The 72,089-nt window shown below is 36.1% G+C and overlaps 2 non-coding genes across 2 annotated transcripts; both read left to right on the forward strand.

Annotated features, from left to right (window-relative positions):
• The first annotated feature begins 25,792 nt into the window (after nt 1-25,792).
• On the forward strand, nt 25,793-25,864 carry TRNAH-GUG (transfer RNA histidin (anticodon GUG)). The gene has a single exon. It is a non-coding gene; the product is annotated as a tRNA-His (tRNA).
• A 37,223-nt stretch (nt 25,865-63,087) lies between these two features.
• Nucleotides 63,088-63,158, forward strand: TRNAG-CCC (transfer RNA glycine (anticodon CCC)). Its single transcript has one exon. It is a non-coding gene; the product is annotated as a tRNA-Gly (tRNA).
• Nucleotides 63,159-72,089: the final 8,931 nt, after the last annotated feature.

Here is a 72,089-nt window from a genome sequence, read left to right on the forward strand (position 1 = left end):
ACAGAGTATGCAACAGAAATGGCTTATGAATAACAACTTGTGTAAAAAAAAATAGAAATATCATGCCGTTAAGCCGTGCCATACCCTAGTACACTATCTTTCCCGAATAGTGAGTTGACACATAATCCGGGGAATAATGAGGTTAACCTACGAGTCATAAAGGAACAACGTATGAAAATATGCCATGTTTAGAAAAACAACGAATTACCGAAATCGAGGCATAAAGTTGGATCGCGTATTACGTAAGAGGCTGTTGTGATATGATGTGAGGCTGGGGGATAGGACGTCTGTCGTACTTGCCAAATCTCAAGTGGTCATTGTCACCTCCTTTGCCATGATTGGTGGTAATAAATGTTCATGCAATATATGAGTCGGGAGATAATGTATGATTAGTTCCTAGGATATAAGAAACAAAAGAGTATTAGTATCTTACCTATTGGTGTAACCAATGTGACTTCAATACCATTAACAGTGCTCTGCTGCCGACAGGTGTCCATAACCTTGGCAGAGTTGTTTATTTCACCCTTGGAACCATGATCCTTTATGTGCATATTAAGGAATGTAATGTCAAAGTGTAGGCCATTATGTTGGCTTGGTAACCAGTTAGCCATAATGCCATTCACGAGGAAGGAGCGAAAAGTGGGCAGGCCGGCTCGTGATGAGACCTCCTGTTCCAAGGTTTGTTTATTTGATATACCTTTTGGACCATATCCCTGGTGTGGTGGCCATAATGGGAATGCCACTTCACTTCCATCCTCATGATCATGGTAGGCTGGCTCTTGATGAGACCCCCTATCCTACATTTGACAATTTATAATCCATCTTTTTACTTTTTCTTTTTCATAAAGCACTTTTCCTTATTTATACACAAAGGGGTGGTTCAACACTCCTTAAGAGTGGGAATGGTGGAAGAAGTCTTATCATCTCAATAGGAAGATATAAACCCTTTGCTCTTATTCCTAAGTAATAATCAAAGAGGATTAAAGGGAATGTCATGATAAAGATAACCAATCAAAGCAAAATTAGTAAGACAATGACAACAAAAGATGATGAATAAGTGTGTCCTTCCTTTTGTCCTCTTACCAATACAGAGCTTTATAAAGATAGCGATTTATAATTTGCAGATTTTAGTATGTTGTGATTTTGTGTTCATTGCATAAGTGTATATCTGTCTCTTAAAGACTTTGAAATAACAGGAGCAAGAAGCATCCTCAATTTAGATCAGCAAAAGGGATAAGTTGTTTCACAAGGAGAGAAAAAGTATGCTAGAAGTGTTCCTTTTGGAAAGAGGAACAACAAAGGAGCATAGATCTCAAAAGTGCAAATGCCGTTCCTTTTGAAAAAGGAACAACAACCATGAAAAAATGTTGTTCCTTTGAAAAAGGAACAGCAAAAGACACAAAAATGTCGTTCCTTTGAAAAAGGAACAGCGGAAATAAAAAATATGCGGCGCCTTTGAAAAAGGGACAGCAAACACACCGCAGTGCCGTTCCTTTTGAAAAAGGAACAACAAAAATCAAAATGCTGTTCCTTTTAGAAAAGGAACAGCAGAATAAGCAAATGTCGTTCCTTTGAAAAAGGAACAGCAGAAAAATCAAGAATGTTGTTCCTTTTGAAAAGGAATAGCAGAAAAATCAAGAATGTTGTTCCTTTTGAAAAGGAACAACAGAAAATCAAGAATGTTGTTCCTTTTGAAAAGGAACAACAAAAAATCAAGAATGTTGTTCCTTTTGAAAAGGAACAGCAGAAAATCAAGAATGTTGTTCCTTTTGAAAAGGAACAGCAGAAACACGCAAATGCCATTCTTTTAGAAACGGAACAGAAAAAATCGAAATTTTGAGAAAGAAAAGGAACAGCAAAAAAAATGATAGGAAAACATTAGTTCAAGCATATGTACAAGAACGACTTAAAGAAAATAACTTATGTACAAATTGTAAAAAGAAATGAATTCCTTAATGAATTACAGGTGAGGAAGACTTCTCTTCCTCCCCTAAAATCTCCATATCAGTGCCTCGGCGTAGCTGCTGGCAGAAGGATTCCGAGTGAGTGGTTTACGATAGAGACGAACTCGATGGCCATTTACTTTGAAGGCATATCTAGAACCGTCAATGGTGATTAAAGTAAGGGTCCCATTGTCATGTACCTTCTGGATTTCGTATGGTCCCAACCAACGAGTCTAGAGTTTCCCAGGAAAGTCCTGAAACCGAGAGCCGTACAACAGAGCCTAGTCTCCCTCGTGGAAGACTTTGTTTTTGATGAGCGCATCATGCCATTTGGCTCGCTGCTGTTGAATCAGTGCTGTATTTTGTAATGCAGATAGCCTAATTTCATCCAATTCCTTGATCGGCTATAGTCGATTAATCTGTGCCTCGCTTAGATCTAAGCCAACTTCCTGTGTTGTTCGTAATGTTTGGATTTAAAATTCTATAGGAAAAATGGGTTGTTTTCCAAACACTAATTGATAAGGTGAGTAACCAGTGGTGCTTCTCCATGTTGTTCTATAGGCCCAGAGTGCTTCAGGTAGTCTGGCAGCCCAATCACGCCTATGTGACGCAATGGTTTTCGTTAGGATTGATTATATTACCTTATTGTTGCTTTCTACTTGTCCATTCGCCTGTGGGTGATATGGAGTAGTGATTTTATGCTGGACATGATAATTATTAAGTGTTGCAGCTAATCTATTCCCAACAAATTGTGGTCCTCTGTCTATAATTATTTCCCTTGGAAGTCCATAACGTACAAATAGATGGAACACGAACTGTATGACAGAGTCCTCTGTGGCTCTTGGCAATGCTTCTGCTTCAACCCATTTGGTGACATATTCTTTTGCCACCAAGATATATGTTTTTTGATTTGATGATGGGTCCAACAAAATCAAGAGCCCATCGCTTGAATGGTTCAATGACTAACTGTGGTTTTAGAGGCATCTCATCAGCTTGACCTGGACGTCCTGCTCGCTGGTAGCTATCACAGGCTTGGACAAATTTCTTTGCATCTCTGTAATCGTGGCCCAATAATACCCTGTCTGCAATACTTTATGTCCAGTTCTACGCTGAGCGAAGTGTCCACCACATGGTCCATCATGACAGGCTTTTAGGATGTCAAAGATTTCATCTTCTCGAACACATCTCCTGATATGCATGTCTGCCCCTGTGTGAAACAAGTAGCCCCCAATCTAGGAGAATCGATTACTCTTCTGAACAATCTGTTTGCGCTCATTAGGGGTTAGGTTTTTTGGTAGTTTACCTACTGCAAGGTAGTTGGCAACATCAGCATACCAGGGTGTTTGAACGACAATAGCAAATAGATGTTCGTCGGGAAATTGATCTTCAACTACTGCTGCATCGATTGGCTTTGGCATTCTAGAGAGAAAATCGACTACAGGGTTTTTTTTGTCAGGCCGATCCTTGATTGTGATATCGAATTCCTACAATAAAATTAACCATCTAGTTATTATGGCATTTGTGACAGGCTTATTTGCTAAATATTTTATAGCAGAATGATCTGTATATAAGATAACATGATAGCTTGTAATATAGTGTCTAAAATTATTGACAGCATGTATTACAACTAGGAATTCTTTTTCAGTAACAGTGTAATTTAATTCAGCAGGGGATAAATTTTTGTTGATGTAATAGATAGCATATGGTTTTTTATCTTCTTCCTGCCCAAGGACTGCGCCAATGGTTGTATCTGAGGCATCAGATGATATCTGAAATGGGAAATCCCAGTTTGGTCCTCAAAGGACTGGGCTGTGGATACGAGCTTCTTTAAATCCTTGAAAGCACGCTCACATTTTTCTGTCCAAAGAAAATCAACGTTACCAGTTAGTGCATATAAAGGTGCAGCAATGTGCGAATAATGTTCTATAAATCGTCTATAATAACCTGAAAATCCAAGAAAGCTACGTACCTCTGTTTAAGTAGTGGGAGTGGGAATAAGCAAAAGTATTTGGATTTTGGCCGGGTCTTCCTGAAATTTGGCTACTGAAACATAGTGTCCTAGGATAAGTCCTTCAGTCATCATCATGTAACATTTTTCGTGACTTAAGCAAAGCCTGGTAGCTATGCAGCGTTGTAGGACTTTCTCTAGGGTGTCTAGTGCTGGATCAAAATCATCTCCATATGGTGTAAAGTCATCCATATATACTTCAAGTCCATCATTTATTAAATCTGCAAAAATGCTAAGGATAGCCCTTTGGAATGTGGCAGGAGCATTACATAGGCCAAAAGGTAGAACTCGATAAGCAAATGTTCCCCAAGGACAAGTAAAAGTAGTTTTGTCCTGGTCTTCAAGGGCAATCTGAATCTGATTGTATCCACTGAAGCCATCCAGGAAAGAAAAGAATTTCTTTCCTGCTAAAGTATCTAGTACTTGGTCTATGAACGGGAGAGGAAAGTGATCTTTTTGTGTTGCTTTATTGAGTTCCCTGTAATCCACACAAATTCTCCATTTCCCATTATTTTTTGGTACCACCACAAGCGGAGAGACCCATTTACTATCAGAAATAGGATAGATAAAATTGACATCTAAAAGTTTCTGAAGTTCAGCTTTTACCACATCCTTTAGATGAGGATTAAGTCTTCTTTGCGGTTGACGAACGGGTCTAGCATCTTTTTCTATATAAATGTGGTGTGTACATAATTGGGGATCGATTCCTTTCATATCAGGGTAATCCCATGCGAATGCTTCTTGATATTTTCTTAACAGATGGATGAGCTTCGTTTCTTGTTCAGGTGTGAGGTTGGCATTGATATTTAAAGTTTTTCCCGATTCAATTTCCTCAATTTTACTATTTGCAACAGAAGTAACAAGTATTGTTTGATCATGTGTATCTTTCAGAGGATCTTCTTCTAATTCATTATCAAATGCTGCTTCTATCATGTGACACTGTGTGCAGGATCTGGATTCAGTTTGACTAATGAAGTTGTTAATGGCATCATCTTCTGTTTGATCTTTAAAATCAAGTGCCTCTTGTATAGTCAATGGAGATCTAATGTTATCAGTAAGGTATGATACAGGGTGCTTGTTAGTTTTAATTATTGTGACACTTGGCTGCGCTGGAGGGTATAGAACTAAATTCTTGATATTTGGTCCTTTGGTTATGGTCATATTTCCTTGCTGGCAACCAATGTAAGCATCGGCAGTGGCAAAACAAGGTCTACCTAGGATTAGCGGGTGTCCATCAAGTTGGGTTTTTGGATTAATTATCAGGAAATCGGTTGGATATTCACAGGAATCTACAAAGACCATGACATCATGTAGAGTACCCTCTGGTCTAACCACAGATCGGTCAGCCAATTCTAACAAAGTAGAGGTGGGTTCTACAGATGTAATGCCGAGCTTTTGGCAAGTAGTGGTTGTTAAAATATTAATTGCAGCTCCTAGATCAACCAAGGCATTAGACATGGTCTGACCATAAATTTGAATAGTTACAATGGGATTTCCTGGGTCTTCATATTTAATGGGTGTTTCTTTCCCGGATAGTAAATCAGATAAAGTACCGACTACTTAGACTCTTGGATTAGTTGTTATATTCCTCCTTGGTTTCTTTATGCACAATTCTTTGATAGTTTTTGCGTATATAGGAATGTCTTGAATGGCTTGGAGGAATGGGATTTTTATGTACAGATTTTGTAATTCTCCCAAAATGTCGAAGTCAGGATACTGTAAAGGTCGAGGTATGACTAATCGTTCTGGGAACAGAGGAGAGGATGTGGTTGCTTGATTATGAGTCTGCTGCTTATTTACATCCTCTTGTTGCAACTGATGTTCTCTTGGTAACTGATCTTCAATATGAACTGTTTTATCTCCCTCAGTTTCAATAATACGTCCAGATCGTAACTGAAGATCATTACACTCCCTCAGGTCGGGTCCTATTTCTGGTGATTCTATAATTTGGAGAGATTGGACCGGTCTGTTATTTGGATTGGGGTTGGGTTGGGCTGGGAGTTGCGGTCTCAGATTAGACTGGGGATTTTGTTGTAAGGCTGGCAGAGTAGGTTGAGGGAGCGGAATAGTTCCTACTGGCTGGTGCATCGGTCTTTGCCAGTTTGTCTGCCAGGGTGAACTTTGTGAAGTAGGGGGAGTCCATTGTGGAGGATATGGGCTATTTTGCCAATATGGTGGAGTGTAGGGGAAATTCGGCCAACCAGATTGGCTTGCCTGATTCAGCCACGGGTTTGAAGAAGGAAACGACTGTGGTGACCAATTTGAAAATGGGGGTTGGGACTGACTTTGCCACATACTATATTGTTGAGCATTATACTATGGAGGCTGGAAAGAAGAAGTTGGGTCTGGAAACACACCAGATTGTCTCGGCTGCCACTGGCAGCGCTGGTTGATCAAGTACACCGATTCTAGTTCTTCTTCCGCTTCCTTATATACTGCTTTTAATCCAGGAAGTGAGGGGCAGATTTTCGTAAGGTGATCTTTTGTATAGATGGCACATGTTTGGAATATATCCAGTGGACACTCCTTGTGACTATGCTTTTTCCTGCATCGGGGACAGAAGATCGCCAAATTATGTTCTGCCTCCATCTGCTTCTGCTTAGCCTGCATAATATCAAGTTGTGTAGTTAGTGTCCCCGGAATATCAGTTTTAAAATTTTCTAATAAATTTCCAATCTCTACACGTGTTACTCCTTCTATTGATATTTTGTTATCTCTTTCAAACTGATCATATTCTGTCGGTTTTACTCTTGTGTTGCCTCTCGAACTCCTGATACATAAATCAATGATGTCAGCAAAATTCTCCTGATAAATATCCCCTTTTCCCATGATGTTTAATGTTTCAATCCATTGTTCCTTCATGCCCCTTATCAATGCAATTTTTAACACATTATCAGGTAAAGGTAGTGATGCATAAGGAGATCTTTGTAGATTGTACTGAAAACGTTCCACATACTCCTCTAATGTTTCATTAAGTTTGGCTATCATTTGGAATATTTTGTCCTTTAATTCTCTAGACCTACAGTAGTCCTGATATTTTTTTAAGAAAGATTCTTTCATTTGATCCCGATTGTTGATGACCCCACCACCTAGTCCCATAAACCATCTTAAAGCAGCCCCTTTTAATGTAGAGGGGAATAATTTCAATTTCTAGGGATCGGTGGTGTAATCATATCCCCTGCACAACACATCGAATTCGAATAAAAATGCATCCGGATCTTCTGATGTGAGATCGTGAAATGTAGGGATATGTTGAAGAGGGATAGCTTTCATGGGCGCATTTGCTGTAGAATCCACTATAGGATATTGTAATGTGGAGGTTTGAGTATTTGGCTGGTTCTGAGCCATAGGATCAAATATATGCCAATAACCTTCTTGGATATCTAGGAGGGTATTCCTAGGTTGAGAGGGAACGGTTTTGACAGGGATAGTTTTAATATCACTTCCTTTATCTGGGATAATGGGAATACCTCATGTCTGAGGAGATTGGATTCCTTCAACAATGATTTTTGCAGCGCTCCTCTTATCTGGGCTATTTAATGGCTGATTTGTTCCAATAGGGGATTTTTGGTTCCTCGGTTTCCCCTGTTTCTCCTTCTCCTTCACAAAAGTTGCTGAAATTCCCTTCCTGCAATGATTATGGAGTAGAATTTTCAATTTCTTGAAAGTCCTGCTCTTCAGTTTGACTATGCACCTCAGCAAAGGCTACAGATGGTGATCCTGTGGCCTGAAGGGAGCTAGTAGGTTGTTTAGAAATGATTTTCCTGGGGCCTACTGATGGTGATCCTGTGGCCTGAAGGGAGCTAGTAGGTTGTTTAGAAATGATTTTCCTGGGGCCTACTGATGGCTGAGATTTTGTTTTCTTGTAGATTTCGTCTATGAAGGTCGTTCGGCCAAGGGTCACTAGCCCCTTAGATTTTTCAGGTTTGGATGGAAGTTTAATACTCTTTTCTGGTTTTTTCTGCTTAGTCATGCACTCAAATGAACTAATAAATTCTATTAAAACAAAGCAACAACAAATCTGTTAGGAAAGCGGACATTGGAGCAGGGCTTTTACATGCTTCGCACGCAGGTTCTTACCTTCTGTTTTTAAGATCCAACTCTTCCCTAGCAGGTTCGTACACTACGTTGAAAAAGACAAATGGATACACTCTTTCCCCGGCAACGACGCCAAAATGTAGAGCTATAAAAAGGGTCTCTTTAACCTCTAATTACCTCACATTAATATGTCAATCCGGGAGCGTTTTGTTATTTCAAAGAGTGACTCAGTCTGAGGCTATCATTTGTCAGAGTAATGCTAGTAGTACAGTGTTCAAAAATACAAGAGTAAACGGATGCTTGTCTATGTCTAAGTTACTTCAAAGGAATAAATCACACACTCAGAAAACTAGGCAACTTATCAGTCAAGGGTTCGGCAGCGATAACCCATCCCTTTGGAAACTGATGGAAAGGAAATTAGAGCATGGACCATGGGTCTGGGAGCTAGACAGTAAATGCCGAGGCTCACTACAGCCACAGATCGTCTCTCACACCAAAACAACAAATGCGAGTAAATGAAACGACAGGTAGAAAAATGGAACAACAAATAAGAAATCGAATAGCAAATCTGGAATGGAACAGCAATGCTAAAATGGAACAACAATTCTAAAATGGAACAACAATCAAACAACTAAGTCTCACAAGTAGTAACCAAACTTAATCTACTAACTCAAATGCACTCATTGTAATCAAACAACAATCTTTCATTCTCAAGGCAAATCAAGCAGCACACACTAATGGAACAACATTAATTACTAATAAGTTATGGAACAGCGTTTGGAAATCATACACACGCACAACACGCTTGAAGAGTAATCTGATCTAGCATCAATCTTCATTAACAGGAATATAACTGCGTTTCAAAATGGAACAACATTACTCCTGAATCGTAAAGAACACAACTTTCAGATAAATTCTATAACATGAATGTACAACATAAGAGCTATGTAACAAAATAGTAACAATATTCGGTCAAGACTAATAATATTCAATCAACTCTGAAAAGATCAGTAATATAATGCAGAGTCAATACAACAGTTCTGTCTGTAAAAACCTTAATGAATGAATCTTAACAGAGCATGTGATGTAAACTTATAAAGCATATCAGATTACCAAATAACGATGATAAGCAAACCACGCAGAAATCAAATCGTAGTGATACAGAAGCAAGTGTCCTCCAGGGCCAGGCCCTTAGCCTCCAAGGGTACACCGCTTTAAGTTAATCCAGACGCAGAGATAAGATAATCACCAAGTTTATATTAATGCATAAAACAAAAGTACAATGAACCAGTTTTAACGAGACTCGATGATCAGAGTTTGATCTTTAACAGAAAGTGATATAAAAGCATAATCCCCCAAAGCTAACAGTGTTGTCCCTTTATATAAGGGTGACGGCGGAGATGTCTAAGTAACAAGATAAATAAAGCAGCGATCCCTCAGGATCAAAGATCCTGAGGGATTCGCCAAACTGTTAATCCTTAATCACTTCTTTTCTCCTCCGCCGAGCTGGTGTCTTCTCCTCCTTTTCCAGACCGGTTTGCTTCAATCTGCTTAGCCTTGTTTGCACTCGGTCCTCCGTCAAAGGGACAACAGTTACCATGTTCTTGTCTTTTTCTTTGGAACAACAGCTCCTCATTTTCACCCCTTCCTGCACAGGAGAATGACAACTATCAGCGGTTAAGTCTTGCATACTAATCCCACATGTTTTGTTATAATTCTTGATTGTTTTCCACGTACATGATGCAAAAAGGTTCACAAGTTCCACTGAAAAGCCACTAAAATGATCATCAAAAAAATACCTTTTTAGTACTCCACAGTCATCAACAACAGCATGCACGTTCATCAAGATGCGTGCTCTTCTAGCACATCGTTGTTGCCATTCGTTGAGATGGATAACTGCCTTGTGCACAGTACTAAACTTAGAGTACAATGCTCGCATAACTGTGTCAAGGGACAATACTTCATATAGTATTTCCTTATTCAGTTCAACTCGGGTGGACATTTCCACCAAGTCTCATCCTTGCTTGGTCGTTTGTATTTCCTTTTCCATTCGCTCATTCTAAGCTATTAGGAAGCGAACACTTGAGCTAGTGTCTTCGGCATACACTCTAGTTGCATCGGCCAAGGCAACTGGATGTTTACATACATCAGTCACTATCACTTGTTCTTTAACTTTCGCAGGAGATGTTTGATCCTCTGGAGTTGATACTCTGCGAGACTGCACAACTCTATGTTGGGATTCATGAAATGAGATGTTGTGCATCTCTTCTTTCGGCTAATCACTAAGGATCTCAATGCCTCCTTGGTCATCGAGGACTCTCTCCTCTTCTGTATGCATTGAAGCGGTTGAGTTGACCTCTTTGTGGTGAGGCATGAGGTTGGTGTCCTGTTCCAACTCTTGCTGCTCCATGTCTGCATCCAACTATTGAACTGCCTGTTCTATCTCATGAGAAAATTCTTGCCCCTATGATGGTTCACCCTATTTGCCTAATTCTAGCTATTCAAATGAATCAACTACTTGTATGGGGGTTGCTTCATCTATTTGCATATGTTGCACTGCATCTGCTATTGCTACGCTTCCCTCTCCTGTTTGCGCAACTCTTGTTCCTTTCGGAGTTGCTCCCTCAGCTCATGCAACTCCTTCTCTACTTCTTCCATTCTCTTCTTTTCCTTCTTCCTTCATGTGTTTCGCTTGTCGCGCTATTGCCTCTTTGCCTCTATAGCCATAGATGCTTTCTCTACAAGTGGATCTACTCGAAACTTGCAACTTTTCTCCTCCTCCATGCGATTGACAATATTCCTCTTCCCTTTGTCGTGCACTGGTATGCTTGGCTCTGCTACCACTGCTGCTACTGTTGCTACTACTGGTGCTCTCCAAGATGCTGCTTCACGCTACTTTGCTAACCACTCAACAACGAATCCGACCGGTTCATTGGGTCTAGAGAAACTGTAGCAATATCTCCATGGGTCCTCCTCGGCCCAATGAAAAGCCTTGTAGATCCAGTTGAACTGAACCGTCGTGTGGTGATCCTTGACAATGCAATGAGGGTCATACGGGTGGTAGCTTCGGAGGTCGAACGGGTACTTCTTCATCAATTCTGCTTCGACATCTGCTTGCTTAATACTTCGGATCTCATATAACCCAATCCGCAATGGAAGAGTGGGCCAAGGTGCCTTCTTCTTCTGATGCAATCTAGCTATTAATTCTACTGAGATGTGATATGCTACTTCCTGCATGATAAGTACGTCCGAGGCAAACTTTGACAGAGCATGCAGAGGGTTCTCCGCACTCAACATTTGGATGAAAGTGCCAGACGGTGAGGCATACCAATCTGCAATACCTATCAATGCCTCCATTGCTTCCTTTGACATGCAGGGTGGATCCTGTTCGAATATCATCTTATATATAGGGATGACAAAATGATCGGACAACTATGATTACTCCTTTGAAGCTGCATTCAGACAACAACTTGAAATATGTTTTCACAACAGTCTCTATCGGTGACCATGACCACTCCAACCCCAAAACTCCTGTTGGGCATAGACTACATCTAGGACATAGGTGGACATGTAAATGTCTACATGCATAGCTTCGGGTGACTATCGAGCCTTCTTTACTTTCTCCTTCAGCCGATGAGCTAGTATGCCGGACTAGTTACATGGTTTTCATTTTCTAGCCAATTAGTCCAGTGCAACCACCCAACTTTGAGGGAAGATTTTTGTGCTTGCTTGGCCATACAGTCGACAAGAAAATATGATCAAGTATTGGTACGCCTTCCTCAGTATCTTTGTCTTGTAGACTTAGTTGGGTGTCAACCTGAATCGAGTTGGCTCCTTTATCCAATTCTTTAGAATGTCTCACGAGTTAGCACTGTTGTTAGGTAAGTTAGATGGAGTCTCCATGACAGTCACGGGCTCTGACATATGATACATCTCATCATAATATCATTCCTAGAAGGTCGCAAGCTTCATCCCACTAACACTACTCAAGGTCATCGTCTCGGGATAAGTGTGAGAGACGATCCAGTGTATCATGTCCGCACATGGGAACACAGGATATCTGCATGCAATCTGGTATAATCCATACAATTGAATGTTCATGTACACCTGGCGGCCTTCGAGGTGTTCCCCAAAAGCGCCTAGAAATGTTTCATTGACCTCTTGCCACTTCAGTTTGATGTCCTTATCTAGATACAACTTTGTATCTTCATAGATCGATAGAGTAGAGGAAACTTGCTCAACTACTTCTCCAATTGCATTTCCATCAGTTTCCTGAGATCCTGTTCTCTTAGAAGCCACTGAGACAGATGAACACCTGAAATATATGGAGACAAGAAACATGCATGGCAAGAAATCTTTCAGTGAAAACAAAGCAACTTCAAGGAATGACACATCACATACATGGGAAATTGATGGGAAAGATTGCACAATTTCTTTTGGGAGGCTAGGTGACTGTCTACTAGAACTGTGCAAAAGGTAGTCTAGGCTATCTGGGAGGTAGGACTGGCTGCTAGATCTGCGCAATGTGCAATCCAGACTGGCTATTGGCTGCTAGGATTGTGCAACGTGCAATTCAAACTAGGAGTGACTGTAGGCTTAGGGGCTACATTATGCAATTTTCTGGGCTAGCAGTCATTGCCCCTAAAAAATGCGCAAAATAGTTATGGAGGGAAGTGTTGGGAAAAAATGCACATTTCTGGATAGGAAGGCAGAGCCTTCCTTCCCCAGATTGCACAATGCAGTCTCAGTGAAGGCAGAGTCCAGGCCAAGGTTGGCCGAACTCGCCGATGGGCAACTGAAAGAAAATCAAACAGTGAATACATGGTGACACTAAGTGAAAGTAGAAGTGATTGACAATGCATGCAAACATGAATACACTCGCACAAACGAATACACAAAAAGCGACAGAAATGCTGAAAAAGACAAGTTGAGTCCACTTACCCGTGAATAGCTGAGCCGAATGTGTCGAAGAGTCCTGGCTGTGTTGTGGGATGTCAGAGCTCCAATATTGATGTGAAAGAATGAACTCTGATGCATTGAATAAATAAGTTTGGGCTCATGACGTGCATGCCACAATTCTAGGAAAAAGTGACACTTAGAGGGAGGTTTCTAAAACAACTTTGCATGTAACGTCTGGCTGCTAAAAATAGCTCCATGAATCATGGGATACCTTTTTCATGTTTCCTTTTGCTATTCTAGGAAGAGAAAGTCATGCATGAATGCAATTCAAGTTTCCTTGGTCCTGAGTGGTACTGGTCAACCAGACTGCTCATGCATGCAGCTACTCAACTGCTTGAGAAAAATGCGCATTTCTAGCTGGGAGCTAGGCTAAATTCCTAGGTGGTTTGCACAATTTCTGGGTAGAGCAGTTGACTGCTGCCAAGATTTATGAAAATTTTGGGTTGAGCAACCTTGCTGGGGAAATTTGCGGAATTTCTGCTGTGAGTGTTGGCTGGCAGAGTTGCGTAATTTTGGAGCCTAGTAGGCTGCCAGACAGAGTTGTGCAATTTCTGTAGGTAAGGTTGGTTTCCCTCCATAAATGTGCAATTTTCATGGGGAAGCTACTCAACCTGCAACTGGACCAAGTCCGAGTGGATAGCCTGTTAGGCGAATGTATCAAGCTATGCTCGACGAGCTGCCTTTGTGCATGAAAAAAAATGAATCTTGTGTACTCGACGAAGCAAGACAAGGTGCTGTGAAAGGTTGGTAGGGAGGTTCCAAAGCGAGCTAAGGAAAAATTTTGGAGGGTGGTTGTAGCCGCTATAATAGATGGGAGGGGGCTTAATAGGAGCTTGATTTTTAGCTTTTCTTCCCTTTTTGGCAGTTTGTGGTCTACCTCTTCTTCTCTTAATGGGTTGAGGTTGAAAACCTCCCCAGAAAAGGAAATGATTCCAAGTTCTTTATTCCTTAACTAGCTGGTTTTCTATTATCAATTTTATCAGAGCTTTGTGGTATCTAAAGTGAGAAGAAGGATTAGTGTGGGCCCTGAAACTAGCTGCCATATGTTTAAGGCTCTCTAATAGATAAAAACATGGATTGATTCTAATCTGACCAACAAGATGTGCGAGAAAGTAAAAATGGTAGAGGTTTACCCAATTAAACCATCCTTCACACGTAAAATATTGCTGACAGAGGTGCATAGGGATGTTCCATTGGTCCTGCAACCACTCCTTTCAAACTCCAACCCTCCAATTTAACCCTCTGGATTCTTCTTTGAAGAATAAACGTACATTAATCCCTGCCAAAATATGACTATGAAAATACTTATCACCGTTCGCTGGTAAGGTTGTGGCCTCAACAATGGTTTGCTCTATAACTGAAAATGACAGGGCTCCCACCTCGACACAGTTCCCATCAAACCCCTACACAAAATACTGAGCCACAAGATCGTGGTAGTTGGTACAATAGTGGAATAATTTGCTCTAGCCTGCTTGTTGAAACAACCGAAGAATTTCAGGGTAAATGTCTAGCAAATCCGATGCTTTGGGATCAGACCGGTCCATCTTACCTCCTCTCCCCATTTTGTTGTGTGGTATTCCTGAGATTCGATCCCAAATCCTTGTGAAAAAAATAGTTTCCAATGCCAAGTGTAAAGAATCCCGAACTAACACCAAAAAACTGCTTACGGGACAAGGTGAAGTAACTTTGGCATGTGGTTGAGATAACACAGGTGGCGTGTGAATAATCACATCATTTCAAGTTATGATTACGAATAAATTCATATCATATGGTAAAGTGATGTTAAATGATGTTCATTCATTGCAGCGAAGGAAAAATGATTTAACCTATACTTTTACCCTCTCAAACTAGATGGAGACATGTTTAAGTGAAAACATTGATGCTGACGTGGTCAACACAATCATCATTTTTGAATTTGAAAACTAGTTTTGGTGCTGAAAAATGGCCTGTCAACCAAGATGAAAAATGTTGCTTTACTCGTTGTCAGTGAATTCCTTCGCAAGACCATATCAGATTTCCAAAAATGTTGATATCCCTGCTATCAGAAATTTTCCATTTTTGTTACAATTTAAATGCTGACACTGCAACGATCAACATTTTCTAAAAAAAAATAAAAAACAAAGTTTATTGTGATAACACATGGTCTAAAGAAAAATTTAGTTTTTGTAGCTATACGTGAAGACTGTGGATATGATGTGGTGTTTAGTAAGGGGAAATATTATCTGAAGCATGTTGCTACTAGACAAGTAAAACAAATTGGTGTTCAGTTAAAAATATCTACAAGCTAGAGTTGGATTTTTCCATGGATGCAGCTATACCTCCAGGAGTGTGGTGGGTCGATGTAGTGCCTTAGTTCCAGAGTTGCAAATATTTGGATAGGGTCCATAGGAGAGAAATAGCAGTTTCAATATACTCTTATCATGGATCATTACCCTTACTACAGGGGCCCACAATATTTAGTTGTAGAAGGATCAGTTTCAATTGATGCAGTTAGATCTTGAGGGACAGTTGTATAGGCTAGTAGCATTCAGAGACTCGAGAGATAGTTGCAGTTCAAAGACAATTGATTCAATATCTTGGATGCTTCTCAATTGCATCTGTTGCAGTAGCAACAAAGACAGTGAAAGGGAGTGTTAATTGTGTTACAGTACATTCCTCCACAAGAGAAGTATTGGGGTTGTGCATAACCCTTTTCTTGCTAAGAGGGAGTGTTAAATTATAGCAAGAAAATACTTTTTTTGACTTATGTCTTAATCAAATGGAGAAATTCAAATTTCCACATTAACATGATGACTTGAGTTGCAGTTAGTAGGAGTGACATGGCCAAGTCACTTAGTCAAGTCAGTCAATTAGAGTTTTTGGGAAAGAAGTAGAGTTGTGCATGTGTTGATTGCTAGGATCTAACAATCTAGTGGAGTTATAGTTAGTAAAAATCAGTTACATGAGCTCAACTCATGAATAGAGTTAGTAGGATTTCATTTGAGTAGTTGTAATTGTTGTTAACTCATTGATCTCTTAGTTAACTAGTCAATTTACTAAAAATATCCCTAGTCACACATGCAATTTGAATTGCCTAGTTGAGTGGAGGAAAAAGGCATCAATGTAATCATTATTGTATATTATTGAGTGTACAAAATTTTCATGCCACAGGAGATCTACTTTCCTCAGGAATTGCACAATAAAATAGGAGTCTCCTATTCTTTAGGAGCAAGAATTACACAAGGAAATAAGAGGAAGTTGGAGGCCTATTTTGGCTAAGTGTTGGTCAAAGCAGGAGATTAGTATTGCAATGCAGGTTGAGCTTCAAGGATTGAAGCTATCATTGTAATTGATCATTTTCTCATCTGATATAATGCAAAACAAAGGAGGGGTTTTTCCCAGTTGGGTTCCCTAGTAAAAATATTGTCTTCATTTCCATTCAATGATTGCATGTGTTTCTATTGTATGTTTTCCATTCCACATATTGAGTAGAAGAAATTTGTGTCTATTGATCTCAATCTAATTTCATTAGCAGCTGAAAATTTTGAGCTATTTCTACATTTTTTTCTTTGTGTTTTGTGATCTTCATGTTTTGATAATTGCTTGATGAAGAAGAAAAATAAAAATTAATAAAATGCCAACAACTATCACAAGTAATAATCATGAAAGGAAAATAATTTATAATCTACAAACTCCTTGATTTTCCAACACCAAAGTGGATTTGAACAATTCAATGGTTGTACGACTCAATATTTGCAAGCATAATTCAATAATTAATGAAGGTTAGTAACTATTAAAGATTCTAGCAAGACACTACAAACGGATGAAATTTTTGCAATAATTTTGTCTAGTGATAAAATACATAATGACGCAACTAGCAAGTGATCCAAAATGGATTTGAATATGTGAATTGTTGAATGGTTTTAAGACTTAGTACTTGAAAGCATAATTCAATGATTAATAAAGGTTAGAAATTGTTAAAGACAATGCAAATTTAAAAGGAAAAAATGTTGAATAAATAAATAAAATGAGAAACGAGAAATAAAAATGATAATACGAAAGAAAAGACTGACTCAATGGGAAATGATGAAAGTTGATCCATGCTGGTATTCTCATTACCCTAGCTCTCCCTATTTATTATTTTACTCTCTAAAGGGTATTTTTGGGACTAGGAGGAGAGAATTCAAGAAGAAGAAATAATGTAAAACTATGACTTGCATTTCAAACCAAATATTGCTGAAGTAGATCAAGAAATCATTGAAAGCCAGTTTTTCCATTTGGGTTTCCAAAGTACATATTGTGTTCACGTGTAACCTATTTTTTTCATTATGTGTTTTAATGTTATGGAGAGGGTTGTGGGTAAGATTTTTTATGTCATTTATGGTGCATTATTGTTTGTGGTTGCACATGTGGTTATTAAATTCACTTAAAAACCAATTACCTTAGTAAAGTATTGATGCCAACATCTTTAGAATGATCATTGGCCAATCCCACTTGAAGTATGAGATCAATGATTATCAATATTGAGTTGTTGCACTTATGTAGGAGGCTACTAAATTAGTTTGTTGGATGACTTGAGATGTTAGGTGTTTTTCTCTTTCCCCTAAAGTCATATGCATCTCTTTCTTAGAATTGATTGTATGTTGAGGTTTTTTCCATTGTTCCCTTAAGCTATAATTTTTGGATTGGGCATTCCTCTCTCACAATTTGTATGGCTTCCTCCCAGGTCATATTTCATTTGCCTAGGTGTTTTCTCTCTTATCAATATGTTCTATAACCATTTATTTTCTAAGTAGAATGTCATACATGGTTGTATGACTACAAACTTACCTTCAATAAGACACCATGTCGGCCATATGACCATAAGAAACTATGTCGACATCCTCTCTCTCCTTATCAAAATTTTGAATGGTGGTTGGTTGTAATTCTAAATTGGTTTGGAGTTTAGTGGAACCAATTTTAACTTGGTTAAATGAGATGATACTAACTTGTTATTCCTTGTATAAGAAGTTGACTATCTCTTTGGGCAATGTGGAAAATTGTAAGCAACATTTCTTATTACAAACGACCTTTCAATAGTTAATTCATGACTATTCCATTGCCTTATCTTTACTTGTTGAAATCTCATACTTTAGATAAATGGAAGCGATATAACTTATATAACCATAAATTGATGAATATAATTAATTTCCTATTGGTATTTTAGTTAGGGACAATTAAAAGTTAAAGGAACTTTTGGTATTGTCATTTGATTGAACAAATGCACTTGAAGATTAATATGTTAACATTCAATTGATTGGGTTAATCTTCATCATTACTTTGCATGCTAATTTGTTTTGTAAAAGAACTATAGGCATAATATGGAGCATACATTGACTGGTTATGGTTTCATAGGGATAATTTTTCACACTTGAAGAGTAGGTCGTATGGAGATATAGAAAGTGTTGTGGTTGGACATTGGTGATCAAACAAAGACATTAAGCTTGTATCTTTAATATAGTTGTTTTCATCCATTGCTTATTGTTGATGATTCTAGGCATGAAAGAATGTAATAGAAGTCATTTATGCTGATTTTTGTTATAATAGCCTTACCTAAAATCCATTTCAATTTCTCATAGGTTCCATACTTGAAATCTCAATAACGGTTTTTATTTATTTATTTTTCCACCAATAACAATATATTTTCTAGCCTTGAGAGTCTTGTAGTTGATGTTTTCTATAAAGCAAATCATTTATTACAATGATGGGGTACTAGGTTTATGTAAAACACAAACTAACAAGTTTCTTGTCTTCCACATGGCAATGTTTTCTCCATAATGTCACATCCATGTCATACCTTCAAATGTTGTTCAAATGGATTTTTTTTTAATAGTTTTTTTATCCATCTTTCCTATGTATAGAGGAGGTAGGGGAAGTCAACCACAACAGTAAACATTGTTGTTATGATTTCTTTGATAGAGTTAAAGTGAAATCATTATTAGGGTGTTGATGTACCATCCACTAGGGAATGTTGTATTGTGGATGCAACATGTAAAAATATATCCTCTTGAATATTCAAATCATTGTACATTTTTCATACTAGTTTGGCATTGGATTGGAAACAAGGTAGACCTCTCCATCTGGAATTGATCATAATAAGTGTATGTTAAATTATTGAAACAAGTTATATGTATCTATTCATTGTTGAAGTCAACAAAGTCAAATGTAAACAAAATTTTGTATTGTTTTTGGTTGTTTAATTGATGAAGGGTTGTTTTTACATGTGCTCGACCCCCAATGGATCAATATTTCTATCGGGGCACTATTTCATGACAAGGATAGTTATTTCTACAACTATAGTAAGGGATTGATGAGGAATTTCCTTGGAAGCGATGAATAGTTGGGATAAAACAAGAGGATTTCTAAGCAAGGATATGTTTGATTTGATGACTTGTACATCCAATATAATATTATAAGTGTCATGTATCAAATAAGATAATTAAAAAAATTGAATAAAAATGTGATGCATGTGGAAATAGTCAAGATATTTAAGTGCAATAGGAAAGTAAATATTGAGATTATATGTAGTCTTTAAAATACTCCTAGGCCCATTTAATGCCTTATACAATTAATCATTTTTGTTGCTCTTATAATACAATGTCAAGTAATAATAAGTCAATTACATTCAGTTAAAGGGTGTAGTCATTATGAAAAATGGTATTCTTGAAAACAAATGATTGTAGATGTAAGAGAAGAGGGAATATTATAGTTAACCAAAAAAGACCTTTTAAATTTCAAATTTAAAAACATTATTACCATCTATACTTATGAATTCAATGTGTCATCAAAGAAGAGATACAAGAGTTTCCATTGGCTAACCCACCCTTCATGGCTACCTTGTGATTACACAATAACAACTCTATGACACACACACACACACACACACACACACACACACACACACACACACACACACACACACACACACACACGTGCATGCACGCATGCACACAGAGACACATACAACATGTGTGCACACACAGACAATGCGTGCATGCACACACGCACAGAAAGCTAGATATTATCAAACAAAAATTATAGTTGCATCACACACATAAAATTTAAAGTATCCTGGGTGGAATAAATAGTCTCAAGCTATCGTAAAACTTGCATTTTTGCATTACACCAATCTCTCCAAAATTTTGACAACGCTTAGTATAACTAGCTGATAATAAACTCATTACTAGATATTTCTTTGGAAATTTATTATTGTCATGGTTCATAGCAGCCCATCATTGGTCCATTCTGAGGCATATAACTCCAATTTCTCCAATTGATCAAATTTATTGAGAGCTAGTCCCTCTTGAATTCCAACTGTAGTTGATGCTAACATAACTTGCAATATATGACTTCACTCCATGCAAAATAACAAGGGTAAACATTGTTAATAATGATAGTTAGGATCAATGCTCATTGTGGTCTAGGGTTTGGATTAACCCATAATTGACCAAATCAAGGCTAACTCAATCACTAGTTAGATGTTTAGAGTTTTTTTGTGTTAGGGATTCCCATTCATCCCATTAAATGGAGTATGCATTTCATATACAAGTATATTGTCACCATGAAGGGATATAATTTCCTCATTTTTTCATTCAATAGGTTAGGCATTGTATGCATTTATTATTCATCCCTTATTTGCAACTCTTTTTTATCAATGGTGCCTATGTCATTTGCAATATTGGAGTAAGGTTTGTATAACCTTAGTTGACTCCTACAAAAATCGACTTAGTAATATTAATCAATGGAGGGGTATGGCGAGTTGAATAGTAAAAAATAGACAATGGTTTTGAGTTCCCTTTTTCCCATTTGATTGAAAATTTGGAATTTGTTTGAAACATATTGCAAATTCATCCCACCACCACACCTGCCTTGTAGAATAACTAGTGAAGCAAAAATACCCAGTTTGAATTAGATTTATGTGTATCTTTCTTAGTTGCAAAAAAATTAGATCCTACCTTGAGGTATTCCCTTCCTTAGACATAGTTTTGTGGCTAATGAAGATGAAAAACACCAAGGAAAGGAACATATATTTGGATAGTGGAATCGAGATTAGAAAATATGCCCTGCACACCCTAAGTATATTTACAAAATCCCATCGCCAAGTTGAAGTTAGATAATTTGTGCAAAGATTTTCCAACAAGTAAGGTCATATGAAAAATAGTTAAGACTTGGTGGAAAGATGGAAAATCATTTCAAAAATTCCCATCCACCTTATATCCCACATCTCATATATGGGAACTAGTGAGTGATGTAGTCATGTTGGTGGGTGACTTATATGGAAAATGAACATTTCTCAATTGTAGTACCACTGAGTACTATTGCTACACCAAGTGTATACCAATAGGAAAGTGATATAGTTATGAGTTTTAAGAGATATAATAAGAAGCCAAATGACAAATCCCATTAGTTTCAAATGGTATATAAATTCCTACTAGGTATAACATGCAACACAAGTGTTTTCCCAATTTTGTGTGATATGTGACATCATTCTCTTCCTCCCTTACTAGTTAAATATTAGAAAATGTAGAAATATAAGTACTCAAAGCATTATGATCATCTAGGTGAGGTCTCAATGGAACCTATATATGATATCCTCTTTGATAGACCATGCTTGGGGTTCTATATATAAGCCTTTGTTGTGTTGCCTTTGATAGGAGATGGATACATAGAGTAATATGAAAACTACATATGTATCTATGGGTTCATCACAACTCCACTTGTATTGCTTATGCATGTTTCATATAAATTATTGCTCATGGTAGTATCTTTTTAGAAAACCAAATTTGGATCTTATTCCAAGCTAAAGGAATGCAAAATGGGCATGCTCCAAACTTATCCTTTCATGATTGGGGTTTTTAAAATGGTTCATAATAGCCTTGAAAGAAGTAGACAAGATGGGATTTTACAAATTATAGCTCATTAACCCCAATGTCCATAACCCACTAACATTTCTAATTATTTAAAGTAACAAGGTTTGATTTTTCCATACTATCATTAGGGATGCCCAAAATACCAACCTTATTGGAGAGGTCTAGTTTTTCATTCTACCCAAGAATAGAAACAAGGGGCTTGAGTAGAGTGAAAGCTAATCGAAATTTGCTAAGATCAGTTCAAGAAGAAATGGGATGTCAAATATAGGAAAATAATCCACAATAGTAATATAGTTGAAAATACATCAAAATGAGAGCTTAGAGGTCACAATGGGAAACATATTGAGATAAAAGGGGTGCATGAGTGTAATAGAAATGAAATAAATCATAGAAGTCAATATTTTTTAAAGGAAAATCATTGTTTTGTCTACAGTTAATCCAACGATTATAACATAACCTGTACCAAGTAGTCAGCAACAAATAGTTGTGTAAGCGAACGACCAATAAAAGAAGGACAAACAAATGGTGAATTGGGCCTTGCCAATGGAGTATCCAACAATACAGTGGCAACATTCTATGTAGAATATTTACTTAAAAATCTTTCACTAGCATCGATGAAGAATGTTAGGTTAATTTTGAAATGATTAAAGAGTGATTGGATTAACCTTGATTAGATCAATGATGGGTTTAACATAGGTATCTTATGCCCTCCATGGTATTTTCCCTTGGTATTTTATGTAATGAAGCCTATTTAAAGGTTTGGTATACTCCATTGTAAAACACTTTAATTAATCATCTTAGTTGGAGTGGCGAAGGTAATAAAGATCTCTTTGAGGTTAGTTTCCCTAGTAAAAGGTTTCTAGGGTAAACATTAGTGTTTGTTAGGTGTATTCTTCTTTTATTTGATGTTTCTCTTACTAGGGACTCTAACATGGCACCAAATCATGATTGTCCTAGACTCTCCAGAGAGAGTGGTTTGATGTTGGGAGACATGGAAAGAGTGATTAGAATTAAATCAAACGATGGGAAATGAAGGATTTGTTCATATATGGGAAGATTTGTTACTTTGATGCTTAGATATATAAAGAGAAGTGTAGATTTGTTGAGATTTGTCACACCTATTAGTTGAAGGAAGAAACATAAATTTATGGACACTAGATATATTGGAAGTTTTTGTTGCATGGAAAAATACCTTACATTGCTCAGGAGGACATGGAAGGGGATTTTAGAGTGGATACAATTGTTTCACTATGAATCAAGTCACCAAAGGTTATGTTCTCAAGGCATGCATAAATTGGTGTTTATACATTATATATGTTATGAGTCTCACAGAGGAGTGCAAGAATATCTATCAAAAGTCATTGTGGATGGATTTGGAGGTTTCCCAAATCTAAGAATTCCTTCTAAATATGCAACCATGAAACCATGGGAGGCAATATCATATACTTTTTAATTCCTAGGAACATCATCTTCATATCTTAATCTAAGTGAGTAGGATTCATGATGGAAACCATAGAGTTACAATCCAAAGTCTAAGTAGAGTATGCAAAGGGCATCCTAATAGTGGCTTTTGGGAGGTATGACAAGTGACAATGTCATAATTTTAATGGAAGAGTGGTGCAAAAAACATGATTAATGTTAAAGAAGATTTGACAATTTCAATCACAAATATGTAAATATGAATGAAAATGCTTTATGTAACATTTGAATTGGCCACTCCAAGAATATAGATAAGATATTCATTGCAGGTAAAAGGCAATGTAGCTAGTACACTCATATGACATTTTCTTTAAATAGTTTCTTTAAAGAGAATGTGAAAATTATATCGATCGAACCTAATATAAAAGAAAAATGCAGGTGTTTTCCAAGAGTGTTAGGGATGTTGGTACTAGTGGTTATTCTCATTCATGATCTAACTTGATTGTGTGAATTTGGAGGCCTACGAGGGCATGTGCATATAATATGTTACTGATTTCCTTGTTCATATATCATGGTAGCTGGAAATGATTCCTTTCAAAATATTATTCTAATTGGTTTGTAACTTGGCATCGATATTTATAACAAAGATACTTATATCATGCCAAATTAAGATTTTAAATGGATCAATAAGAACAAACTCATGTACTTATTTCTTAAAATATGAACATAAATACTAAAAAGAGTTGGTATTAGAGCTCTATAAGCCTTAACTTGTTCTTGAGAGTCGCTTAGATGTTTTATATTGATATTAAGCAAGAGAAGTGGAGTTTTCGAAAGTAATAAGAGGATGCATCCCCATTACTATTGAGAATGTCATTGTTGGAGAATTTCTACATGATAGTATTAGATTTTGTCATTTGTTAGGAGATTGAAAGTTGTTATTACTCTTAGAAGCATAGAGTTGGTATATTTGTTGAGCTCAAGTATAGAGTTTATGATATTTGTTAGATATGTTACTTAAAGTTGCAGATATATTTCTTAGGTTTCCTAGAGGTTGATTGGTTTCTTTCCTTATTGTTTTGTGACTAGATATGATGGGTTGCTTCCCAAGGTTTTTCTCTAGAACATATTTGTAGGGAATTAAAAATGCAATGTTAAGTGGGATATTTGAATATGTATGAGAGATTATATATGTTTTGTTTAAAGAGTGTATATCATTAATTAGAATTTGTCTTCCTATTGATGTTCAAACCATGGAGGAGGTAGAACTACATGATCATGTCCACCAGATATACTAATTAGAGTGAAACTTGCCATCTTGATCACTTTTTATTATGTAGTTGTTCAAATCATTGTCAAGAGGGAACTAGGCACACCCTAAGTGTGAGGTTCTTTGATCAAGGCGACAACCTTCCAGATAATAGACCTAGGCAATGGTTGAGAAAGATAAGGTGGGAGCATCGCCATGACAATGTGGCTCATGTGATGGATGGAGAGGAAGGTGATTATAGAGAAGTATTCAAGGACTATTTTTCTTCACTACATTGATTGCATTGATTTGCTTCTTATGCTAATGGAGATATTTGTTAAACAAATCCCATGTTAGAGAGCATCACAATTGAACTAGTTGTTGAGTTTTGGAACTATTGGAGGTTAATTGTTGAGCTCAAAAGAATCCCAACCCCAATTAATTGCTATAGATAAGGATGTTAAATTGCTCTGTATTAGAGGAGTCCACTTTTGATAATTGAAAGTTCAACCAACTTTAGATTTGAAGCTAAAAAACAAGATTTATTAGTTAAACATAGAACCATATTAAATCATTGTATAATTTGTCATCTATCTTAATACTTTTTGAGTTAGAAATAAAAGAACCCACTTATAAAACTAATTTAAATAATCATTTCATACAGTTTTTAATTTTAAAATATTATAAAATTTAGTATTATGAATTTTTTTTGAATGAAATATCTACATTAACTTATAAATCAAATATATATTATTATAAAATTAAAATCAACAATATAATTGAAATAGTAAATATTCAAAATATCCTATAAAGAAAAGAAATACTTAAAATGGTTGTTGTAAAATCATGGTGAAATGGTTGTTGCCCATGTAGACTCTTATTGATTGGTTCCATGAGAATGTTGTTGACCTTGTAATGTGTTATATATATACATCGTAGATAGCTTTCCTACTGCTTTGATGTTTGGTTTAGTGTAAGTGCCTTTTATTGGTCATACTAGGTTGCGTATTATTGATGGAAACTGGAAGATTATAGGGTAGCGAAAGCATGGGATTTCACCACATCGAACCTTGATTTAGTTATCCATTTGGTTAAGGTTCGAACTACAGTTTAGGTGATAGAATTAAAGGCCTCGATTCTCCAGTAAAATGTTGAGGCGAGTTTAGGCGATATAGTTAAGGGCCTGAATTTTCGAATAAAATTTGAAGGCGAGATATGCGGTTAAAACTCAAAATAGATATTGTGAAATTATAACAACAGAACGTTTAACAAATTTTTTGATATCGCCGTGGCTGTAGTTTAGTGGTGAGAATTCCACGTTGTGGCCGTGGAGACCTGGGCTCGAATCCCAGCAGCCACATTTCAAATCATTTTTTTTGGCCGACTTATATGATTATTTTTTACTTTGACAAGTAGTCGAGATTATATGTTGTTAATTTAATATCATTATAATAATATTCTGTTAACACTATTTGATTTATAACATATTTTATTTAAATGAATTAGTATTGATCATCATATTTAAAGGGATGATTTAAATTTGTTTATCAATTGATGTGAAATATAATGAAAGAAATATAGCAGCAGCAAATATGTCAAAGGAACTTAGTTTACACTATCTATATAAGGTTAATTGTTTATTTTTTATACATTAATCACATTACATATAACATTTAGTGAATATTTATTTATACATTATATATATCTAGATGTTGTTATAGTCTTTAATCCTTAAATTTGAATAGCATAATCCATAAATTTGAAAAGCGCAAGAGATATAAAAAATGCTCCACACTTTATTAGCATAAAAAGCTTTTAAGGTAGGATAACATGCTTAAAATGATATCTTGATTGAAAGAATCCACCCTTGATCACTTGCTTTAAGGTTGGGTGTCAAACTTCTCAATAAGCTAAGCTTCAAATATAATATGCTTCCACACATCCCATAAGGAAGACTCCATCCCTATTTATAGATAACAAGAGTATCCTAATAATAACAATTACCTAGTGGACATTCTTTAATGAGACCTCATTGCTTATTCAGTACGAATTACCATAGTAGGTCTTATTTAATAATAATCAACATAGTCGATCTAATTCACATTACATTAAATGAACTCGATGACATTACTCTAATGGGATCTTCACCTCTGCCCCTTCCCCTAGCCACCCTTACACCCACTCATAAACTATTACACCCTTAGGGAGGATCCCAACACATATAAGTGTTTTCCTCGACGTTTCTTCTGAGGACATACAACCATAAATTGGGGTTCCATGGATGAATGTTGATTGAAATGCTGAAGTAAGCAAGGGAACCATAGACCCATGCACAAGAACTAGCCTCCATGCTAAAGTCACGGGAAATTCACCTTGTTTCAACGAATATCTTACCACGTTCATTCATAAAGGGAGGTTTTAAAATTGTGAGAAATACTGTCAATTTATTATAGGTACACGATTTTTATAGGTATTGTGGGGTATAGAAGGGGTATTCAATAAAAAAATGTGTATCTATTAAAAAATGGTGGTTATTTTTATTAGAAATATGTATTGGGAGGGGGTCCAACAAAAGGATTTTGGGAAGGTTTTATCAATATCTAACAATATTGGTGGTATACTTTAATATCTCATGAATGCAGATTTTATGACAGAAGTTGATTAAGTGGAGACCTCGTGGCTAAAGTAATCCAAGAAACTCCAGCATAACCTTAGGTCCCATGTATGAGTGTCAATTGCAATGTTGAAGTAGTCAATGTCCCATTCACAAACTTACTAACTACAATAATCCAAGGAGCTCACCCATAAACCTAAGTCCCATGTTGAAGTGCTCATGTTGACTCCCCACTGAAGATATCTATGTTCAATACCTTATAGAAAATTGTGCTCCAAATTCCTAACATAATCATGTGAATCCAAATATATAGATCCAACCATATCTAAAAAAATCATCTACATAATTCAAAATCTAAGACGTGGATCTAGAAGGCATGTTACTATTAGAGAATAAGCAAGTTGAAAAACAATATTCATAATCCTCCCTTGAGTTCCTACAACAATGTTCTCTACATAAGGTGGACTAGAGTCATTGAATAGAAGGTGGAGGTAGTTGTTTTCCTAGAAATTACAATTTTCCATATACTAATCCTTATTATCACCCTCTAAAGCTTACAAACATATATTTATTATTGATATTCTTCATTGATCAAATAATTTGTTTTGTTAATGATGTAACTCTCCTTAATTCATCGATTGTCTCCTTAATTTTCTTTGTGTCTTTTTGATACATGTTGAGTCTATTTATTAGATCTTGCAAGATTCTAACTTTTTCCTACCATGTCATGTTCCTCAACATTATCATTCTTCAATTATGTTAGGATTTGAGAGCATAAATTTGCAAGGGTTGCAACACATTGGATATTAATTGGAAGCATAAAATCAAACCCTAAAAATCCTCTATCCAATGGCATTGGTCTCTTTGCAATCTAAGAACCCTATTAAAATATATGTGCACTACAGTATGTGTAATCATCCTAACAAAATCCAAAATGATTTATTTAATTCAATGATATATTCACTTTTCAATTTCTGATTTATAATTTTTTTTTGGGTTTTTTAATCTTGTTTTGGAGAATTATTTTAGAGGAAATCAGATATATAATCATTTTCTTCAAATTATACTCAAAATATTATACGAATTGATCGGAGTGTCATGTCTTGATATTTGTATTTGAAAACCTACACGATTGAAGGAAAATATTTCTCTCTTTTACACCCAAGAAAGACCTTTGATAACAACTATTATGATCCTTAATTTTTAAAATTGAATCACAAAAGAAATACCTAAAATGGCCCACACTTCATTGAGATCAAAACCCTTAAAGTAGGGAAATTCCTTACAATGATCATTTTATGCAAGGAATCCACTCTAGTTTACTTATGGTTCACTTGCATCTTACAGGGAGGGAAATCTCCTGATGAGCTAAGCTCCAAATACAATAAAATCCACATCTCCCATAATGAGGACTTCATCCTTATTTATAACTAACAAGGGAATCTTAATTATAACAAATTCTTAACTATCTAGTGGGCCTTCTTAAATGGGGCCACATTACATTTATTCAATACTAATTATGGTAGTGGGCCTTAGTAATAATGATAGAATTGGTGGCCTTAATTCACCTTACATTAAACAACCTCCACTATTTTTACTCCAATGGTCCCTTTAGGTTCGAGTTGCCCTCCTATTGAATATCACATAACCTCCACTATTTTTACTCCAATGGTCCCTTTAGGTTTGAGTTGCACTCCTATTGAATATTACAACATATATTCAAGTTGCATGATTATTCATTGTTGAGTTGAGCCATCTCAAGGGCTATAAATACATGAGTGACTATTGTCACCTCCCTCTACTATAGGCTCATAGAGTAGTTTGAGATGTTGTTGGTGTGAGAACCGATTATGCAATCAACAATTCCTTTGCTTTTACATTGCTCAATAAGAATGTGAAAGGTTGATTGACATTGTTCCTTTGTGTAAGTGAATAGATCAAGGATGAATCCCATTTACTACTTACTTCTATTAGATATCTGTGTGGGACAACATGTTTGAGCATTTGTAAATTGATTTATAAATTACTCAAATAAATTTTTATACCTAGATGGATAATGAATAAAAATGTTGAACTCATTGATACATTATACATTATTCTGAAAGGTCAAAATATCATATTAATTCAATTTTTTATCATCATCAACAACTAGCCAGTACCAAATGGAGAGGCCGACAGTTTGGCCAATCGTGGAGTGTAGCTGGGAGTTGGTGCAATTGAATTAAATGGCATTGACGAGGGCCTTACACCCATGCCAATATCAAATGTTTATAATCATGGATCAAAGCATCACATTAAAATATTGCATGCCCCGTGGGTTGGCATTGACATTTAATGAGACTCCACTTGGAGATTTCAACTGGGTACGTGGTATGCTTGAGCGATCAAATCGCTTTTCCAAGCGGGAACTATCCAAGACGATGAGCAGTTGGGCGGTATTTGGCTATCGTGATATGAGTTCTCATCAGGATGTATTAATTAAGCAGGGTCGATCGTTACTCTTCCCACAAGATTTCATAAATTCTATGTCGGAAATGTTGTTATGGTTTCTCAGGAAGGACAAGTCTGAGAATGTCATGGAGATCAGAGGAAATACACGTTTAATGGAGGCAGAGGAGCGTGATGGTGGGACTCTGAAAGGTGGGGGTCTATATATGATAGTCCCTCCGGGCCTTTGGGTACCCCTTCTCCATTTCCCCTGGTGTTATTCTCGCATCTGTATGTTGTTAAGTTGTATGTCGATGGCATTGGAAGGTGACCAGAATTTGGAGGTTGTTATCGCGAGGTGGAAGAAGGTAGCAGGGTTTCTCTTCAGGATGTTAATGGGTTGAATTGATATTCTGTAACATAAGATTGAACTATTGGAGAGTAGCAGAAAGTCGAAGGCAGCCCTGATGGAGGCAAAGTTTGAAAGCTCAGAGGCGAGGGTGGAAAGAAAATTAATCAAGCTGGAAGAAAAATTGATGACTTGCAACGTAGAGATTGCCAACGATGGTCTAGTTGTTGAGGTTCATGACATTCTATCTGGGAAATCAGGTCTCAGTCCCAAGGAGCCACAAGAGACTTCAAGCAAAGACGCAACTGATGAAGGAGCGGGTAGAGGAAAAGCAATCTTCTGGGCAGATAAGGATGAAGTCGATCCATCTAAGCCTACTTAATTTTTTAGTTAATTTATGTATTGCAAATATATTTTGTTGTTCGGTCAATTTTGTCGATATTTTTTCCTAAGAGAAAATTATAATTTTATCCCAAAAACAAAATTACAATTTACAAATGCTAAAAAGCCTTTTATCCAGAAAGAAAGAAAGAAAAAAAAAAAAAAAAAAAAATTACAATTTACAAATGCTAAAGAGCCTTCGATCACACTGAGTTAGTGACCGGTGCCAAAAAACAAAAACTTAAAAGTAGAAATACAAACAAGGAAAAAATACATTTGGTAGCTGAGTATGATGCACTAAGGTACCATGTTTTTCCCTTTATTTTTCTCCACTTTTGAAGTGTAACCTTTCTCCACTTTACGCAAACCATTAGTATTTCTAGTGGAGGTTACAATAGCCATCTAATTATCTTCCACATTCACATAGACTTCTTTATCTAAATCCAAACCTTTTTGGGAATGAATTCTTTTTGTTCTACCTGCCTTTATTTTAGGGGGGATCTTCCCATTTTGCTGCATTTGAACTGTAGTTTCTATTGCGTTGTTAATGCTCATACTTTGAACCACATTTCCTGCATATTCAGCTCTCTCTTCCACTAATATTCCTTATGGCTTCCGCACATAATTACTTGTAGCATTCTTTGTGATGCCTTCCTCCTCTGTGTCTGAGAGATGTTTTTTTAAAATTGGCATACCTTTGGCTGTGGGGCCTATTTCTTTTTTCTTTTGATCTTTCTTTGCCTGAGGACATGAATTTTGTAAATGCTTCTTTTGTAAACAAATTTGAGATCTAAATTTTTCAAAACCCAATGGTTGGGTTTACAAAACGTTGTTATGAAGAAAAAGTATGTGATCCAGTAAACTTTTGTTAAGATTTATCTTCACATAGATCCTAACAAAAGTAAAAATAACTTTTTGACCTCTATTCATATCAAACTTTATAAATTTCCCCAATGTATTTCCAATTCCTTATAATACTTTGTGATGTGAAAAATGTAAGGGAAAAACATATAATATAACCCAAACAAGCATTTTAGAAACCACCATGGTATTTGCATCAAAACCCAAAAATCAAAAAATCATAAAAAAGCGTGCACTTCCCCAAAACCATAAACCCTCTTTGAGAAAAAAAACCATATCCTTCAATGTATCACATTTCACAATAAAAAAATCCCCATGAGCATAAATAAATATCAGAGTTTATGGTCAAGTGGAGTAAATCCACTGATGTGGATCCTCCGACTTGGGCCACCCAAAACCATAAACCCTCCCTGAGAAAAAAAAACCATATCCTTCAATGTATCACATTTCACAATAAAAAAAGTCCCCATGAGCATAAATAAATATCAGAGTTTATGGTCAAGTGGCGTAAATCCACTGATGTGGATCCTCCGACTTGGGCCAAAATCTGTTAAATCTGCATATAACTGATCGACATTAAAAGTCATAATATAGAGAATTAATCTCCCGAATCTTTACCGTCACGGCCGAAACCTGATTCATTTGTTCCACGATATAAGCACTAGGAATGAAAGGAGTTTGATCAGGTTTACTGTGTGTCTCGGCCTTTCTTTTTACTGCATCTTTAAACAAAATTGGCCCCTTTGAACCGATGGAATGCATGAACACCATCTCGCAACCTTAGGTTCAATGAAATGGATGCATCTCGTCTGATTTCATAGTCTTGTATCTTCTTGTCATGTTGCAAGGCTCTCCCTGCATAAATCAAGCTTTGTTGTTCACCAGAACTCCTGAACTGTTCGGAATATTCTACTTCAGATCTCGAACTGAATTCCCCCGTTCGAATCTCGATAATGGTTGATTTCCCTTCCAGAGTTCCAACAAAAATCTGGAATGTCTTCTTCGAAACCATATCTAAAAGTTGATCTTCCAGATCCAGATCTGGTTGACTGTCTAGGGTTTTTATACAATCATGAAGTGGAATCCCCTTTATCAGATTCGTGTTATGATAGTTACCAATCCCAGATTCGATGCCTTCATCCACGGAACCGGGCATCATGAGGTAGATGAGTTCCATTGATCTGCATAAACAACTGTTTGGAAAGTTTTTCTATATATTCCCTGTCGTCGTCAGTCATCAATCATTGATAGGGTTGATCTGCTGATGGGCCATGTCTGCCAACAAGCCCCATAAATAAAGAGAGACCCAGGATTCCGCATTCTGGACCGTCCATTCTGGATGCAACATGAAAACAAGGTTCCAACAAAAAAACCTTCCTACAATCTCCATAGGATGGCCAAATCCTTATTGAAAATACAATGTTAACCGTGGATCCACAATTATAGGAGCAAGAAAACATGTATATAGTAGAAGTTACACGCCGATTGAGACCCATCTCTCTTCATGAGAAATTTTTAGACTTGTTTCAGCAAGAAAACCACAAACGAAAAACGAATCTCGGGTTTTGAGTGAGAGATTCTGGGTAGGGATGAAATTTCCATGAAAAGTATTCACCGAAATCTGATCCAGACTACCTTAGTCCCATTCCAACACCACTTTTTCTAGATATCCACAACCTTCCACCGTCTCTCATCGAAAATTTGTAACCTTAGTTCGCAAGTCACTACAAGGTAGGGCTAGCAAAGGATGGCGAAGCTTGCGCTGCAGCAAACGCTAACATTCCTTGCATCCATCGTCCTCAACAATTTGTCAAATATATGGAAGCTTGCAGTGTAGAATTTCAGTTCAAAGGGCTCGTAGAGGCAGCAAGACCTTGCTCTGGATCTATTAGAATATGGACGTTACAGAGATACAGCTTCAAAGAAATCAACACATTATTTTTTAGCAACCTCGAACTTTTGACAATAATAAATTGATAGTAGTAAAGTTGCAAGAAAAATGTGTAGGGTTAATTCAATGCATATGAATCCCGATCTTTAGCGAGGGTTGAAACTATACACAATAAACATTAATGGAGTGATTATTTCAATAAAAGCAACACATTTGTTTCACCTTAGCTTTTTGCAACCTCAAAACGCTAATAAATCTGTAGATATGTATCCATATTCTAGCTAAAAAGACTGAACATACTCAATCTCTTGGGTACTGAGATTTACAAGTTAAAATATGTAAAAAATCAGATGCGCATCACCATGAATTTGGAAATTATTATACATGAAATGGAATTATCAACATTGAAATTAATGCAAAGGTGAAAATAAAAATATGAACAATTTAGGTTATTTTCAAAGAAAAACAATTGCCATGGTTACAATTTTATATATAAATATGAATTTTATAATTTTATAGTTTTTTCCTAGAGTCTTCATTATTGGTGTAAATCACAATGGTGCATGTAACCTTTCAGATTTTATGTTTTGATGGGACAAAATTGGAGTATTGTTTTTCAGAGCTAATGCTAGTTTATTGAACCTTTATTCGTTCCCATGTTAATTAGTAACATACAATTAGAGTTTAATTTGTAGGGTGATCAAAACATTTTGCAAAACCCGAATGATATATAACTCAAATTGGAGGTTGAATCTTTGGAAGAAAGTCTAAAAACCATGAAAATATCTCTACTACATAACTAATAGGGTGTTATTTAGAACCACTATATTGAATCAATGTTGACCATTGTGCCTCTTGCTCTTTGAACATTGAGGTCCTACTATGCTAGAATTCCTAAAGATGTCTCTCTCCACATTAGGGTCATTTCCATCTCCATAAATCCTCACCAATTACTATGAAGTACAAAATACCCTCACTTAATTTTATAAATGGAATCAAATCCATTATAATATTTTGATTCTTACTTGATTTGTAAACTACCATGGATATTCCACTCGATAATTTGTCACAATATATTTGAAAAAATTAAGCTTAAAATTCAAAATCTACACTATGAGGGTTAGATTTTGGATTTGTAAATTATTGTTTATTACATATGCATGCAAATTATAATTATGCAAAAAAATAGAGAAAAATTAAATAAAACTCACAAACCACAAATTAACACAAGATATAACCTAATAAACCCTTTTTAGAGAAAAATCGACTGGAAGGTGAGGTCGCTTTGCTCTCTTTCATTGAATGTAAATGGATGCAAGTACAAAGAAGTGACGCATGTGGTCTGTGGGCCACTACAAAGCACTAATCCTCTTTATTTTCTCTCACCCCTATTCCATCACTGGCTATTTTGTCAGGTTATGGAACAAAATGCACTCGAATAGAATGGAACCCTTGTTCTTGCTAGTGACTTGGTTATAACATAACTCAATAGTCTACTGGTGGTTAAGTTTGACTCCTTTAACTCTTAACTAGAGCTATAATATTGAATATTCTAGAAAATTCTTTATCATGTTCATGTGGCTAGCCCCTTTTCCATGAATAATGGGGTTTGACATGGCATCCTCTCAAATTATGGTGGTCAAAATAGGAAGATAAATTTCCAAGTGGATTAACCTTTTCATATGGACTCTGATTGAGGTGATTCTTGCATTGTTGGAAATGTCTATGTGTGTAGAATAGAACAAAAAGGTTGTATGCTTAAGTGAAAAAAATTTACACCCCCACCCTTAAAAATAAAAAATGTCGTTTGATGCCTCAAACTGCTCCTAGAAGGTTTTGAGACCCCAATTTTCCAAACTAGGGTCCGTAGGTAAAAAAAAGTCTTATGAGTTGATTCCTCCACTTTTTCCACCCCGAAAGCATTGAGATGGATGAAAAACAATATAATGATGTAATCTAGATCAAACCTCCCCATTTTGGGAGGCTTTTGGTCCCCAAAAACTTCTACTAAATGAGGGGAGGGAATTTTTACTCCGCCTTCTCTCAGATGTACCATTTAACTTTTCTTGGAAGTTTTCCTTTAAAAGGTCATGGTGCCCTTATCTTGTAGCGTTGGACCTATTCTGCAAAACTATGTCCTTTGTCAACTTTTTATGAGAATTTGGTGCCAAATATTGTGCATAAGGTAGGACGTGTTCCTCTTCCCGATCTAACATGGAAGGCTCATAGAGTTTAAGATTCTCTACATTCACCATTGAAAAAATATGCATATATGGGGGTAAACTGAGTCTATAAGCATTATTTACCACCTTTACTTGTATCTCAAAGGGACCATATCACAGAGCCTTGATTTTCTTACTAGGACCTTATAGCCTCTCCTTGTTCAACTGTAACCATACTTTGTCTCCCACCTTCAAGGACTTCTTTGTTCTATGTTGATCATGATTGGCCTTATATTTTTCTTGTGACTTTTTTAGTGTCTTCTTTACCTATATATGGATTTGCCTCATCTTCTCAACAATTTTTTCTTCCCATAAGGCATCCTCTACAAGATCCTCCCTCTCTTATCTTTGCTTCCCATATGCAATATCAAAGGTGAAAGTGGAAAATATCCAAAACAAGTTACAAATGGGGACTTACTAGTATAAGTGTGGATTGTTATGTTATAAGAGTGTTGTATAATAGATTTTCATCCCAGGTTTTTGGATGCTTCTGATTGTAACCCCTCAAAAGGTGCACCAAATTCCCATTGACTACTTATGTATGCCCATGTGTTTGTGGAAGGAATGTTGTAAACCTCTTCAACTTTGTGTCCATATTCTCCCACAATGCAGTCCAAAATATATGAGAAATGTTTTGTCCTTATATTAAATAATTCTCCTTAGTATCTCAAAATGCACCCAGACCTTTCCAAAGAACAAGTTCATCACTACTTTCCCATTGATAGTCTTTTTATAATGCATTAGAACGCACATCTTGCAGAATCTCTCAACTACCACAAATAGGTAGTCATGTCCCTCCCTGTTTGTTGCTAAAACTCCCAACAATTCCATGGAAATGATTTCCCAAGGACGAGTGGGTACAAGTAAGGGGTGTTATAGACCCTATTTCCTATTACTAGGTTTACTGGTACCACACAACATGCATCCTCTTATGAACCTATCTACTGGTTCTTTCATCTTAGGCCAATACACATACATCTTGGCCACTATTTTCCCTAAGCCAAAGTGCCCTACAACCTTGGAGGTGTGAGCCTTTCTAATAAGTTGCAATCACGTATTGCCTTTGGGAACACATAGCTTATCCATCTCGTAGAGTAAGCCATCCCAAATATGTATTCAACTATGTTGTCACCATCATGCACATGACTCTAGTTTTGCAATAGTCAAAACACCTCCTTGAGGTCATCATCCTCTAAATATGCCTCTCTATATGCATCATAGGTGAATGGCTCCATGTGCATCAAAGTTACCAAAGCTATGATTTTTTATGTGGGTGGCCTTGAAAGCATGACGACCAACTTGTTTGTGTTGGCCTTATTATACTTGATCACTAAATGAAAATGTGTACTCTAGGTCTACAGATATTGTAGCTGGTGGTGATTGCGAGGATGATTCTCCCTTTTCTCATTAGATAGTGTTTTCACTTCACATATTGCACTTGGGTATATAGTTCCTTGATGTAAGTAGGATAGTTAAGAACCATCCCATCCAATACTTCAAAATGGTAGCATAGAGGCTTTCTTCCTTGTATCAAGACCACTCCCATAACATACCCACTTGCATATGTCTCCACTTCGAAGGTTTTTTGCAAGTTATGTAATGCTTGAATTTCCACTTTACTAATCTTCTTCTTTAGCTCCTCAAATTCCCTTTGTTGACCCTTTCCCCACTGGAAACTATTTCCACTCACTCTAATTGTGTGTAGTGGTGTTTCTACTGCTAAAAACAAGGCTATGAATTTCGTCAGGTATTATGATGCATTACCTCTAAAACATTAGTAGGCACTAACCACTTCATGATGGCCTCCATATTGGAATGATCTATTTCCATCTCTCCTCCACCTATCACATGCCCCATATTTACCAAAGACTGCTCTACAAATTGACACTTCTTGATATTTTTTGGCAGTTGGTGCTTCTTTAAAGTCTCTAGCACCTATGTCAAATGTGAGATGTGCTCCTCCCATGTAGCATTGTATACCATTATATCATACAAATAGACAAAAACAAATGAATGTATAAAAGAGCACAATATATCATTCATTAACCTAAAAAGTGTAGTTGGTGCATTGCATATAATAAGTGACATGACTAACCATGCATACAAACCTTGCCCAATTTTGAAGGCGATATTCTAGGTATCTTCTTCTCTGACTTGAACTTGGTGGTATCCAAGCTTTAAGTCTAGATTGTTGAATTATTTCTCTTATTTCAAATGATCCAATAGAGGATCTATCCTAGGCAAGGGATACCTGTTTTTGAACATAATTTTTTTTAACACCCTATAATCAATACACATCCACTAAGTCTCATCCTTATTTGGCACAATGATGATGGGTGACCCATATGGTGCGGTACTTGGTCACATGACACCCCATTCTGTGTTTAGGAATGCAACAAGAAAGTCTCAATTTGAATTTTCCTTGGTCAAATTGAGAAATTTCAAATTTCCACATCAACAAACAACTTGGATGCAGTTAACTTGTGTGACATGGCTCTTGTCACATAGTTAGCTCAGTAAATTCGAGTTAGAGGGCTTGGAATTCAGTTAAGCATGTGTGATTGCTAATTTGTAGCAATCAAGGTCAGTTATTTCAAGTTGTTTTTAGTTAAACTAGTTCTAACTGTTGGAGGAACTAGTCGAAAGTCAGTTGTGCGGTGGCACAACAATCTAATCTAGTGATCATCCATTTAACTTATCAATCAACCTAAAATATCTAGTGCATGCAAAGAATTCGAGTTCCCTAACTATGGTGGAGATTCCAAGGCATTGTAACATCAATTGTAGACTAGTCTTGAGTGTACAGGTGTTGCATGAAGTTAGATGATCAACCTTAGGAATTGCGCAATCAATTGGAGGAAAATTCCTAAATAATAGGGGTCTAATTCCTTAGTATTTGCACAAGGAAATAGTAGCTCAAGGAGACAAAAAAGTTGACTAATTATGGGTCTGAGTTTCTTAGTGAGTAGAGAGATAGGTTATTCACTTGCAGGTTGAGCTCAGATTGAGCTAGCAATTGTAATACATCTCTATTCATCATATTAATGCAAGCAGGAAAAGGGGTTTTTAGAATATTTCTTTCCCTTGGAAAAATACTATGTGCATGTGTGTTATTTCTCATTACATGTTTTTGATTGATGTTCTAAATTGTGAATTGAATTTTGTAGAGTAGTAGAGTAGGATTGGGTCTTGTGATTTCGATTAAAATTCCATAAGGAGTTAGAAGTATACACCCTAATTTCTACATGGTATCATAACAAGATTCACATTAGAACATGAATTTCGAAGTTGTTTCTCGAGAGGATCGAATTTGTAGTTCAATGTAGTCGGATCTCTACAGAGTTGGGAAGATGACTTCAACGGGCTGAGACTAGAGTATGCCTTGGAAGGCAGAGCTGATTTCATTGCATAGAAGGATCACATGGAGGCAGTGTTGGATGACAATGGATTGCTAGAATATGTCAATATGGACATTGCAAAACCACAGGCATCTGATGCACATAACCTATCCCAATGGGAGAAAGGTGTAGTTAAGGTGAGGATAATAATATTGGAGGGAGTACAATACCACATTGTCTCAAATCTCCATGGGAAATAAACTCCTTTCGCAATGTGGAAAGCACTAATAGAATTGTTTGGGAATAACAACAACCATGGGAAATTGGCGCTCAAGGATAAACTTTGAACTTTCAAGATGCATAAGAATGACACTATCCAACATTATCTGAGCATATTTACACAAGTTCGTGATGAATTTGGCGGGGTTAGTGTTAATGTTGCAGAATATGACTTGGTAAGCCTAGACCTTCTAGGCCTTTCCAAAAGTTGGCATAAATACCAAGACTCAGTGAATGAGAGGGAGAAATCACTGAAATGGGAACACTTATGGTCTGATTTGGTACAAGAGGAGATAAGGCAGAACACTAGAGATGGGAATTCATCCAAGGGTGATGATGAAGAAAACTTTGCATTAGTTGGAAAGGGAAAGAAGGGAAAAAGGAAGAAATCTCAAACCAAACCAGAATCTTGCCAAGGTGGAAAGAAGAAGGATTTGTCCAAAATTAAATGCTTCAATTGTCATGAATTCAGGCATTAGTCCATGAAGTTTCCACATAAAATGTTGAGCAAGAAGAAATGAGGACCAACAGGTGAAGCTTTGGCTTTACAGTGCGAGCTTGACTTCACCCTTATCACGTGCATGGTTAGCACAGTGATGGGGAGTGTGTGTTACTTGGACTCAAGTGCATCATTCCACATGATAGGGTGTAGAGAGTTTTTGAGTGACCTGGAGGAGAAAGATCTCCAAATTCATATTGAGCTAGGGGATGACGGAAGGTACAACACGATCAAGATTGGTATAGTCACCTTTAAGAGGGAGTCAAAATCCTCTCTCAAACTCAAGGATGTCATGTTTGTTCCAAGCCTAAAGAAAAATATCATCTTTGTAGTAGTTTTAGACGACTGTGATTATGATGTGATCATCAGTAAAGGGAAAGGATTCCTGAGACACATAGCTTCAGGACAAGTGAAGAAGATCTGGGTTCAGGTAAAGAACCTGTACAAGTTGGATGTGGAGAAATAAGGCAGAAAAAGTGCATAGTCACGATGTCGGTGAAGTTTGGCACATGAAATTTGTACATTTGCATCATGGCACCCTAAACATTATGTAGCAAATAACCATTGGCCTCCCTAAAGGAGCACTTGAGCAGTAGAAAGTCTGCAAAGGTTGTACCTTGGGGAACTATGTGAAATCCACATTCCATGAACGAGACAACAAAGCACATGCAATCGTAGAAAGAGTCCACCCTGATTTTTATGGACCCTTCTTGATAGCCTCCACTTCTAGACACAAATATTTTATCATTTTTATTTATTATTTCTCAAGGAAGTGTTGGATCTTCTTAATTCAGAAGAAGGATGAGACATTCTCAAAGTTTGTGGAATTCAAGGCACTAGTTGAGCAAGAGACCAGAAAGAAGTTGAAGGCTCTCAAGAGAAACAATGGAGGTGAGTATGTTTCGAATGAATTCAATAATTTATGTACGAAAAAAGGAATTCGAAGAGATTTTACAACACCCAACAACCCACAACATAATGGGGTAGTTGAGAGAAAGAACCAAAGCATTGTTGGAGCTATGAGAGCTATGCTACATGACGAATACCTACCACTAAATTTGTTGGCAAAGGCATGTAACACAAGAGTCTACTTGTAGAACCAGATTCCTCATCATATTCTTGTCATAATTACACCAGAGGAGGATTTATTAGGGAGAAAGTCAGAATGTCACACTTTAGGATTTTTGGAGCCTCTGTTTACTGCCATTTCTCCAAAGATTCAAGGAAGAAGCTTGAGCTGACATCAGATTTGAGAGTTTTTGTGGGTTACATACAAACTCCAGACAATTACCGTGTGTATTTACCTTCCCTTAGAATGATAGTTGTGTGAAGGGATGTAGATTTTGATGAGGATAAAGCGATGTGGTTCTCTCTTAAGAGGGAGATTCAGATCCCACCAGAAGAGGATCTTCTATCTCCAGAGGAGGAGCCTCAAGAAGTTTTGGAGCAGCCACAAATAGAGGAGAAAAAAGTGGAGACATCCACTCAAGCATAACCATCCATAGAAGGGAGAAAAAGAACCAGGGAAGCTAATAGTTTAGTGTAGGATGTGAGGGAGAATGTGGGATCTCCTTCAAATTTTCACAGGCAAAGGAGGTCACCTGAGAGGTACACTATCTACATGCCTCTAATGACTGAGCTTGTAGAGACTGAGTCATCCTCTTTCAAGGAAGTAATAGAGAAACTTGTTTGGGTTGATGCAATGGTGGAAGAATATGAATCCGTTGTAAAGAACAGTGTTTAGGAAGTGGTCCCGAGACTTAAAAATAAATTAGTTGTTGGTTCGAGATGGATCTTCAAGGTTAAGCACGTAGTATACATAAGCATAGAGAACTGTAAGGCCATATTTGTGGCCAAAGGATTCTCTCAAGTTGAGGGAATTGACTATGAGGAGACCTTTCTCCTGTAGCAAGGTATTCATCCATTAGATCAATTCTTGCACTGGATGTGCAGATGGGGTGGAAGATCCACTAGATGGATGTAAAATTAACATTTCTCAATGGTGTTATTGAGGAGGAGGTGTACATTGAGAAACCATAAGGTTTTGAGACATTTAATCAGGAGTCTCATGTGTGCAGACTCAAGTGAGCATTGTACGATCTCAAACAAGCACCCCATGCTTGGTACACCAGGATTGACAGTTACCTCACTGGTTTGGGCTTCACCAAAAGTGAAGCGGATGCGAACCTCTATCATATCTTGGTAGAAGTTAAATGGTTTATTATTGTCTTACATGTTGATGATTTTATTTTAATTGGTGATGAGCAGCTAATCAAATCTTGCAATGAGGACCTTGCAAGGGAATTTGAGATGAAGGATATGGGTCCCATCCACTACTTCCTTGGGCTTGAAGTATGGCAAAGTGATGGGAATTGTTTGTGTCTCAAGGAAAGTATGTCAACGAGATACTACATCGATTCCACATGGAGAGTTGTAAGTCCATGGAGACACCTCTAGCGACCAACTGGAGGAAGGAGACTACCATTTCAGGTGAAGAGGTGGATGCTTTCATTTACCGACAGTTAGTGGGTTCACTGATATACCTTATGAACATACAACCAAATATGTGCTATGCAGTCAACCATCTAATCCAAGCTATTGTTAGGTAAACCAAATTACATTGGAGGGAAGCTAAGCATGTTTTACGGTACCTCAGAGGCACTACCCAGTATGGATTATGGTACAAACGGACATAGGGAGTGAAGTTGTATGACTTCACAAATGAATTTTGGGTAGAGAGTCCATCCGAATGAAAGAGTACATTAGGTGGAGTTTTCATTGTTGGATCTACAACAATTTCCTTGTACAACAGGAAGTAGATATATGTGGAACTTAGCTTGATAGAAGCAGCACGCATGGCTTGAAGTCAAGCAACATGTGAGGTGATCTGGATGAGAAAGATACTTGTGGGACTATTTGGTCAGATGATGGATCCAACTGTGATCTATTGTGATAATCAGAGTTGCATTAAGCTCTATGAGAATCTGGTATTTCACGATCGATACAAGCATATATATATTTGGTATCATCATTTACGGGACTATGTGCAAAGGAGTATAATGTTGCTACAATTCATTCTTACAGAGGAACAAGATGTTGACATTTTGACAAAGGCTTTGTCAAGAGAGAAGTTCAAGTTCCATAAGTGCAGGATAGGGTTGGTTGATAATCCATTTCTTGTTGAGAGGGAGTGTTGATAAATGCAGCAAGAAAGTATCGATTTGACTTTGCCTTGGTCAAATTGAGAAAATTTGAATTTCCACATCAAAAGAAAACTTGGATGTAGTTAACTTGTGTGACATGGTTCTTGTCACTTAGTTAGCTCAACAAATTCGAGTTAGAGGGCTTGGAGTTCAGTTAAGCATGTGTGATTTATAATTTGTAGCAATCAAGGTCAATTATTTCAAGTTGTTTTCAGTTAAAGTAGTTCTAATTGTTGGAGAAACTAGTGGAAGGTCAATTGTGCAGTGGGACAACAGTCTAACTCAATGATCATCTACTTCACTGATCAATCAACCTAAAATAGCTAGTGCATGTAGATAATGCGAGTTACCCTACTTTGGTCGAGATTACAAGGTAATGTAACATCAATTGTAGACTAGTCTTGAGTGTACAGGTGTTGCATGCAGTAAAATGATCAACCTTAGGAATTGTGCAATCAATTGTAGGAAAAATCCTAAATAATAGGGGCCTAATTTCTCAAGATTTGCGCAAGGAAATAAGGGCTCAAGCAGAGGCAGAAATTGAATAAGTCTGGGTTAGAGCTTCTCATTGAGTAGAGATATAGGTTATTCACTTCCAGGTTGAGCTCAAATTGAGCTAGAAATTGTAATACATCTTTATTCATCAAATTAATGCAAGTAGACAAAGGGTTTTCTAGTAGATTTCTTTCCCCTAGAAAAATAATAAGTGCATGTGTGTTATTTCTGATTTCATGTTTGTGATTGATGCTCTAAATTGTGAATTGAATTTCGCAGAGTAGTAGAGTATGATTATGTCTTGTGATTTCGATTAAAATTTCATAAGCATATATAATTTTACACCCTAATTTTTACATTCTAGTACTTGTTGAAATTTCTTCCTTTATTTTGTAATGGACTACTTGTACAACACAATATTTATCAATGGGAATTTTGGCAATCGCTGGATCTCATGATCCACTTCCCTCTTGGGTGGTATCCCTTTAGGCTCTTAGAACACATCCTTGTATTCTTGCAGAAAATCCTATAGTTATTGTTTATGTTTCTTAGTACACCCCTACGTGGATACCTTTACTCTTATTGAATCTTATGCAGATTGATTTTCTCTTTAAAGTAGTAAAACATACTTCTTGCTAGAATCAATCAGTTTCTTAGCTTGATTGGAACTTACCAACCAAATTTTGGACTTACTCTTATACACATTGATGGTGAAGTATTTGCAATCATTGATGAAGCAATATTGATTCACCCTCTACATAAATATTGCATCTAACATGTACATGGGACTTCCAAAAACCACTCCACATACATCAAGAGGAACTAAATCTAGTTATATTTCATCAATAAAATCCTTGTTGATAGAAAATCTAATTTTTCTCTGTTTGGTTACGTTTATTTACACATATCTATTTACCCTTCTCAATGGATATGGGCTTGGATGATCACAAAATTCCAATCCTAATTTGTTGACCAAATTTGTTGTAGTGATATTCACCTATGATCCTAAGTTGAAGAGAGCATCAATCTTGGTCTTCTTGAACTGTATCTTTATATGGAAGAGTATGGAATTTTCACTCTTCCTATTGCTAAAAGCTACTCATATTCACCTCCTTATGCACTAATGTACAAAAAATATTCTTGTCCATGTTTGAGCTATTGTCAACCTAGATTCTTGAATTAGTGGCCATGAGATTCTTCTTCTTATAATATTTATTTTTGCTCTTCAGGTTAAACTCCTGATGAAACTTCCAACACTTCTCTTCTATATGAACATTAATGTTACAATGGTTTTACTGGTTGCTAGGTTTTTTACACTAGTGTGCTATGATTGTCGTCCCCCCCGCCTCCCCCACTTTCCACTTATTCTTCCCCTTTGTAGAAGCATATTTGTTCCCCTTCTGCTTCGACACACTTGATTTCCTTTTCTTATGGCCTATGTTCTCTAAGTATTGTGCCTATACACAAGCCTTGTCGAACAATCTAGGATTGAACATAATCACTCTCTTCTGAAGATAGCTATGTAGACTTCCCACATACTTGAGGAGTATGTTTAGGTTCCTTGGGGAGATATCTAACACTATTTCCATCTTTCTAAAATTTCTAGTCCACTACTATACACTTTGCTTCTACTTTTTCTTGAAGTAATGCCATTATATCCACTAGTGCTCTACATACATGATAGGGTAAAATTGTGACTTTATGAGGGTTTTGAAATCCACCCACTTCATCACTAGAGGATCTCCCACCAACCGTAAGGTATTTGTGTAGATTTCCCACTAGGTAAGGGCATGGCCCTCTAATTTCAGTCGAACGAATGAAATCTTTTGTTCTTCCTCTATGTGGTGGACACTAAAATAAATTTCTAATTGCTGAAATCAATGATTTATATATAGAGAATAAAAATTTTGATACTTGAATATGTCAATCCTTTCTTCCATTTTCAATAGGGATTGTGAATTGGTTAGAATACTTGAATTATATTAATCATTTTTAAGTTCCTTCTTTGTTTCTTCCTAATCTCCTAAACTCCCTTCTGATCAAACCTCTGTGTTAGAACCCCCATCTTCTCCAAATAGCTTGAGCTTATTGTTCAAGGATTCCTTGAGGAGGCTTACATTATTATTTATATATGCAACTTGTTCTTATAGTTGCACAAACCTCTCCTTTTCTGTATCATGAATGTTGTTCATAAATTCACTAGCCATGATTGGGGTTTGTGATTTTTGTCTTAACTGATCAAGATCCCATACAAATTCCCACAATATACCCCAAAAAAACATGCTCCGATACTAATATGATCCATAAATTGCAATGGATATTACATTATACAATTCATCACAACAAATATGATAAAATAAAGCTTAAAATCCAAAATCTACATTATGAGTGTTTATTTCTCATATTTCTGGATCTATAAATTAATATTTATTCTATATGCATGAAAATTATAACTATGCAAAAAATAAAGAACAATGAAATAAAACTCACAAACCATAAATTAACACAAGCTATAACTTGGGAAACCCTTTTGAGAGAAAACCTAGCTAAAAGGTGAGGCCACTTTGCTCTCTTTCTCTGAATGGAAAATGGATGCGAGTATAAATAAGTGAGGCATGTGGCCTATAGGCTAATACAATGAACTAATAATCTTGTTTTTATCTATATATATCCCATCTATGGCTACTTTGTTTACCTATGGAACACTCGAATAGAATGGAACCCCTTTTACTCCCAATGGCCTGATTATAACACAACCCGATAGCCTACTAGTGGTTAAGTTCGACTCCTTCAAGGCTTAACTAGAGTTACAATATTAACTGTTCTAGAGTCTTCTTCATCATGATCACGTGGCTAGCCCCTTTTCCATGAATAACGGGGAATGATGTGGCATCCTTTTGAATCATGGTGGTCAAAATAGGAAGGTCAACTTTTAAGTGGCAAAAATTTTGAATACAGACTTTGATTGAGGCAATTCTTGCATTGTTGGGAAGGCCTTTGACCTTGGTAGAATAGAAAAAAAATGGTGCTATGCTTAAGTGGAAAAGTTTTACCATCACAAAACACCATTTGATGCCTTAAATCATGCCTGGAAGGTTTCAAACCCCAATTTGCCAAACTAGACCCCGTCGGTAAAAATGGTCATATGAGTTGAGTCCTCCACCTTTTTCACTCTTAAATCATTGAGATGGATGACAAACAATATAATGATCCAATATGAATCTTTTCTAATGTAGTTCCCAAACACCTTAGAACTAGGCATTGTTGGGTGAATAGTGTGAAGCACATCATTAATATTTTTTTTTCTAACCTTAATTTTTCTCCTATACATGATTTACTTCCATATTAGAAGCACATGTATCATTAATTCTTGTGTGTTTTCACTATTATTTGTAATTCTTCAACAAATGGGCATGGTTCTTGTGTTATTAGAGGAATTTGGAAGTATAAAGGGCCTCAAAACAAAAGAATGTACTATCAATATCAACTTTAAAAGAACTATTAATATTCAAGATGATGATGTAACCATAAAGAAATATTTTTGGAGAGAAATAAAAAGCCTACTTTTATCATATTTTGAACTCATTTTCTTATGTGTTTAATCAAATTTAAAGTGCAGGAACTCATTGGATATGAAATTCCAAATAAAAATACTTCCAAGTCAAACGAAAAAAATTTCACATACTCAAGTCTTGGATTATGGGAACAATGTATTCCTTTATCAAATATGCCAACTTTCAGGACATCTACAAGTTACTTATCATTATGCTACTAATAAAAAAGAAATCAAATCAAAACTAAATTATATATAATTTTCTAGAGGAACAAAGTTCAAACATTGACAATGATCAAAATTAGCCTGATTAGAAATCACAAGTGTTGACTGGAGAATTGTTAAAGTTAGAGCCAAATTCCACTTTGGACAACTCATTTGATGGAGATAATTATTTCATTGAATTCCTCTTTTCGAGAGGACCAAAATCGACCTAAAGATCACTAAATTTGGACAAGGAGAAATATGTTTTTGAAGTGAAGCCCACACATGTGAAAATTGTCAAGGTCGGCCACATCATCATGTAGGCTCATGAAGCCCAACAGACATGTCTTTTGACCCTCATCAATTCATATAAATAAGAGAGACCTCCACCCTCATTTGGCATCATCATCTCACAACACATTCTTCTCTCTCCCCATTTGATTGGTTCATACACCTCATTAGGCAGTTGTTATTTTTACACGTGGGGCAAAAAAGAGGATGAATTTCAAGAGGCTAAAAATCTATAGTTGTCTGCCACTTTGACCAACTTTGAAATTGAATTTCTGGGGAGAATTTCAATTCGATCTTTTGGGAATATTTATGTTTGGGCAGGACGTACTATTTGGCACAAAAAAAGGTGATATGGGCACTTTGACTTGGGTTGACCGCAGAGATAAATTGTCAATTTTGACCACATAAATTATCTCTCTTTTGACCAATTTTGACTGGACTTTGGAGGATTGTTTTGATTTGACATTAAACAAGAAGAGAGGATGATTTTCTCTCTCCTTTGGTCGAGCTATTGTGGAAGGATTTGACCAGAATTTGACTATTGTTTACTTTCTGGTTAGGGCATAATTTCATTGTTGTTGAATGAGGGAAAAATTGTAGATTTGACTAGTTTGTTTTGGAAGGTGGTATTGATCATCTATTGGAAAGTAAATTTTGACTTTATTGTACTCTCTCTCTCTATTGAACATTTGATATTTATGATAAGAATAATTGATCAAGGGTTTTCCCCATCTTAGGATCTTTCCCTGGCTTGAGCCAAATTCATGCATTCTCTTATCTTGGCTTGTATTTTTCAATTTTATTGTTCATGTTCTATCTACAACTATTGTCAATGTGAATGGTTGATGTGATTGTTATTGGAAGTTAAAGTGGAAATTTTCATTGGGCTAATAAAAGGACATTGAAGTAATTGTTACAAGCATAGAACATACCATTGTTATCTAAAATTAACATGGTATCAAAGCCTAGGTGAAGACAAATCCGAAGCAAGAGAGAAAATAAATCACTAATATATGTTGTACAAAAACTATTGGACAAGTCTCCATGGCCTCTACATCGTACTTCAAGACTGAGGACAAGCTCGATGACAAATTTGACTATCATGCATGGAAGATGACTTTGGAGGAGCATGGAGTATTAGACTATGTATAAGGAAAAGTGATGGAGCCTCATTCAAATTCACTAGTTGTTGTTCAGAGAAAGTATAGAATTGTGTATAAATTTGATAAAATCGCAACTACTCAAAAAATTTAATCTAAAATCAAGAGACGCAATTCTGCTCTAATGATCTCCAGAATGAAATTCACAATTTAGAACAACATGCATAGACATGCAATAAGAAAAACCATAAATACATATTGATTTCTAGGGGAACCCAATTGGGAAAATCCCCTCAAGCCTCTTTTCATTAATCAGATGAATAGAGAATCTATTATAATCTCTAGCTCTAGCTTTGAGCTCAACCTGCAAAAGAATAATTGTTCTCTTTGCTCAATGAACAACTTTGGCCAACACTTAATCAAATATCAACTCACTTAGCCTCCTATTTCCTTGTACAATTTCTGAGGAAATTAGCCCCTATTTTTTAGGAATTTTCCTCCGATTGATTATGCAATTCCAAAGGATTGATCATCTGACTACTTGCAACACCTTGTACACTCAAACTAGTTTATAATTGCTTGTCACACTATGTTAACATCTCCACTTTAGCTAAGAAACTTGAATTCTATGCATGCACTAGGTATTTTGTGCTTATTGATCAGTTAACTAACTGATCTTTGAGTTAGATTATCGTCCCACTGCATCAATGACCTTCAACTAACTCCAACAGTAGTTAGAGGTGATTTTACTGAAGACAACTGAAAATAACTTAACTATATTACTAAAATTTAGCAATCACATATGCATAACTGAACTCCAAGCTCTCCAACTAAAATTTATTGAGCTAATTGAGTTAAAAGAGCCATTACACACTAGTTAATTGCCCCCAAGTTGTCTTATTGATGTGGAAATTCGATTTACTCAATTTGACTAAGGCTAAAGTCAAATTGAGCCTTTCTTGCTACATTTTTTCAACACCCCCTCTTATCAAGAAAGGGATTTTCAACCACCCCTATCCTGCACGTATGGAATTTGAATTTTCTTCTTGAAAATACCTTTGTCAACGTGTCAACATATTTCTCCTCAATTGGAATGTACTGTAGAAACATAATTCTCCTCTACACATAGTCCCACAAATGATGATACCAGATATCAATGTGGTTGGACCTATCATGAAATATTGAATTCTCATAGATCTTAATGCAAATTTGATTATCACAATATATCACTGTCAGATCCATCTCTTGATTGAATAGTCCCACAAACATTTTCCTCGTCCGTATTGCTTCACATGTTTCTTGGATTGCAACCATGTGTTCAACCTCTGCTTGGTTGAGCGCCATATACCTCTGCTTCTTGTTGTACCAAGAAATAGCTGCAAACCCAACACTAAAGATAGCACCTGATGTACTTTTCCTGTTGGATGAAATCCCTTACTAATATACATTAGTGAATCCTTTCAGCTTCACTCCCTCTGTCCATTTGTACCATAATCCATATTGGGTAGTGCCTCTGAGGTACTATAACACATGCTTTACTTCCTTCCAATACAACTTGGCAGGCCTCGCAATAGCTTGACTAAGTTGGTTGACTACACAACACATGTTGGATCATGTGTTCACAAGATACATTAGTGAACCCACAAGGTTCCTGTAAATGGTAGCATCAACCTCTTCAACTGAAGTGGCATTCTCCTTCCTCTAGTTTGTAGCTAGAGGTGTGTCCATGGGCTTACAACTCTCCATGTGAAATATCTAAAGTATCTCGGTAGCATAATTTCCTTGAGACACAAACAATTCACCATCACCTTTACATACTTCTAGCCCAAGGAAGTAATGCATGAGGCCCATGTATTTCATCTCAAATTCCCTTGCAATATCCTCTTTGCAAGAGTGGCTCAGCTTCTCATCACCTATCAATATGAAATCATCAACATACAAAACAAGAATAAACAACTTACAATCTACCATAATGTGATAGAGGTTCACATCTGCTCCACTTTTAATGAAGCCCAAACCATTGAGATAACTGTTGATTTGAGCGTACCATGCTCGAGGCACCTGTTTAAGACCATATAATGCTCTCTCGAGTCTACAGACATGCGACTTTCGATAATATGTCTCAAATCCTTTCAGTTTCTCTATGTAAATTTCATCCTCAACAACCCCATTGAGAAAGGCAGTCTTTACATCCATATAGTAGATTTTCCACCCCATCTGTACAACCAATGCTAGAATGGATCTGATTGAGGAATATCTTACAACTAGTGTAAAAGTTTCCTCGTAGTCCACTCCCTCTACCTGAGAGAATTCTTTGGCCAAAAGTTTGGACTTGTACTTCTCGTTGCTCCCATCCGCTCATGCTTCACTTTGTAGATCCATATTTAACCAACCACTAATTTCCCTTCTGGTCTCAAAATCACCTCCCATACACTGTTCTTCATGATGGATTTGTATTCTTCCACCAGGGCATCAACTCAAATAGGTTGAGAAATTACTTCCTCGAATGAAAAAGGCCATGTATCAATGAGCTTTGTCATTAGATCCATGTAACCAGTGTCCCTATAGGTGACCTCCTCTTCCAGCATTACAATGTGGGGGCTCCCACATTCTCCCTTGAATTCTGCAATGATCTATCAACTTCTCTGGTTCTCTTTCTCCCCTCTCTGGAAGATTCTGGTTGAGAAGGTGCCTTCACTCTACCTCCTTTCTCCTCCACTGCATGTGGTTGTTGCACAAGCCCTGAATCTCATCTTGAGGCTCCTTATTTGGATCTAGAATCTCATTCTCCGGTGGGATACTCAGATCTCATTCTAGAGAGCATCTCATAGCCTTGTCCTCGTCAGACTTGAAATCTCTCGTTACAACTGTCATCCTTAGTGAAGGAAAATACACCCGGTAATTATGTGGAGTTTCGGTGTATCCTACAAAAACTCCTAACTCTGTTGTAGGTTCAAGTTTCTTCCTCGAATCCTTGGAGACATGGAAATATACTGAAGCTCCAAAAATTATGAAATGAGACACATCAGGCTTTCTCCTAGAGAAATCTTCCTCCGGTGTGATCATACCAAGTATCCTATGAGGACTTTGATTTTGCAAGTAGACTACAATGTTGCATGCTTCTACTCATAGATGTAATGGAAGCCCCTAATCATGCAACATGGCCCTTGCTGCTCCCACTATGCTATTGTTATTCCTCTTAGCTACCCCATTTTTTTGTGGGTTAGGGGGTGTTGTCATCTCTCTTTGAATACCTTCCTTCAGACATAAATCCTTGAAGGCATGCGAAAAAAAAACACCTCCGTTGTCGCTCCTGAGAGCCATCACCTTCTTCCCAGTCCTTCTTAACTAATGCCTTGAACTCAACAAATTTTGAGAAAAATTCATCCTTCTTTCGCATGAAGAAGGTCCAACGTTTCCTAGAGAAATCATCAATAAAAATAACATAGTACTTATGTTTTGCGGTGGAGGCTATAGAAAAGGGTCCACAAACATTAGAGTGGACTCACTCCAAAATTGCATCAGCTCTACTTTCTCAGTCATGGAAGGTGGATTTGACATATTTCCCCAATGTGAAACCCTTGCAAACATCTTGCTTTTCAAGGGAACATTTAGGGAGACCGATGGTAAATTTTTAAATGATATTTAGGGCACCATGGTGTAGATAATCCAATATCCTATGCTAGAGTTCTCCAACATATCGACTCTGCACTTTTTCAGCCGTACTTCTCAATGCAGTACTGCAATCTCCCACCTTAATTTTTTAAAGGTTCGTCAATCAAACCATGATTTGCTTCACTTGTCTGGTAGTTATGTGTCTCAGAAAGGCTTTCCCTTCAATGAAAATAACATCATAGCCACAATTCTCTAATACTGCTATAGAGATCAGGTTCTTCTTCAACCCATACAAACATAACATCTTTGATGTGAAGAGGATATGCTTTATCCTTATCAAAAGTAACAATACCAATTCCTATAGCATTGTACCGCCCATCATCCCCCATTTTGCTATGCATCTGGATATCCTTCTCCTCCAAGCTACTGAAAAACTCCCTACACCTTATCATATGGAACGAGGCACCAGAATCAAGGTACCACACACTCCCCATAAAAGTGTTGGCTATGCATGCTATTAGGGTGAAGTATAATTTGAATTGTGAAGCTAGTGCTTCACTTGCTCCTCCTCATGGAGGCTTCTTAGTAGTCTTCTTGTGCAAACATTTTGTTGCATAGTGGTCGAACTTGTGGCAGTGGAAGCATTTTATCTTTCTCATGTCTTTCTTCTTGCCATTATTTTGGTTGGAATCAGATTTGCTCTGGGTCTTATTCCCTTTTCCCTTATTCCATTTTCTAGCCAATGAAAAATTATCTTCATCATCAACTTTGGATGACATTCCATCCCAGTTATTTCTCCTGAACTTTTCTTGAACCAAATTGGACCACAACCATTCCCAATTTGGTATTTTTTCCCTTCCATTCACAGAGTCTTGGTAGTTGTGCTAGGATTTTGGAAGGCCTAGAAGAGCTAGGCTTACCATGTCATCTTCTGCAACATTCACCCCAACCCCTCCAAGCTCATCTCGAATTTGTGTAAACCTGGAGAGATACTGCAGAATAGTACCATTCTTTTACATCTTAATGTTTAGAAGTTTGTCTTTCAGGGCCAATTTTCTATGGTCATTGCTATTTTAGAATAGCTTAGTTAGTTCCTTCCACATAGAAAATGGTGTCTCTTTTCCATGGAGATTTGAGACCACATGGTCTCGCACACCTTCCATAAGAATTCTCCTGGTATTTGCAACATCCTTCTTCCATTGGGCAGGTTGTTGTGCATCTGACTATGGAGGTTTTGCAATGTTAGTTTTAACATATTCTAACACACCATTGTAATCGAGCACTGCTTCCATTCGATCCTTCTAGGCTATGAAATTTTATCTACCCTACAGGACATACTCCAACCTAAATCCATTGAAAGACATTCTCCCGATCCCAAAGTAAAATTACTGCACTTAAGCTACTACTTCAAAATTCCTGAGAGACAAGTTTGAAATGTTGGTTCTAATGTGATTTTTGCTTCTCTTATACCATGTAGAAATTTGATATAATTGCAATTGCTCAAGAAATTTAATCTAAAATCAAGAGACACAATTTTACTCTATTGATTTGTGGAATGAAATTCAAAATTTAGAACAACATGCATAGACATGCAATAAGAAAAACCATAAATACACAGTTATTTCTAAGGTAACCCAACTTGGAAAACCCCTCAAGTCTCTTTGCATTAATCATATGAATAGAGAATCTATTACAATTTCTAGCTCCATCTCTGAGCTCAACCTGCAAAAGAATAATTGTTCTTTTTGCTCAATGACCAACTCTATCCAATACTTAGCCAAATATCAGCTCGCCTAGCCTCTTATTTCCTTCGGCGATTCCTGAGGAAATTAGCCCCTATTTTTTAGGAAATTTCCTCCAATTTATTGCGCAGTTCCCAAGGATTGATCATCTGACTACATGCAAGAACTGTGCACTCAAATTAGTTTACAATTGCTTGTTACACTTCCTTGGCATCTCCACTTTATCCGAGGAACTCGAATTGTCTGCATACGCTAGCTATTTTGGGATGATTGATTCATTAACTAACATATCTATGAGTTAGATTATTTTCCCACTGCACGATTGACCTTCAACTAACTCCAACAATAGTTAGAGGTTAGTTAACTGAATACAACTGAAAATAATTAAAATGGATTACTAAAATTTAGCAATCACACATGCATAACTGAAATCCAAGACCTCTAACTCGAATTTACTAATCTAACTTAGTGAAAAGAGCCATGTCACACTAATTAAATTCCCCCAATTCCCACTGATGTGGAAATTTGATTTACTCAATTTGACTAAGGCTAAAGTCAAATTGAGCCTTGTTTGCTACATGTTTTCAACAAAAAGTTGAGGTTAAAGAAAAGAAAATTTTGATTGAATCATTCAAAAGCATTTGGTCACCTATATTTCTAATTTGGGAACTTCTAAGGAAATATATGATAGTTAGTTGGGATTTTCAAAGTGAATAATGAAAATCAAATCCTCTTTCTCAAAAACAAGTTGAAGGATATCAAGATGGATAAAGGGGAGTCTATCCAATCTTACTTCAAAAAAATAACTCAAATCAAGAATGACCTACTATCAATTGGAGAAATTATTGCTGACAGGGAGCTCACTCTGATTACAATTGGATGTCTTTCAAGACTGTGGGATATATTTACCACCACCATTCTCAACAACGATAAGATACCTGGTTTTGATGAGTTATTAGCTATTTGCACTTAAGAGGAGACACAAATGATGGGGAGAGATAACTCCAATGGAAATGAACCTACTACTTTCTCTACTCATGTGAAGAGGAAGAATGATGTTGGTCCAAGGAGACGGGATTAAGGATCTAAGAAGGGTTAGAAAGGAGGAAGAAAAAGAAGGTGCTACAATTACAACATGTTCAACTACCATGCTAGAGAGTGTCCTCACAAGAATAATCCTCCAAGGGATGATGACCACAAAAAAAACAATTTCAAAGGTAATGGCAATCAAAACCTGAAATGGAAAGAGGAATGCTTAGACTACCTGAAATGGAAATGGTCGACCTCCCAAAAGGACAAGAAATTCCAGGTATGATGAAAGTAATGTTGTAGAAAAACAAGATGAGTTTTATATTATATATTATGTATCCACTGGATCTGCTCCAGATACTTTGGATCATTGGTTGATTAATAGTGGAGCCTCAAGGCACTTCACTAGATACAAGGAGGCCCTCTCAAATTTGGTTGAGAAGAAAACTAATCTAAATATTATACTTGGAGATAATGCCGCCTACCCTATGAAAGGGATAAGAATAGTCACTCTTTAATTGAATCGAGGTCAAACCATTCATCTACAAGAATTTTTCAGTATGAGCCCAATTTGAAGAATAACCTGGTGTCTATTTATGAGGTGGAAGATAAAGGCTTCAAGGTAGCCTTCATTGATGGAAAGGTGCACATTTGACATAGAAACCATAAAGATTTATTTACTCTTGGATTTAGGGTTGATGGTGTCTATCAAGTTGGTGGAAGTCCTTTGGGATCTTTGGCGAGTGATACTTCTCTTCAATGTGAATTATGGCATCAAAGTTTTTCTCACTTACATTTCAAAGCCTTCCCTAGGGTAAGGAAGATGTTCATAGGTATGCTCGAGTTTAACATGAACCATGAAGGAGTTTATCAGGGTTGTGCAGTTGGGAAACATACAAAGGGACCATTCCCTTCTAATGAAAGCAAGACTAACAATATTCTTCTATTGTTCCATTCTAACCTGTCTGGTATCTTTCCTGTAACCTCATTAGCAGGATACTTATACTATTCAATATTTGTGGATGAGTTCTCAAGCAACACATGGATCTATTTCTTGAAGAGAAAGGATGAAGTATTCAAATGGTTTCGTTCTTTCAAGGCATTGGTGGAAAATGAAACAGGGAAGAAGATCAAGATGTTGAGGATCGACAACGGAACCGAATATGAATCAAATGAATTCAATGACTTTTGCAGAGAGGCTAGCATTAAGGGGGAAACAATTGTTCCATACACTCCTGAGCAAAATGGTGTTGTTGAAAGAAAGAATTGAACAATCATGGAAGCCACCTGTGCCATGATCTATGATCAAGATCTATATAAATTCTTATGGGAAGAATCTACCAACATTTCTATGTATGTTCAAAATAAGAGCCCACATCAAGATTTGGATTTCAAGATACCCAAGGAATTATTCACTCGTAAGAAACCCGATGTTTCTCATTTTCAAATCTTTGGTTTTCATGTATACTTTCATCTGCCTAAAGAGAAAAGGAATAAGTTAGAATCTTCCAAGAAGAAATGCGTATTCGTTGGATACAATGAAAACTCGAAGGCATATAGAATCCATGTACCTAGTCAAAGAGATGTGGAAGTAAGTAGAGATGTTACCTTTGATGAAGACATGACCCTTAGGAAAGCCAGATATCTCCCCATCTCAAGGAAGGATGATGATGACGTTGCCGAAAAACAAGATGAACCTTCGATGGATGAGCTTATGCCTGATGTTGATGGCCTGATGCATCCTATTGATCCACCTCTCGGTGATTCCTCTACCTCAAAGAAAAGACCTGTCTGGCTCAAGGACACTCTCGAAGATGTGAAAGACATACTTCTCCAATAGGGACATTTCACAAATGTAAGAAGTCGAACAGGTATCAAGGATACTTGGCTTCCATGAGTACTATTGTTCAATTTGAACATTGCACGTTCGAAGAAGTTGTAAAGCACCAAGTATGGAAATATTTGATGAATAAGGAATATGAATCAATCATGAAGAATGATGTTTGGGATGTGGTTCCTAGGCCTAAGGATAAGTCTGTGGTTACCTCCAAATGGCTTTATAAAATTAAACGTGGAGCTAATGGAAATGCTAAAAAATCCAAGGCTGTGTTCATTTCTCATGGCTTATCTCGAAAGGAAGGAGTAGACTATGATGAAATATTTGCATAGGTTGCTCAATACACCACTATCTAATCTATAATTTATCTCGTTGCCAATCAAGGATGGAGCCTACATCAAATGGATGTCAAAAATTCTTTCTTGCATGACTCCTTTAAGGAGGAAGTCTACTTGGAACAACCTCAAGGGTTTGAATTACAAGATAGAAGGACACATGTCTACTAGCTGAAGAAAGCCCTCTATGGGTTGAAGTAAGGCCCTAGGGCTTGGTACGAAAGGATTGAAAGTTATCTTATGAAGTTGGGATTTACAAGATTGATCCAAACCTATACTTTAAGGTTGAAAAGGACATGTCTCTTATTTTGGTCCTTTATGTTGATGAACATTTTTTTACCAGTGCAAACCCTCTCATTTATCAATGCAAGAGGGAGTTGACTTCCAAGTTTGAGAAGAAGGACTTAGGACTAATGCATTACTTCCTAGGCTTGGAGGCATGAAAAAAGTTAGGAGATATTTTATTTTCTTAGGGAAAATACATTGTGAAGCTGCTAGAGAGATGTGGGATGGTGGAATGCAAGTATGTGTCAACTCTAATGGAACTCAACTTCAAGAAGCTATGTGGAAGTGCTAATGGGCTCAAATTGGAAAACCCTTTTGAATATAGAAAACTTGTGGGGCCTGATGTTCTTGGTAAACTCCCGACCAAACATATGCTTCACTGAAAATATTTTGAGTCAATTCACGGTTGAGCCTCATCACATACATTGGGTTGTTGCAAAGAATCTATTGAGATATCTTCATGGAACTATCAACTATGGACTGAGATACACTGTCAGGAATTTGAGGCTACATGGATATTCTGATGGTTACTAAGCTGGCAGTGTGGTGGATAGAAAGAGAATGTCAGGATGTTGCTTCTCTTTGGGATCTACTTCAATTTCTTGGATGCACATGAAGCATAAATCAATGACTCTAAGCACCTTCGAGGCCGAATATATTGTAGGTAGTATGCCCTGCTTTGAAGTTGTTTGGTTGAGGAAGCTCTTCATTGAGCTATTTAAGTATGTGCTAGATTCCACCATTATCTATTGAAATAACCAGAGTAGGATTTTCTTTTCAGAGAATCCCATGTTCCGCGACTACTCTAAGGACATTGATATCAAGTACCACTTTATCCGAGATATGGTACAACGGGGAGCAATAAGGCTCCAACACATCATGGCTTATGAGTAGGTTGCTGACATCCTCATGAATCCCTTGAGGAAGGTCAAGTTCTTAACCTTCCGAGAGAGAATTGGAGCTGTGGAATGACCCTCCCATGAGGGTCCCACTTGAGTTGGACATTGAGCTCTGGGAGCTCCTAGGGGTCCAAAGTACTTCTTGGAGTTATGTGCGACCATAGGGTGAGTGGTTCACCTTCCCTTATAGGTACATTGTGTACATGGCGAGTGGTTCACCTTCCCTTGTTATACTCCATGATGATATATGAGAGCATAGGGTTGTAGAATTTCCACTGTAGATCAACAAATTATGTAATTTACTAAAGCAAAATACAAGATCTACTTCTACAACAAACTTTGGGAAAGCTTAATCGAATTGAGCAAGATCAATGAGAACACATATAACTGAGAATGAGAAATCAATCACACATAACACAGAGGAAATAACCTGGGGAAAGCCTTAGCCTAAAACTCCAATCTCTGTAATATCAGACAAGTGGAAAATAGTCCAGATTACAAAAAGAATCAGCTCACAAGCTATCCTGCTCTCTTTGCAATCTCTTTGTTGCTCATAGACAATCAAAGGCGTCTCACAAACCTTGTCCTCTACCCTTCAAGCCTCCTATTTCCTTGTGCAGTTTTTCCTGGGGTCCACTGCTTCCACTTGTGTGAATTCCCACCTCACACTGCTCACTTGGCTCAGAAATAGTTGCACAAACCTGAAGGAGATAATTCCTTCTGCATGGAGGAGTTTCCTTTATAGGAAAAATCTTCCAACTGATAGTACATTGTCCCTTCCTTTGATCTCAACTGGGTCTCTGACTGAACTGACATGCATGAGTTATTTATGAGAGAATATTAAGTTATCTAGAGAGTAACAGTTACATGCATGCAAGCATTAACTAATTGAACTCACAATTAATTCTACAAACTGTTAGAACTAATCTAACTGGACTTGACTCAGTTAACTGAGCCAACTAATTACAACTCATCCTTATCTCTTTAACTAATGGATAAATTCCTCAATCAATGGAGAAACTGTTGCATGTCCTCACATAGACTTCATGTTTGATTTTCCACAACTAATTAACTCATGGTGAATTAATTAACTATTTTACAAACAACTGCTAAGATCAAATTTGAATTTTACTTCTCAATTTTAGTCCAGGGACTAACTAAAATTGGAATCCATCCTGAAATTCTATTTATAGCAATGCTATTTTTAGCACTTCCATTTTTCATTCCTTGTTGCTATGTCCAACACTGGTACCCGAACTACTATTTATAGCAGTGCTATTTTTAACACTTCTATTTTTAGCATTTCTTGTTGCCATTTTCAACAAGGGTGAGTGGTTCACCTTCCCCTATGGCCGATGATATATGCATAGAATGACTGGTTCACCTTCTCCTATGGCATATGAGCAGGATGAGTAGTTCACCTTCTCCTGTAGATATCCCAACATACATCCTACCCTTACAATCTAGGACTCTTGAGAAGTACCTCTCATATGGCCAATGAGTTGGGAAAAGATGATAGGGACCATAACACTACAGATGGATGCATCGTGTACTGTCGTACTCCATATGTCTAGGATGCATGATGTTCAAAAACTTGATCAGTCATGATCAAGTTTGATTAGGGTTCTACCCTTGATTATGTGGACTGAATTTTGTCAGTGGAGAGTGGTAAGGTCTTGCGACTCACTCTCGATCGATATTTCTTCGATATCTATATAATTTTTCAACAAAGTTAAGACGAGATGTAGAGATGGTACATGATGGAAGGATGGCATGATAATCAATGGTCATATATTGGCAGGTGGAATTCTCCCTAGTTGAGAGGGAGTGTTAAAGTTGGAAATAAGGGCCAAATTCTACTTTGGAAAACTCATTTGATTGAGATAATTATTACATTGAATTCCTCTTTTCGAGAGTACCAAAATCGACCTAAAGATCACTAAATTTGGACAAGGGGAAATATGTTTTTGAAGTGAAGCCCACACATGTGCAAATTGTCAAAGTTGACCACATCATCATGTAGGCTCATGAAGCCCAACATACATGTCTTTTGACCTTCATGGATTCGTATAAATAAGAGAGACCTCCACCCTCATTTGACATCATCATCTCACAACACATTATTCTCTCTTCTCAAAATGATTGGTTTGTACACCTCATTGGGCAGTTGTTCTCTTCACACGTGTGGTAGAAAGGAGGACAAATTACAGGAGGCCGAAAATCTGAAGTTGTCTACAACTTTGACCATCGTTGACCAACGTTGACTTGAATTTTTGGGAAGAATTTTAGTTCAATATTTTGGGCATGTTGCACTATTTGGCACAAAAATCAATGTGATATGGGCACTTTGACTTGGGTTTATCGCAGAGATAAATTGCAGGTTTTTACCACAAAAACTTTCTCTCTTTTGCTTGATTTTGACTGGACTTTGGAGGATTGTTTTGGGTTGACTTTAACCAGCAAGAGAGGTTGAGTTTTATCTCCTTTGACTAAGCTATTGTGGAAGGATTTGACCAGACTTTCACTGTTGTTGACTTTCTCGCCAGGGCAAAATTTCATTGTTGTTGACTGAGGGTGAATTGCAGATTTGACTGTGCTATTTTGGATAGTGGTATTGATCATCTATTGGCAAGTCAATTTTGACTTTATTGTACTCTCTCTCTTTGTTGAACATTTGATATTTATAATAAGAAGAATTGATCAAGGGTTTTCCCCATCTTGGGGTTTTCCCTTGGCTTGAGCCAAATTCTTGTGTTCTCTTGTCTTGGCTTGTCTTTTGCAATTTTATTGTTCATGTTCTATCTACAGTTACTGTCAATGTGAATGGTTAATATGATTATTATTGGATATTAAAATGGAAATTTTCATTGGGCTAATAAAAGGACACTGAAGTAATTGTTGCAAGCATAGAACATATCATTGTTATCTAAAATTTACAAGAATGTACCCCTTGGAGAATAGAGTAAAAGAAATAGATACAAAGCTTTCTTCCTTGAGCAATGCAATAGTCATTGAAGCCCCTAAATGAACAAAAAAAATATAATGAAATTGATACTAGATCATTTTAAGAATTTAAATATCTCATCTTCTTATTGTAAATTAGCTAGAGAAAAATTAAAGAGTATTATTTTTAAATAAAATTTAATGCATATATTAATTATTTTGTTGTTTTTATTTATCACGTTTTTAACATACAAAATTGTTATTTTTATTCTATAATATAGTTATTATTATTTACTATAGGCATTAGAAACTTGGTTGGTCTTTTACTTGCATGACACAAGGTCACTTCCAATCACTACCATTATAACCTCTTATTGAGAATTAGATAAGTGAGACACACATAAAATTTCGAACTAATAACCATTATACGAAAAATTTTAATAGTGCACCCATTCACAATATTCTAAGCCCCACAAACTATTTTATAATAAAATTAAAAATACAATTCTTTTAATAAATACATATTTTTTCTTCCATAAATATCTTAATGTTCCATATAAAAAATATACATTTTTCCATTCAAGATCTCAATGTGAAAATTAAATTAAATACAATTAAAAAAAACTAACAAAATTCTTCCCTACCACTCAAACTATATCGAACTAACATTTTTTTTTTCAGAGAGAAAAAGCTGTATATATTATATTAAGATGATATAATAATCGTGTTACAAATGGCCGGGATGCCGCAGGCAGGATGAAATATATTGTTCCAGATATACATAGAGCCGAAATGCATCAGCCAGGAAAACAAAAACCATAAACTAGCAGAGCCATATAACAAGCATAGTGAAAATACATTGACATGAAAAGCAGTTGAAACCCAGATAGCATGCAGCCGTGCTGGGGGATCATACGCAGGATGAGGCAAAATAGTTAGAGAAAAAACAGAATAAGCAGATATGATTTAACAAACGGCTATATGATAAAAGACGCATATGAGAAAAACGCCAAAAAGCCCAACTTAGGACAGGTCGGGCAGAGACCCCCGAATGATAGGAAGAATGGAAAAAAGGGGAAGAGAACAGTCCTGAAATATGCGCCGATTCCGCCACTTCCAGATATTCCAACAAGTAGAGATGAAAAACGCCTGCCAGATTGGGCATTGGGAAGCCCACCAGGGAAAAGCTTCCTGTACAGAAGAAAATAGCTTGAGAGGAAAACCGAAGATGCAAGAGAGTTCGAACCAGAGAACAGTGGATGCTGAGCACTGAAAGAACAAGTGGAGATTAGTTTCCAATGCTGCAAGGCAAAGGAGACATCTGCCAGGCCCACACCATCCTTTCTTTTGTAGAACTTACACATTCAGTAAACAATTAACATGAATACATTTAACCCATGTACCTAACGGTTTCCTTTTAAATAAAAGTTTAGTAACTTTAAAGGCAAGCTAGGGCATCCACCTATAACGTCGCGGGATTGTCCGGTTTGCTTTCAGGAATATATTATCTAGGAGTTGTCTAACGAGGTTACCACTTCCTTTAAAAAGTTATTTCTACTAAGCTAAATTATTTTCCAAAAGTTTTTGATTAGAGGAGTGTGTAAATTTATTTTTAGTGGAAATGGGTTTAATATTATTAAAAATTGGCTGGATACTCAAAACCAAGTTTGACGATTATAATTTAGATTTCCTAAAATTTGCAGGATTTTGACAAAAATCATGTTGAATTTCTATTGTTTTTTTGGGTGAATTTGTGGCATTTTTAGACTACTTTTCTTTGTAGGATTGTTTAGTTTTCCCGTTGGACTAAGACTATTATTGTCTAGTTTTCCCTGTTAGATTAAGACTATTATTTGGGCGTGGTCTACCAATAAATTTTTCTAGATGGTAAAAAATATTACTAAATTTTGACAATTTTTTTTCAAACAAATCTAGTAGTAGAGTGTTTGAAACTTGTTTTTGATGGTGAAAATAGATTCAGCACCATTAAATACCCTTGGGCACCTAAAATCTTCGAGTTTAACAGTTGTAACCTAGATTTACAAAACTTTCCACTGAATTTTATCAAAATCTCATGAGAATTTCCATGATTTTCTAAATAAATTTGAAGCATAGTTATTTTAGTTCTAATTTCACACGTTTGTACGGATTTATTTCTTGAATATAATATTTTTCATTTCGTTTTCGACATGCGCATCTGGTGTAGTGGTATCATAGTACCCTCCCACGGTACTGACCGGGGTTCGATTCCCCGGATGCGCACGATTAATTTTTCTGTCAAAACTGAATAGTAATTCAGTTCTCCAATTTTGCTTTTATAACTGAGAACAACAAACCGCTTCATATAAAGAGGAAAAAACCTTTGAAGGCGACTGAGAACAACAAACCGCTTCATATAAAGAGGAAAAAACCTTTGAAGGCCTTCAATGGTAAGAAAGGAAATAAATATTTCTTTGACGGCGTAGATGCTGGTGCCTTTTCACATACGCTTATTAAATTTTATTTTTAAAATTGATATTTTTTTTTTTAAATTTCCATAATGGTTTACCCTAAATTTAAATTTAGGGTTATTTTTTCTTTTCCCAAAAAATAGCTTGATGGATTATCAAGCACGTTAGATGTTCACTTGCCGCAGAAAACTAAAGATGTATCAAATTTAGGGTTAAAAATTATTTTTTCCAAAAAATATAACTGCATGTTTTTGGACATCTAAATTAATTTGTGTTTTTAATTTAATTAAACAATTCTTTTGAATTGGCTTGATGGATTATTAAGCATGTGAGAGGTTCATTTGTCAAAGCAACTTTATAGCTATTGAGGATGTTCATAAGATTGTTTTTTCAAAATGGGTTAATATGGTTTATGGAGGGTGTTTGAAAGATTGTTTTTGAAGTGGTCTTGTTAAGGGTTATCAATTATTGGTTTTTTCAAATCGTCCAATACTTTATTAAAGGTATTAGAAAGATGTCTGTTGAAGTGGTTTTATTGTCCATTTATGATTTTGAAATGGATTTGAATAAGCTAATGGTTGTAAGACTCTTGTCAGTGTAATTTAGCAATTAATTAAGCTTAGTAATTATGTAAGAGACATGCAAAGTAAAGTGCAATAAAGCAAAGAAGAAGAAAACATGAATTGATTGAGAATAAAATAAATAAGAAGAGAAAGAAAGAAATGGAAAATGAAAGTTCAATCTTTTGCCTTTCCCATCACCCTATTTCTCTCTATTTCTTCTTGTACATTTACTCTCAAATGATCTTTGTTGGCCACAAGAAAATAATGAAAAATAGAAGTAACTATATCAATTGTTGAATGGCCATAAAACCATGAATTGCATTGTAATTAGAGACTACCAAAATAGACTGAACAACCATTTGAAAGTTGGCTTTCTTTTTGTGTTTCCAAGGTAAAATCGTAGTGCCAATTGTGTATTTGAATTTAATTATGGTGATTTTTGTGGGATGACATTGTAGTAATTGTGTTTTGGAAAAATACTCTGAAAATTTTTACTGTATTCCAATTAATCTTGCTTTAGGTTACTTTCTATTTATTTTTTTCATAATTATAACAATTATGAACCTAGAGCATCCATTTATTAAGTTCAATGAGATCAAAGGTTGTAGTGGAAGAGTTGTTATAAATTTCTAGCTAAATTTTTATTTTGTCTTTGTAATTAGCAACTTTCTCTCCTTTCTTAGGTCATTGGGCATTCAATAAGGTTACTCACTATTGTTTTGGGGTTTTCCTTGCTTCCCATGCCTCTTACATTGATAATTAGTAAGTGAATGAAATAACCCACAATGTTTTCTTATTTCCCAGACTCCATCATTTCCTTCAATTCAAAAATCCAACTCTTCATGTTCTTGTTGGATAAATTTTTAGTTCTCTTATTCCATCAACCCTATGGCACATTAAATTACAAGCTAATTTGTCCTCTAATGAACCATGGATAAACAAAAAACCTAGTTGTTGGTTGTTACATTTTACATTTAGCCATCACATCCTTTTCCTACAACTTTCAACCCTGAATTAACAAATATGAGATAAAAATCAATGTAGTTTGTAATCACCAACACTCTCTTTTCTTTAAAATATTTGATATACTTTGTAGTAAAGAATTGCCTCCCTTTCTATAACCATTTGACTATCCTCAATTGTCTCGTGTGGAAAAGTGCTATGGGAAACATGTAAGCGAGAATTCAAAATAACTTGAATATGAGAGTTGAGAATGGTTATAAAAATGATATCTAAATAATGAAGGTCACCATAACACTCTACTAGATATCTCACATGGCTTTCTCATTCCATGAGATACAAAATCAATTTGGATTATTAGTAAATTCCATATGGTGACAATGACATGTATGATAATCTTGGCTAAGTTGTTTTGACATTGACAATATTAGAATATTGAGTTTCCCTTGGTGAAAATTCAACAGTAATTAAATATTCAAATACTAGTTGGAAATTGCAATTAAATATGGGTAACCATGCTGACCTCACATGATCTTGAAGGAAATCATTTCCTACTTTGTATTAATGTTGGAGCAATTTGGAGTTTCTGAGAGTGTCCCGACATTGATTACTAGTCCTCATTTATATATATTTATATTAATTCAAATGCTGAGTAAAGTTGGCTTTGAAGGAACTAGTTCTATGCCATATTAATGTTGGAGAAATACATTTTGATTACTATTGTTATATATGTCTAATCCTTGAGAAATATTTCCTAAAGGATTGTATTCATGAATGTTGGAAGAAAATGATGTCATGCATGTAATGTTGATAATTAAATGCGTGGAAATGTGAATGTTAGACTGAGCACCCCAAACACACATAATTTATTATAGTTTAACTAATAGAGTAAACATATAGTTCATTCCTTATTTGGATGTGGTTGTGTTTCCATAGATTGAATCCATTCTTTCAATCTTTTATTTTTGAGTTAGCATGTTGTAGTTTTGAAAAGAATTTGAACTTTGTTAATTGCAATTAGATATGGGTGCCCATGCTAAACTCACATGATCTTGGAGGAAAAAATTTCCTACTTTGTATTAATGTTGGAGCAATTTTGAGTTTACGAGTGTTCCAACATTGATTGTTATTCCTAATTTATATATGTTTATATTCATTCCAATGTTGAGTAAAGTTGGCTTTGAAGGAAATGGTTTTATGCCATATTAATGTTCGAGCAATGCATTTTGATTGCTATTGATTTGATATATTTAATTCTTGAGCAATACTTATTGAAGGATTGTATTCATGTATGTTGTATGAAAATGATGTGAAGTATGGAATGTTGTATTACGATGCTAGTAATTAAATGCGTGGAAATGTGAATGTTAGACTGAGCAGCCTGTACACACATAATTTATAATAATTCAACCCTTGGAGTAAACCTATAGTTCATTCTTTGTTTGCATGTAGTTGCAATTCCAAACATTGAATTCATTCTTGCCACCTTTTATTTTTGAGTTAGCATGTTTTAGTTTTGAAAATAATTTGGCCATTGTTAATTCTCATATGCATCGAGTTATGATTAGGAAAGTGAATTGGAGTTGAATTATGATAGAGTTATTACATATAGAGAGGGAGCATGTGTCCATCAATTGAAACCTAAACACAAAGCATTGCAAACTTGAAAGAATAGAGGCCTTGTAGTCATTATGAAGACTAATATATTTGTAGAACTTTGAGAATAAAGAACAAAAAATTAATGATGCAAAGTATCTTTTTTGTTAAATTGACTATATGCTCCTCAATTATGAATTATATGGAGTCATAACAATTGAATCTTTGATCATGACATAACTACCCGAACTTTGAAGTGAACATAGACATAACATGCATAAAATTAAGAGAGAAACTTTGGAAGACCTATAAGCCATTGATGCTTGATTTCAAGAAGAGAACAAGCATTTGAAGAAAATCTCTAGATGTTTAACCAAAGGATGGTATAGATGAGAAGAACCTTGAGAGCCCAACAATACTACTACCATTACTAAAGAAGCAATTTGTTGAATGCCAAGAATCCCTCACCATGGTTATGGTAGACTGGGAGAAGAGTAGAGTCTAACATGTACACAAGGGAGAGAAGGTCATCCATTTATACAATTGGCAAGATGACAAGTTCACTTAGATGATGACTCAACTACAACAAGGGTTAATAAAGAAGGAGGAATTGACAAAGTTCCAAGTAGTTGTCCAAGAATACATAGAAGAAAAGTCACCTGTCATTGTCTTTTCCAAGCCAACACCATGACCAAGGCAACTCTAATATGCTCGTCTTATGTATACACTTCTCAAGAGCATATTCGTCAATTTGAAAAACACACTAGAGGGTTAGGTAAGATAAGACAGGTCATCCTAAGCACCATTATAGCTTAATAAAGGGTCAAGCATGGAAACCTGGGTTTCGATGGTAAAGAGGAAAATGCCACGAAACATAATATCATGTTTATGAAGGAAAGGAACATAGTAGAGTTGTCCTTCTCATTAGAAGAAAGAGCAACATTACATGAAGGTGGGATGCCACTACCAAATCAACCTTTTTGGGGTGAATTACAAAAGGGAAATAATGAAAAGAGTTTAAAGATTCATTTGACACATACGCTTAAAAGGAGTAATGAGAAAATCAACTAGAATAATGAGAAGAATAGTCATAATTCATTAAGGCATCTCTTACTTGCAATTTTTATAAGTATAAAGGACATAACCCTATTTTTTGTTGGTATTAAAAGGCATGTTCATTATGTGGGGAGAATGACCATCATGAGGCATCTTGTCGGGAGAAGAAAACCCTATGCCATAAGAATGAATTGTTTCAGAGGAAGAATGGCAAGAAGACTTCCCTAATACAATAATGAACTTTAAGACACATGGAGAGGATGGGTGTGTCTAGTAGTCCATGTATCAACAATAAGAATTTTTTCCACCACTGTCAATTGACCAGACATTGGGAAGAAAATTGTTGGCAACTTCATCTAGAGTTTAGAAAGTGAATCCTAACAAAGATAGAGAATCCACTACATCTTCAACCAAGGAGAACTTGTCCATAGATTTATATCAACACAAGAGGTTAGCATCAACATTGAAGAGGACTAAATTTTGATCTCAACATCCAAGGCAAGCCCATTCCAATTGTTACCTACAATATTTTAAAGGAAGTTTCCTTTCATGGAGATTGATCAAAGATCGATGTAGGGAGGTCAATGACAATCCCTTATCATTATATTTTCCAAATCTTAAGGCATTACACAATCCTCAATATCATATCTTATTAATGATTGTTCCATACAATCATACATGTGTAGGTTTTGGAAAATTCTCTAGGTAGAACAAAGTGCTATGGTTGCACATGAAGGTTGTCACATAAATGAGATTTTTGTAGAGATGAGTGTTTGTAAGCATGTGGAAACATGAGAGAGTTGTTTCCATGCTTGAAAGTAACTAATCATAGGAGGAGAACATAAACCATGATTTCTATCATGGGGTTGTTGCATGAAGGCATGACTTCCAATATCTCACTAAACAAAAAATAAAGAAGTGTTAGACTTGGTTTCATTAGCTACCAAGATAGACCATCTCCAAGTATAGGATCTAAGGAAAAAAATGTTGATTACAAAGTTCAGATGTGGGGATCGTTGAGAGCTAAGAGTCAATGAACAAAATTCTACATTGTGGGAACAAGTGATCTAGGAACTAGAGCCAGAGCTAGAGCTAGAGTTAGAGTTGTAACCAAGATCTAGAGTTAGAGCCATGTTTTAGCGTTGTAAACATAAAGCACAGTGGTCTATATTGGTTTCCTATATGATTTTGGAGACCAAAAATCCTTTCATTGGGGGAATGTGATTCAAAGTGGATTTGAATGAGCGAATGGTTATAAGACTTCATACCTTCAAGCACAATTCAATAACTAATAAATGTTAGTGACTTTGTAAAAGACAACACAAAATACAGTGGAATGAGAGAAAGGAAAATAAAACATGAATTAATTAAAATAAAACAGAAATAGGAGATGAGAAGGAAAGAAAATGAAGGAATGGGTAATGAAAGGTTAATCCCTTGGCCTTCCCACTATCCCATCTCTTCTTATTGCTTCATGTACTTTCACTCTCAAAGGTTTTTTTTTTGTTTGTTTCTTTGTTTTGTTTTTTATTTTTGTTCTTTGTTTTTTTTTAAATAGAAGAGGAAGAAAGTATAAGGAGTTGTATGAATTGTTGAATAACCATATAGCCATTAATTACATTATAACCAAATATTGTTAAAATAGATTAAGCAACCATTGAATATTGCTTTTCCCATTTGGATTTCCAAAGTAAAATCTTTGTGTCAATTATATGTTTGAATTTTATTGCTATATGATCCATGTGGGATGGCATTTAGTAATTGTATTTTTACAATGTGTTGTGAGTATCTTTTACTATGTTTTGGTTATTCTTTCTTGACATTCTGCCTAGTTATTATTTTCGTAATCATACCAAATATAATCCTTAAAACTCAAATTTATTAAGTTCAATGAGATCAAAGGTTATATGAAAGAGTTGTTGCAAATTTCTAGCTAAATTTCTATTCTTAGTATTTGTAATTAGCAACTGTTTCTCCTTTCTTAGGCCATTGAGAATTTGTTAAGAATGTTCACTCTTATCTAGGGGTTTTCCTTGCTACTTGGGAATCTTACATTGATTTCCAATTGGTGAATGGAGTATCCCACAATATTTTTTTTATTTCTTATAATCCATTTGTTGGGTCTAAAATGCGGATGCAAATTAGAGTTTCATTTACTATCAATCCCAGTAAGTAAACTTCGAGGATTCCAATATATATGGACTTAGAGACAAACTAAATTAATCTAGGTGAAGAAATACCAAAGCTCCCTTACAGGAGGTCTATTCATTAATATTTCTAACCATCAATAACTAAGAAATGAAGGCATTTAAACTTAATTCAAATTAATTATAGGAAATATTAAATCTCTCATACAAGAGACTATTCATTTATATTTCCAACATCAAGATCTTTAAACTAATGAAATTAAAAACATAAATGAAAGTTTACCATACCAAAACAAGTATGCAAGTGAGGCAATGGGGACCCTCCATAGCTCCATAAGCACACATAGAAAGAAGTCAAATTTAGAAGAAAATTCAATCCACTTTATTTATCATCAATTGAAAATTGCAATTACAAGCTCCAAGTTCTACATTCCAAGAGATTCTAAATCTCCATTACAATGATCCTAAAATCTAAAATTACAAATGGAGGACTATGTTTCTAAATTCTAAGGAAAATTAAGATTACAAATGAATGAGATAACACTCCTATTTATACAACACGATGAGATAACAAACTCATAATGATGATCCACTATTCCCTCCTTTGATCCACATATTTCTCAACCAATGGTGACGCATAACCCTATCCTCCATGATCTTCTCCATGAGGTCCATCATATTATCCATGAGGTTCATGATCTCCTCAAATTCGAATTTGAGCATAGAGTGCCACATAAGGGTGCCTTAGATGCTTCCTTTGTACCTACACATGTCAACAAACTCATTCTAATTGTTAGGTATAAGTATATGGATATTATTTTCCAAAGTTTAACCAAAAATTATCTTAAAAATACTAAGAATTAATAATATTTTGGAAAACACAATGGTAACCCATTTAATGATGAAAGTGAAGCTAATGTGATGACATGGTGGTGGAATAGAGGTGAGAAAATGTGTGAATGGAGAGAAAGTGGATGTTGAACGGAGTGAAAGTGGATGTATTTAAGGATAATTCTTAGGCCCAACATACCCCCAAACTTAAGGTATTGCATGTTCTCATGCAGTCTATTACATTACTTTTGATACTTGACCTTTGGCTTAAACTTTGCATGATATCATTTATTTAACTTTTTCAAAGTGTTTTTGATGAATTGCAGCTTGGTTGGTTCTTGTGTTTCAACCATATTTTGTTTGTTGCATTCAATTTTAATGTATGATCTTTGCATAATGATAATTTGATTTTTATTGAAAAGTATTTTGTTGGAATGCATCATGGTTGGTTTTTGTGTAACAACCATGATTGCGTTGGCATCCAATTGACTTTTAAATACTTTTTACAAAGCCATTTTTATGCTCATGATGATGTAATAGTAAATATATTTTGAAAGTATGTGGGTTTTAGAATGTGACATATGAATATGGAAAAATATGACGGTGACAAAGTGTGAATGTAAATGTATCCTCCCCCCCAAACCGATGGTTTTGGCAATTTTGTGAAATGAGGAAAGGAAGTTTTTTTTTTTCCAAAAATTATCATTCTAGCTTTCAAGGAATTAAATGGTTAAAAGTTAGAAAATATCATATTGCAACTTACCCTTTCAAAAATGGATGAGAGTTGTGCATGTGTGGCTACAAAATTCTGATCATAGTCTTCTTTACTTGGTTGTGAAAATGGTGGATGAAGTCGAAAAAGTGAATCTTTTATTGTTGATGCATCTGTTGCTGGATCTTCTGTTGAATGTTCGGAATTTGTTGCTGAATGTAGCTGAAAATGTATAAGGCTTGGAAGGTATACAAAATTTAGAATTTACACTTCCCTCCCCAGCCTTATTTATTGACTTTTCCTCAAGTCTTTTACATCAATAACTGAAAAGTAATGAAAGTAAATCTGCTTCCTCTGCTAAAAAATGATTGATCTTCAAGTCTTCAACGCTCATTGGCACAATTATAGTCATGTGAATAAATGTTTTGTTGTTGAACATAACAAGAAATTGTTAACTTAGTGGCCATTAATGAATTCCACTAGTCAACATGAGAGCTCCCATCTTTGATGTGGATGAGAGTCAAGATGCTCGAACACATCTTTATAAGTATGAATGAATTTGTTGTTATCGAATACTTAGAAGATCCGAGGAATAAGGGACATTGATGTATTCCATTGTTTATCAGCATGATAGCGTGCCCTTAAGGCATGCAAGCTTCAAGGTGTTTTAGAAAAATATTTAGACTCAAGGACTATGGATTCAATGGTGTATGGAAGAGAGGTTTTATTTGCAAGGGTAGGGAATAGGAAACTGACAATGCATATGTAACGTGGAACAAAAAGTTTATAAATGAGCTTCATTGTTTTTATTGGTGCGTTAGGATTGATGAAAATGTAATGAAGTGTATGTGGATAATGAGAAATGGATAATTACTCTT

This window comes from Pinus tabuliformis, chromosome 1_2 (assembly GCF_031772625.1).
Source record: "Pinus tabuliformis cultivar Carrire ecotype Pingquan chromosome 1_2, CPIR1, whole genome shotgun sequence".
Classification (NCBI taxonomy): Eukaryota; Viridiplantae; Streptophyta; class Pinopsida; order Pinales; family Pinaceae; genus Pinus; species Pinus tabuliformis.